Below are 70,896 nucleotides of genomic sequence, written 5' to 3'. Positions count from 1 at the left end.
GAACAACTGCTTAGATACCCTCTAAGACTTTTCTAGAGTATACTGATCCACACGATCACTCTAGTTACAACCTGCTTAGATAACCTCTAAGACTTCCTAGAGTATTCTGATCCACACGATCACTCTAGTTCCTTACAACTTAATGTAATCAATTCTAAGAGTATTACAAATGCTTCTTAAAAGCGATAATCACAAACTGTGATATTTCTCTTAACGTTTAAGCTTGATCTCACTAATATATTACAACAGCAATGTAGTGAGCTTTGATGAAGATGAAGTTTCTGAGCTTTTAATTTGAACAGCGTTTCAGCAAGTTTAATATGAGTTGTTTTGGTGCAGAATCGTTAACCTTGCTTCTCATCAGAACTTCATATTTATAGGCGTTGGAGAAGATGACCGTTGAGTGCATTTAATGCTTTGCGTGTTCCGTACAGCATCGCATTTAATGTTATACGCTTTTGTCAACTACCTCGAGCCTTGTTCACGCTGTGTCTACTGACGTAGCCTTTAATAGCTTTTAACGTTCCTTTTGTCAGTCAGCGTAGCTTGCCACTTGTACTTCCTTCTGATCTGATGTTTGTGAATATAACGTTTGAATATCATCAGAGTCAAACAGCTTGGTGCAAAGCATCTTCTGATCTTCTGACCTTGAAGTGCTTCTGAGCGTGATACCATCAGAACTTCAGTGCTTCTATTCTCTTGTTCTTCTGATGCTTCCATAGACCCATGTTCTGATTCTGCTTCGACCATCTTCTGATGTCTTGCCAGACCATGTTCTGATGTTGCATGCTGAACCCTTTGAGACAAAGCTTCTGAGCGCTGAATTATGCATACTCTTTATATATTTCCTGAAAAGGAAATTGCATTGGATTAGAGTACCATATTATCTTAAGCAAAATTCATATTATTGTTATCATCAAAACTAAGATAATTGATCAGAACAAATCTTGTTCTAACAATCTCCCCCTTTTTGATGATGACAAAAACATATATAAATGATATGAATTTGCGATCAGAAAGAGCAGACGGCAAAAGACAAATTACACAGCTATAGCATAAGCATATGAATATGTCTCCCCCTGAGATTAACAATCTCCCCCTGAGATAAATAATCTCCCCCTGAAATAAATACTCGAAGAACTTTAATAAAAGACTTCCCTGATTATTTCGGTAGAGACGATCACATAAGCTTCTTGTCTTCAGAGAATTCATAGCTTCTGACTTCTGCTTCCATAGGACAGCTTCAGAACTAGAATTTCTTTAGATCCCTAGAACACTCACAGCTTCTGATTCCTGCTTCCATCTAGGACAGCTTCAGAACTTGAATTTCTTTGATCTTCTGAACATTCACAGCTTCTGACTTCTGCTTCCATCTAGGACAGCTTCAGAACTTGAATTTCTTTGATCTTCTAAACATTCACAGCTTCTGATTTCTGCTTCCATTTAGGACGGCTTCAGAACTTGAGTTTTCTGGATCTTTAGAACATTCACAGCTTCTGATTTCTGCTTCCCTCGGATAGCTTCAGAGCTTGAATTTCTACCAACCTCACTTCATGCTAGATTTGTATCAGAACATTGTTGAATGTACCAGAGCATCATCCGAGCATCTCTACATCCTGAAATGTTACAGAACAAAAACTAAACGACAAAAGTCAGCATGAACGAGTCAGAACATAAAATGTATATTAGAACACATTATATGTATCAGAGCCATATAGGCTAAAATAATGTATCAGAGCAAATAGAATTTTGTCAGAACAAATAGACAAATATGGATCAAATTCTATTATCAGTGCTTCTGATTCATTCTTCTTTCTTGCTTCTGATTTCTGAAGCTTGACAGCACTCAGCTTGCTTCAGTTTCCATGAGCTTATTCTTTTTACAGAATAACACTTCTTATGGTTTTGCTTCTTGTGTTTGCTTTGAAGATTCTCTTCACTTCTTTATACCTGCAAAACACTTAAACCATATAGAACTTGCAGTTCTTGTTAGTAAATGTGTGGGAGCTTTACCCAGCAACTGATAGATTAATCAAATCATTTATCATTTATCTTCTCCCCCTTTTTGTCATAACATCAAAAAGAATATTTCAAAAGATTCAGATGAATAAAACGACAAATAAAATCACTGGAATGTAAAAACAAGAAACTTTTCATTGATAATCAAAAGATATTACATGAGAAGATGTTTAACAAGCAGATGCAACAAGGAAAGAAAACTACTAAGACCAAAGCCTAAGACCCTAGCTAAGACAAAGTCTGTGCCAGCATGCCATGAAGGAGTGAAACGCATCATTGACTGCTTCTTGGGCTTCCAGGCGAGGGGTCAGGGAGACTTGGTTCTGATGCAGATCTTCCACAATCTTTATCAGAGACAACATTCTCAGCAGGTGAAGATGAGGAGATTTCTTTGGAATGGATTGAGGGAGAGGAAAGGTTAGATGAAGAGGAAGTTGAGTCTTGAAGGTAAAAAGATGAGGAAGAAGATGGAGATGATGGAGGGCTTTCACCAGGGGGTTGAAACACACGTCTAGAATAGTTTCCAGACAACTTTGCTTCGAATGGATTCACCTTGAGAGGGTCATAGGTGATCTTTATCTTTTTGGGTTTGGACGAAGATGTTTCAACAGCTTTTCTCTTTTTGTTTTGATCTTTTCCATGGTTTCCTGGGCTTGATGAAGAGTTCATGATGGATTTGCAGATAATGAACAGCTAGGGTTTGATATGAATGCAAAAAGATAGAGTGAATAGAGAAAATATGAGAGGGAAGGAGAAGCGTTTGAAGAGTATTTAAAAGAAAAGAAAATGAAACAAATGATGGATAGCATTTAATGTTACGTGACATGAGGAGAGATAATAAAGACAAATGAGGTGACTAGCACATTTACCTATGGTCGGCGTCCCTTCAACTGCACGCGCGCTTATCCATGAATAGTAACGACAGGTTTACCATCCCGAGATAAAACGTTACAGCTGTTTTGCTTTAAAAGAGGTTCTGAATCAACTTAGACAATGAAACGTTAGTAATAACCGAATCATAATTTCTAAAAGATTTCAATCAGAACTTCTGATTAAAAAATAGTCCATTTTCATTTCAGAAGATACTCATACATAAGAACTTCTCATCTTCTCATTCTGGGCATAAATCCATACTGATGTTCTTCAGAATGAACTTAAACCTATCTTCAGCCAGGGGTTTTGTAAAAATATCAGCCCATTGATGGTCTGTATCAACAAAGTTTAAAGATATAACACCCTTCTGAACATAGTCCCTTATGAAATGATGTTTAATCTCAATATGTTTAGCTTTTGAATGAAGAATAGGATTCTTAGATAAACATATAGCAGAAGTATTATCACAGAATATAGGAATGTTACTCTCATATATCTGATAATCTTCTAACTGACTCTTCATCCAGAGCATCTGTGTACTGCAACCAGCAGCAGCGACATATTCTGCTTCTGTTGTTGATAGAGCAATAGTTGCTTTCTTCTTGCTATACCAGGAGATCAAATGACTTCCAAGAAATTGGCAACTTCCTGAAGTACTCTTTCTTTCAATTCTGTCTCCAGCATAGTCAGCATCGCAGAATCCTACTAAGTTGTATTCTTTAGATTTTCTGTAAACTAAGCCAACATTAGTAGTACCTTTCAGATACCTTAGAATTCTCTTAACAGCAGTTAAATGAGATTCTCTAGGATCTGATTGGAATCTAGCACACAAACAAACACTGAACAGAATGTCAGGTCTAGAAGCAGTCAAATATAGAAGAGATCCAATCATACCTCTGTATAACTTCTGATCTACCTTCTTACTTACCTCATCCTTACCTAGGATGCATGTTGGATGCATAGGAGTTTTGGCTTCTTTGCAGTCTAGAAGATTAAACTTCTTCAGAAGTTCCTTCACATACTTGGTTTGGTGAACATACGTTCCTTCTGATGTTTGATTTATTTGTATTCCAAGGAAATACTTGAGTTCTCCCATCATGCTCATTTCAAACTCAGCCTGCATAGACTCAGCAAACTCCTTTCCAAGTGTAGCATTAGATGTTCCAAAAATAATATCATCTACATATATTTGACAAATTAAAATATCCCTTTTAAAGGTTTTACAAAAGAGAGTAGTGTCCACTTTTCCTCTAGTGAAACCATTATCCAGAAGGAAAGAACTTAAGCGTTCATACCAAGCTCTGGGAGCTTGTTTCAATCCATACAATGATTTCTTTAGTTTAAAAACATGATTAGGAGACATAGAGTCTTCAAAACCAGGAGGTTGATGAACATAAACTTCTTCATCTATATAACCATTTAAGAAGGCACTCTTAACATCCATCTGATAGAGAGTGATATTATGTTGAGTGGCAAATGAAATTAATAGACGAATAGATTCTAACCTGGCCACTGGTGCAAAGGTTTCTGTATAGTCAATCCCTTCTTGCTGACTATAACCCTGAGCCACCAGTCTGGCTTTGTTCCTTACCACTTCACCTTTCTCACTGAGCTTGTTTCTGAAGACCCATTTTGTACCGATTATATTGAATCCATCTGGTCTAGGAACAAGATCCCAAACATCATTCCTTGTAAACTGATTCAGTTCTTCTTGCATAGCAATTATCCAGTCTGGATCTTCTAGAGCATGATCAACAGAAGTTGGCTCGATCAAAGATACAAGACCTAATTGACAGTCTGCATTGTTCTTAAGGAATGCTCTTGTTCTGATTGGATCATCCTTCTTTCCAAGAATGACATCTTCTGAATGACCAGAGATGAGTCTGGATGATCTTCTGACAGATGGTTCTTCAGAAATGCTTAGATTCTCCAGAGAAGCTGATACTTGATCTTCAGATTCTTTGCTTCTGAGAAGCTCTGCTTCTGATGCGTTGCTTCTTGGCTCAACAACTTCTGATATATCAATATCCCAATCTGCAAAATTATCAAACTGCTTTGGTTTTTCAGAACCAAGCTTATCATCAAACCTGATATTGATTGATTCTTCTACAATCAATGTTTCAGTATTGTATACTCTGTAGCCTTTTGAGCGTTCAGAATATCCAAGAAGGAAACATTTTTGTGCTTTGGAATCAAACTTACCAAGATGATCTTTAGTGTTCAGAATAAAGCATACACATCCAAAAGGATGGAAATATGAAATGTTGGGCTTTCTATTCTTCCACAATTCATAAGGAGTCTTATTTAGAATAGGTCTGATAGAGATTCTATTCTGAATATAGCATGCAGTGTTTATTGCTTCTGCCCAGAAATGCTTAGCCATATTGGTTTCATTGATCATGGTTCTGGCCATTTCTTGCAGAGTCCTATTCTTTCGTTCTACAACCCCATTTTGCTGTGGAGTTCTAGGACAAGAGAAATCATGGGCAATACCATTTTCTTTGAAGAATTCTTCAAAGGATTTGTTCTCAAATTCACCACCATGATCACTTCTGACCTTTATGATTTTACACTCTTTTTCAGATTGAATCTGAATGCAGAAATCAAAGAACACTGAATGAGTCTCATCCTTGTGTTTCAAGAATTTTACCCACGTCCAGCGGCTATAATCATCTACGATGACTAATCCATATTTCTTCCCTCTGACAGATGCTGTTTTGACTGGGCCAAACAGATCAATGTGCAAGAGTTCTAATGGCCTTGAGGTAGAAACAACATTCTTGGACTTGAATGCAGGTTTGGAGAACTTGCCCTTCTGACATGCTTCACAAAGAGCATCTGATTTGAATTTCAGATTAGGGAGTCCTCTGACAAGATCCAGTTTGTTAATCTGAGAAATCTTTCTCAAACTAGCATGACCTAATCTTCTGTGCCAGACCCATTGCTCTTCAGAAACAGACATAAGACAAGTCACCTTCTGACTCATAAGATCTTGCAGATCTGTCTTATAAATGTTGTTCTTCCTCTTGCCTGTAAATAGGATTGAGCCATCCTTCTGATTTACAGCCTTGCAAGACTCTTGATTAAAGAATATATCATAACCATTGTCACTCAATTGACTGATAGATAAGAGGTTATGTGTTAATCCTTCTACAAGAAGTACATTAGAAATGGAAGGAGAGTTACCAGACTTTATAGTTCCAGAGCCAATTATCTTGCCCTTCTGATCTCCTCCAAACTTGACTTCTCCTCCAGACTTAAGCACCAGGTCTTGGAACATAGACCTTCTTCCTGTCATGTGTCGTGAGCATCCAGAGTCCAGGTACCATGACATGTTGTGCTTTGTCCTTTTTGCAGTCAAGGATATCTGCAATAGGAATAATCTTATCCTTAGGTACCCACATTTTCTTGGGTCCTTTCTTGTTAGATTTTCTCAAGTTCTGATTGAACTTGGGTTTAACATTTAAGCAATAGGAGGAACAGCATGATAATTTTTAATGTGAGTTTTATGATATTTCCTAGGTTGTGTCACATGCTTTTTGGTGTGTGTTATGTGAAAACTTTGAGCATGTGAAGTGTGCCTAATATCATGGGAGTGGCCATACTTGAACTGATCATACAATGGCTTGTATGTGAATTTCATTTCATCAACAGGTTCAAGTTTGTATGGGGTTTCACCCTCAAAACCAATGCCGACTCTTTTGTTTCCAGACACAGCATATATCATAGAAGCTAGCTGACTACTGCCAATACTTCTAGATAAGAACTTCCTGAAACTTAAATCATATTCTTTCAGAATATGGTTTAGACTAGGAGTGGATTTTTCTGAATCAGAAGGAGATCCAACATTATTGGATAATTTTAAAAGTTTTTCTTTTAATTCAGAATTCTCCAACTCAAGCTTCTTTGTTTCAAATTCAAATAGCTTTTTCAGCTTTTTGTATTTGAGACTGATCTGAGACTTGAGTTCCAGAAGTTCAGTTAGACCGGAAACTAACTCATCTCTAGTAAGTTCAGAAAATACCTCTTCAGAATCTAATTCTGATGTAGATTCTGATTCGTCATCTTCTGTCGCCATCAGCGCACAGTTAGCCTGCTCATCTTCAGAGTCTGAATCATCTTCTGACTCATCCCAGGTTGCCATAAGACCTTTCTTCTTATGAAACTTCTTCTTGGGATTTTCCTTCTGAAGATTTGGACATTCATTCTTGAAGTGTCAAGGCTCATTGCATTCATAGCACATGACCTTCTTCTTGTCAAATCTTCTGTCATCAGAAGATTCTCCACGTTCAAATTTCTTTGAACTTCTGAAGCCTCTGAACTTCCTTTGCTTGTTCTTCCAGAGTTGATTCAGCCTTCTGGAGATCAAGGACAGTTCATCTTCTTCTTCAGATTCTGATTCTTCAGGATCTTCTTCTCTAGCCTGAAAAGCGTTAGTGCATTTCTTGATATTGGATTTTAATGCAATAGACTTACCTTTCTTTTGAGGCTCATTTGCGTCCAGCTCTATTTCATGACTTCTCAAGGCACTGATAAGCTCTTCCAGAGAAACTTCATTCAGATTCTTTGCAATCTTGAATGCAGTCACCATAGGACCCCATCTTCTGGGTAAGCTTCTGATAATCTTCTTTACGTGATCAGCCTTGGTGTATCCCTTGTCAAGAACTCTCAATCCAGCAGTAAGAGTTTGAAATCTTGAAAACATCTTTTCAATGTCTTCATCATCCTCCATCTTGAAGGCTTCATACTTCTGGATTAAAGCGAGAGCTTTAGTTTCCTTGACTTGAGCATTTCCTTCATGAGTCATTTTCAAGGACTCATATATGTCATAGGCCGTTTCCCTGTTAGATATCTTCTCATACTCAGCATGAGAGATAGCATTCAGCAAAACAGTTCTGCATTTATGATGATTCCTGAAAAGCTTTTTCTGATCATCATTCATTTCTTGCCTTGTCAGCTTTACGCCACTGGCATTTACTGGATGTTTGTAACCATCCATCAGAAGATCCCATAGATCACCATCTAGACCAAGAAAGTAACTTTCCAGTTTATCTTTCCAGTATTCAAAGTTTTCACCATCAAATACCGGCGGTCTAGTATAACCATTGTTACCGTTGTATTGCTCAGCAGAGCCAGATGTAGATGCAGGTGTAGACTTTTCACTTTCATCAACCATCTTTTACTGAAGCGTTTTTCTCTTCCTGAATCTTTTCTAAACACGGTTAAGTGCTTGCACCTTAGAACCGACGCTCTGATGCCAATTGAAGGATAGAAAAACACTTAGAAAGGGGGGGTTTGAATAAGTGTAGCTTTAAAAACTTGACAGATAAAAATAAATTGCACAGTTATTTTTATCCTGGTTCGTTGTTAACTAAACTACTCCAGTCCACCCCCGCAGAGATGATTTACCTCAACTGAGGATTTAATCCACTAATCGCACGGATTACAATGGTTCTCCACTTAGTCAGCAACTAAGTCTTCCAGAGTCTTCTGATCACACACTGATCACTCCAGGAACAACTGCTTAGATACCCTCTAAGACTTTTCTAGAGTATACTGATCCACACGATCACTCTAGTTACAACCTGCTTAGATAACCTCTAAGACTTCCTAGAGTATTCTGATCCACACGATCACTCTAGTTCCTTACAACTTAATGTAATCAATTCTAAGAGTATTACAAATGCTTCTTAAAAGCGATAATCACAAACTGTGATATTTCTCTTAACGTTTAAGCTTGATCTCACTAATATATTACAACAGCAATGTAGTGAGCTTTGATGAAGATGAAGTTTCTGAGCTTTTAATTTGAACAGCGTTTCAGCAAGTTTAATATGAGTTGTTTTGGTGCAGAATCGTTAACCTTGCTTCTCATCAGAACTTCATATTTATAGGCGTTGGAGAAGATGACCGTTGAGTGCATTTAATGCTTTGCGTGTTCCGTACAGCATCGCATTTAATGTTATACGCTTTTGTCAACTACCTCGAGCCTTGTTCACGCTGTGTCTACTGACGTAGCCTTTAATAGCTTTTAACGTTCCTTTTGTCAGTCAGCGTAGCTTGCCACTTGTACTTCCTTCTGATCTGATGTTTGTGAATATAACGTTTGAATATCATCAGAGTCAAACAGCTTGGTGCAAAGCATCTTCTGATCTTCTGACCTTGAAGTGCTTCTGAGCGTGATACCATCAGAACTTCAGTGCTTCTGTTCTCTTGTTCTTCTGATGCTTCCATAGACCCATGTTCTGATTCTGCTTCGACCATCTTCTGATGTCTTGCCAGACCATGTTCTGATGTTGCATGCTGAACCCTTTGAGACAAAGCTTCTGAGCGCTGAATTATGCATACTCTTTATATATTTCCTGAAAAGGAAATTGCATTGGATTAGAGTACCATATTATCTTAAGCAAAATTCATATTATTGTTATCATCAAAACTAAGATAATTGATCAGAACAAATCTTGTTCTAACAAATGTCAGTTGGATATGCATATCTGAAAAAATCCCAAAAAATTAAAAATTTTGAGATATTGACTAATTTGGATATCTTAAAATTGATATAGTTTATAAGTTAAGAATAATAATATTAATAATTATACTGTTTATATTTCTATTCTAATTCCAATCATAAATTAAAAAATAAAACTCATAAAAAATTTCATTATTTTTTGATAAATTTTATATTAATAATTATTAAAATTATAACTAATACGCAATTATATAAAAAATAAATACATTAATAATTATTCAACAAAAATTCAAAATAAAATTGATCAAGTAAGAATAAAATTATTTACTACTTTATTCATATTTTAATATTAATTTTAAATTACATAGTTTTTCAAAATAATTAAAAAAAATCATAAATATAAAAATTATTTCAATAACTAATTATGATGAAAAAATCATTTATATATAAAATAATTTTGAAGTTTAAAATTGTTTTGGAAATTTTGTTTATAAAATGAATTTTTTTTAACTATAAAATTGTTTTTGAAAATTAGTTTATGAAATATTGTTTTTATGTATCATAAAAAATAATAAATAAATATCTTTATTATTATTAATTTTATATATATAAATAAGATGTTGATTTAAATATTTATTAGACTAGTATTATTATTATATCTTGATTATAATGATATATATTTAATAATATATTTTAATTAATACAATTAATTATACTATTAATTGTATTGGTTCACCTTGATTTTAATTTTTTAATAAGTATTGAGTTCTTTCATATATATGCATATCCGAAAAATCCCAAGACTAAAAATTAGAATATTTCGGATATGCATCTCGAAGACACCCCTTTCCCAAAAATAATGTGCCTTCGAAAGTGCATCTCCGAAGTCACAATTTTTCTATAAAAAAAGGTATCTTCGAATATGCACTTCCGAAATTTAACCTTTTTTTCAAAAAAAATGCCTTCGGAGATGCACTTCTGAAATATAGGGGTACTTTGGAGTTTTCACCACGGGTTGCTAAAAAGCCGGAGAGGTCTATAAAGAAATTGTCATAAAAAATACATTTTATCAAAATGAAACCCATGATAGTTGTTATTTTATGTAGATAAACGTGTGTGCAAATAAAAAAAAAATATTGAAGTTAGATAAAAAAATGAAATATGAATGAAACCAACCGTGAAATATTGGAGTTGACTATAGAGACTTACAAAAATTGAGACTTTAAATGGATGGAAATCAGAATGAAGAAATGAGTTAATCGAATTCGAAAGAGAAGAAGGTGAGACGGCGTAAAAAGGAACTAGGGTTTGATTTTCATCTCAACTTTCTATCGTTCTCTTTCAACTTTCAAATATGTGGTTCGAGACTTTTAGTATTATTTGCTAGGTTAAATAAAAATTGAATTGGGCCAGACCAAGTGAAGCCCAAAAAATCAAAACACATATACAAAAGGGTTTGTCTAAAAATAAGTTTTAAAAATATAGTAATTGGGCTCGGTTGGTTTTGGGCCTTGATGGGCCTGAATTACAAAACTGATTTCACCCATTTAAACCCATATATTTAACCCGTATAACTCGTAACCCGACCCAATTTCACCCAATATAATTTTTTGATAGTTGGATTTATCGGCTTCGGTCTGGTCGGGTCAATTTGTCCGCCCTAGTTTTAATATAATTCGTACCCAATATCCATCAGAGATCATTTAAGATGATTATAATCAAACTTGATTGATAGATATTTCATTCAAATTACTTCTCCGGTATTATTTATAAGTAAAAATCTTTTAAATTTTTTTGTCTTAAATATAAGCAAATGTCAACCAACCAATCTACATTAATTTAATTATTCCAAAATCACCTTTGCATTAATTATTTAATATTTTATTTAATATTTATAGTGGATGATAATTTAATTGAGAGTATATTTATAATTAAGTATCTCTCCTATATGAAATCAAGAAAATTAAATGTACTTAACTATCATTTTTAATAAAAGTGAAAATTTCATTTTTTCTTATAAATCAAACCGGAATAATAGTTTTGAACCAACATGATCGACTCTGGACTATTGGGCAAATTACTATTCAAGGTGGGCTCTATCGGAATTGGGCTACAACTCACTCTCAATGGCCAAAATATGGTGGATTTTACATGAAATCATTTGAGTTATATATGGCACCCGAGAATCCAATGAAAAAATCATTATATCCTTACTCAAATTTTCCACCATTTTCACAAATTCATGTTCCCAGTGAAAATTTCAAAAAAAATGGGCGATAATTTGGATAGCATACCGAAAATTATTTGAAAATAGTAATATAATACTAAAAATTTCACATTCATATTAGAAATTGTTTTAAAAATTTTAGTGAAATACCAAAATTTTCAGAATTTCTAGTTTAAATTTTTTTGAAAATTTGCAAAAATTTCAAATGAACTAAATTTTCGATACATAATAGTAAATTTCTATAAAAATTGTAACATACCAAAAATTTTGTTGATACCGAAAATTTTGTTAGAAAGTGTTTTTTTTAGAAAGGTTATTTTTGGTATTTAAAAAATTGAGGGATGCAAATATAATTTGGGGATGGCATCTTAAATCCTTCAAAATGTGTTATCCTTAATGCCTCAGTGCGCCCCTACCTGTTGGACAAATTACTATTGGTGATGGGCTCTATCAGATTTGGGCTACATCTCAACCTGGCCCATCTACTGCCTCAGCGCGCCTCTGACCTGTTGGATAAATTACTATTGGTGATGGGCTCTATCGGATTTGGGCTACATCTCAACTCTCGATGATCCGGCACAATAGACTGAACATTATACAACCCCGCGAGCATGAGCTGCGAAGGGATGAAATGCATTTCTGAGACATATCGGACATGAACAATTCCCTTAAAAAATGATAAATAATAATGCATGAATATATGCCCTTGAAAAGGATAAATGATACATAGTTTCCAAATTATAATTAAATCTCCCCTATGCATAGTGTGATATAGTAACTGCAGTATGAAGCACATAATAAAATTACACAGTATATAAACTTTCAGATCCACACAAGAATACTCCATGGTATGAGTATGACAACATATTTGTTGTCAACTCTGACGAAACTTGGGCCACACTGTGATTACTCCTGGTCTCATCTCCTCAAATCGGTATCTGCAGATCAATATAAATGACCAAATAATAAGAGCCAAAGTAAATCTTACACCTATTTTTCTTTGGTTACACAAAAAAGTTAGGATTGAACTAAAGTAAGGGATATTTGCAATGCAAGAATCATTTTAAATGGTACACCATTACACTTTAAATGATATAACAGTTGGATTGAAAAAAAAAAATTTCATCACCAATCTAATGAGTAACATGCAGTGCCCCAATTCAGCGTATCCATTATTAACTCGTGCATCTTAAGTGCAGAGGAAAGGAAGTATGAGTATAGATATTAAGTTGTACCTGTTTTCACTGAGGAAACTTCTTACAGCTGTAGGAAGAGCAGCTTGTCCTCGGCTGTGATTGCCAACGCCTGTATAGAAATAAATACCAAAGGTACAATGTTTCAATTTTGGATAAAGAAAATTGCCACATTTTTGCAATGAATTGCAACACTTTTTCACTCCATTGCACATGATTTTACTCAGATATTACTTTTGTATAAGATGTGCTAATGTGATACAACATCAGATTGAAAATAAAATAACATCCTCATCAATGTTTTCACATGTTCTGTATATGCCTATGCAATCAAAAAGCAATTATCTGGCAGCAGAATCCAAAACAACAACAAAAAAACAAAATACCTGTTATGACATGTAGACCTAATGATCTAAGCCTTAATGGCTTATCCAAGTTTTCCCATTCCATGAAGTTAAGAGATCCAAGAGAATGTGCACGGCCATTCTTCTTCACGCCATTTGAAGGGGCTGAGCTCTTCGAGAAGCCTTGACTTTCAATTCTACGGAGATGTTCTTGCAATGCTTGGACAGCTTCGGCTGCATGGAGCCCATGCAAATCCAATCTAGAGATATCATTATCACTATTCCTGATGCTCAAAATTTTAGTGGCTGCCTCAGAATTAAGTTTTTCTGCATTATGCCATTCCTCCCTAGCTCTTGTTGAATGTTGCTGGGCTGAAAAGTGTTCGCCTTTAAGAAAAGCATTAGCGGCTGCCTTGGCATGTCGTGATGCTGACCTGTTTAATTGATGGGACATAAAATCTAGATGCTTAGTGGCATTCTGAAAAAATGCAGATAAATAAATAATACAAAGACGAACGATTCAAGCAATACATGAATTGATAATATCATCTCAAGAAAGATTACACAAGTTAGCATTCCCACCTCATTGTCTTCAATGCATCCTTTCGATGGCTGAGGTACATGTCGTCCTCTTCCCATTCAGGCTCGACCGGAATGGAATTCAAGAGGTTCATTTTGTATTTCAGGTCACTGACATCAGAAAACTTCTGACCTGAGGAAGAATTTCTATTCTCCAAGTCTTTATCATTATCTTGGATGCGACCAACAATACTAGAATTGAAGAAAATGTCATCTTTGACCATTTCTAAAGTTTGACTTTCACCCGTCTTAGAAATAGTTGGCCTTGGGTGAGGATAACTCGATACTTTGCATTCTTCGAAATTGTCTGCAGAAGCCATTGTTTCCAATAAAGCCACGGCCTTATCAACACTATTATTAACAGCGACCAAGATATCATCAATCAGGCTATTTTCAGCCCAAGGATGCTGGTCTTTGAGCTTTTTAAAATTTAAATTAACATCTTCCTGAACAGTAGTCCCACAAGATTTTCCATCAGAATCATAACCAAGCACCGCCTTTCGACCATTCCCGCCCTCCGAAAGGGAAGGGAAATTTTCATTAGGTAGAAGCACCGAAGAGAAAGGCTTCACCGGAACATGTTTCTTCTTGCCTAACTTATCACCATGTCGCATAGAACCAGATGAGCCTATAGGTGGGAAAGGATCCTTGTCAACTTCTGATTCAATATTGTTCTTGTTTTTCTGCTTGAGATCAAAAGCTGTCCAACCAGAAGTCTGTTTGCTCCTGGACCACGACATCTTAAGGGATGATCCGGCTGATGTGGTCATCGTGGTCCGTACACCGTAATTTGATAAAAAATGACTTTATCTCTCTATCAGAAGACTTGTGCAGCATACACAGAACGAGAACAAATGAAACCGTAATATAGAGACCTGGCATACAAAAAGTCCAAGTCAACTACTGTAAGAAGCACGTTTGAATGGGTTTATATGAATTTATCTACTGAAATAAGCTAGAGACTGTTTGGTAGAATTTATATGAAAACAACTTATAGCACCTGTCTTTATCAAGTGTCCACAAGTTGTTTTATGCTTATCTTGATAAACTCTTAGGAACAGCTTATGAAAACAGCTTATAGAAGTAGTTTATATATAAGCATGGTGCTATAAGTGCTTAATTAAAAAGTTCAGCCAAACATGGCGATGATAATGATAATTAAAATACAGAGATTTTAGCACGGTGTAAAAAGTATGATAAATAATCTCAAAACAGTTGTACATGATCAAACATCATTCAAAGCAAAACCCAGAAACAAAATTTTGAGAATTGAGTGAAAGAAGATAACCCAGATGAAAAAATCTAACCTTTTTTTCAGAAAACAATAACAGGAGAAAGAAAGAGCGTAGGTTGAATACTACTTGTGAAGGCCAAAGCGTTGAAAGGGAAAGCCAGGAATGGATCTATCTAAGGGCTGAAAAAGCGATGGAAGTACAAAACCAGAAGCTTGCTGTTGATGGAAGAGTTTTGCGACGAAACGAAGTTGCTGTGAACCAGATTTGCACCTGTTATCCATAAATCTGCTCTGTGAAAGATTGAGGAAGCAAAGAAGAAGAAGAAGAAGAAGAAAAGATTTTGGGTTTTTCTTTCTCCTCGTTCCTCCCAAAGTGTGTCTCTTTCAGATCCACAGATTGATTTTAGAGAAAGAAAAACGAATTTGAGAGAGAGAGGGAGAGAGAGAGAGAGAGAGATTGATTTGGTAGCCGCCGACGCTTTGACGAGGAAGATGCCAGATTTTGTTAATTTCTTTGTCGACACATAAGGTTTTTTTTTCTTATTTGATTTTAATTCAAAAAGTAAAAAACTTACGGTTAAAAGTAAAACAAGAATACTAAGGTTGAAATTAAAATTCTCGAGAGATTCATTTATAATAAAATGGTGTCTCAAAATGAATGATTTATTTCAATTTTTAATATATCTTTTCTAATTCTTTAATCGGTATAAAATAGTGTGCTGGGTCACTCATTATATGACGGAGTGAGTAGTTTGTTTGACTTGGAAAAGAAACTTGAAGGAAAGAAGGGAGGAGTAAGAATTGTTACATGAAAGAAAGTGTAAGAAAAGTTAGTAGAAAATTATATGGTTTATTGGTTATTTGGTGGAAGAGAAAGTAAAGAGAAAGAATCAAAAGATTTTTTTAATAAAGTTTATACAATATTATCTTCGAGGATGTTAATCAATATCGATGTAGGGAGTTGTGAATTAGAAAATATTTATTAGGTGTGTTGAGCTTAGTCGTGTAATCAGAATTTTGATTGTTTTCATAAAAGATATCTAAATAAAGTATTTTCAATCAAAATATCTTTAATAATTTGTATTAACATTACATAAGTCATTAGAGTCTTCAGAACTTGAATCATCTGATAGTTGTTGGTGAAGCATGTTTAGAAGGATCAAAATTTGAATCTTCAAAACCTAAGTCATCAGAGTCTTCAGAACATGTTCGTCCAGAACCTTGTCTTAAGAGTCTTTTGCACTTGGTCTTCATAATCTTTATCTTCAGAGTCTTCCGAACTTATTCTTTCAGAACTCTGTCTTCATAATCTTCAGAACTTGGACAACATAATCATTGAGCTAAAGAAGTCTTCAGAATCTCTTCCACAAGAGTCACGCTAAGAAGCTTTATCACTAATGTTCATCAAAACCGTTGTTATAGAAGCATTTTGGAACATGATTGGGTCTTTGTAAACATCGTTGGTTTCTTCCAGAATCAGAGTGTGTTAAGTCCAAAACCTGATGACGTCACACGCTTTATCTTCAGAGTTAGAACCTGTTAGCAAAAGGTACACAATAGACAGAAATCGTTAGAGTACTAAATTGTTCTCTAAGATATCATATAATGGTATCATCGAAACATGAGGTCAAATGCAGAACCGCATCTTGTTCTTACAATATGATCACAAACTCAATTAAAGAAGGCAGTGGCAGTGTAATAAGGCAGGGAGGAAAGTAAAGGTAAAGGAAACACAAGAAACGAGGGTTTGAGTTGGGTTTCAGATATTTAAAACTTTTGGTTCAACCAAGACAAACAAACATAGAGCAAGGAATAAAAATAATGACAGTATTTTCATCCTGGTCCACTGTTAATGAAGCTACTTCTATCCACCCGCCGAAATGATTTTGCCTTATCAACATGGACTTAATCTACTATAACTAAACTTGATTATAACCACAAAGACTACATGTCAATATCTTCTTGAGAAATTCTGACTATACCCTAGTCTCTCAAGGAACAAAATCAACTTAAAAGTTGAAATACAAATAGTGTATTTACAAGATGTTTCTTAAAAGCATATTACACAAATGAAATATAAATGATAACACAACAGTGTTTGAGCAAGTTAATGAACAAAAGTTCCATGTTATTTACATCTTTTCAAATAAACAGAGTATCGGCGTATTCAAAATTTTGTTTAGTAGTTCGTTGTATTTGCAATCTCCCAAGTCTTCACTATATAGGCATCAAAAGATCCGTTGGAGGGTGAAGATGGAATTGCACGTTTCTCAGTTGTAATCTTCATAACGGTCAACAGAGACTGATAGATAACATTGTACCATAGTACAGTCCTTGTGTCGTAAAACATGCGTAGTGGAAGGAATATCTGATTTGTACCATGTACTATTTGTCTCACGCAAAACCTTTGATCTTATCTTCTAATGTTCAGAGGCTTCATAATGTAGATTGGTGAAGCATTTTTAGAAGGATCAAATGATGAATCAAAGTTTTCAGAACCCTGTCTTCAAAATCTTTAGAACTTGTTCTCCAAAACCTTGTCTTTAGAGACTTCAGAACTTGGTCTTCAGAACTTGTACCAAAATGTGAGAGCTTGAGAGTCTTCAGATGCTCCATTGATTAGAGTCATATTCAAAAGTAATGGCTTGCATTCTATCAGAAGCACAATAAAAAAGCATTCCAGAACTTGACTTGTCTTTGTAAAGCATGCTTTGTATCTTCCTATAATTAGAGTGTGTTGATTCCACAAACTGATGACGTCACACACCATACTATCGGAGTTAGAACCTGTAAGCAAAAGCTACACACTAGATAAAAACCATTAGGGTACAAAATTGTTCTCTAAGATATCACGTTCAGTCATCATCAAAACTAAAGGCCGGATGCATAACTAATTCTTGTTCTTACTATTTTCCCCTTTTTGATGATGACAAAACCATGTATTTTGAACAACATTTTTTACATGTTTAATCACATAAAACACATTAAAGTGAACTTATCTCATCTTGTTGAGAGGCCCCTTGAGTTTAAGACTTAGAGAATAATTTTGAAATATAAAATCTTTTAATCAGCATGAAAGAAACATTTCCCTGATAAAAACACTTATCAACTTCTAAGAATCTGACAGTGATTATCTGGTTGATCGTCTCAGAACCTGGCTGAAATTTTTTCAGAGAGCCCGGCTGGATCATCTCATATACTAATTGTGTATGCCTCGTTCTTAGAATAAGCTTCATTTCAGATCTTGGCTTGTTATTAGACCATTTGATGTATCAGAGTCTAGCTGATAGATGCGGTATGAGAGCGATATCAAAGTCTGATTGGTTTTCCCTTAAGCAATGGTTTTGTTCATGACTCAAATCAACTTGGTTATAGATATATTCCAGAGCAACAATATTTCTTCAAAATTTCCTATCTTGAAATATTCAGTGAACTTTTTCAAAGTTCCTGATCAATTCAAATTTGTTAGAGCAAGGGCATAAATATCGAAGCACATATGTATGTGTCAGTTCAAAGGAATATAGATATATAAAAAATCATATAACTTTTCCCCATTTGTCATCAATAAAAAAGAATACAAAAACAAACTTTCATTGAAAATTCTGATAAAGATACATAAAAGGATGATGATAGAAATAGAAACTCAAAAGGTAAAAATAAGGTTAGGGAGGTAAACGAGTCATGAGTTGTTGAAGCAACCCAATAATTTGAGAGTTGGTCTTTGCTTGTTTCTCGATCAACTGATCTTGTCTATCCAGACGCGGTCTGACTTGCATTCTATCAAAATCACACTAAAAAAGCGTTCTAGAACTTGACTTGTCTTTATAAGGCACACTTTGTATCTTTCCATGATCAAAGTGTGTTGATTCCAGAAACTGATGACGTCACACACCATACTATCAGAGTCAGAACGTGTAAGCAAAAGCTTCACACTAAATAAAAATCATTAGGGTACAAAATTGTTCTATAAGATATCACATATTGTTGTCATCAAAACTAAAGGTCAGAAGCATAACCAAATTTTATTCTTATATAAAGGACCTAAAGTATCCCATTTAATGTTTGTTGATGATCTCTTACTGTTTGGAAGAACTTCTGCAAAGAAAATGAGGATTATAAAAGGCGTGTTAGACCATTTCTGCAAGATTTCAGGACAAAGTATTAACTATGAAAAATCTAGTATTCTCTTCTCCAAGAATACTGATTCCATAACAAGAAAGAAGGTACTGCAAGTGGCAAACATTTAAGAAACTAATCATCCTGGGCTTTATCTAGGATTTCCTATCATAGGAAAGAGCCCTACAACCAGAGATTACCAACATCTCAATGACAGGGTAAATAGCAAACTCACTATGTGAAAGGCTAGACAACTTTCTACGGTAGGTAGAGCTATTTTAGCTAAAACTATCATAGAAGTTTTACCTATTTATTCAATGATGAGCAACAGAGTTCCTAAGAGTTTCCTAAAGGAGATCCAAAAAAGTCATAGACAATTCATCTAGGGTAACATGGATGGGAAGAAACATATTCACACAATCAAGTGGAACTAGCTAGAAACCTAAAAAGCACGAGAGGCTAGGCCTCAAACAACTAAATGAGATGAACAAAGCATGCTTGGCAAAAATGGGTTGAAATTTATTCAAGGAAGATAAAGCTCTTCGGTGTAGGGTTTTAAGAGGCAAGTATGGCAGGGACAACGTTTGTACAGGTCTTGGAGAAGCAAAATTGTTGAATTCTGGTTTGTGGAAAGCTTTGGTTACGATTTGACCTTTTTTTGGTAACCTGATTGCCAGGGTAGTTGGAAATAAAGAAGCAATAAAAGCTTGGAATGACTATTGGGTAGCTTAAGGAAACCTGTTGACAAACTTTACGCCAAATTATTCGAATGAACATCAGAATAGTAAAGTGATGGATCTCATTGATGCTACGTGCAACTGGGATTGGAGAAGACTTTATAGGTTGTTTAATCAAGAAATTGTAGATAAAATTCTTGCAATTTATTCTTCTATGAAAGATATGGGAAATGATGAGTGTGTTTGGGGAGGAACCATCAATAGATCATTCTCAATTTCCATAACCTATACTTAATTATCTGACTGAGGAAACAATACCTCTAGTGTTGATTTGGAGGCAATATGGAAAATTTAAGTGCCAGAAAGAGTCAGGATCTTCATTTGGCTAAAGCACTGTAATGGTTTGAAGACTAAACAAACACTGACTTAGAGAAACATTTCAAAACCAGATTGCGTGGATTGTACTAGTGTGCATGAGTCAAAGATACATGCCCTCTTAGGGTCTGTCAAAGCGTGTGACAAGTTTGACATGTTTTAGTACAACCAGCTCAATGGGAGACTTTTTCAATTTGAATACTTAAATGTGTCTGACTTTCAACATGAGGAACAACATAAACAATCAAGATGAAGAAAATTGGCAAGAAACATGGGCTACAACATGCCATGTGGCATGACACTGAAGAAATAAATAATATTTGTTGATGACTATATCATGCCTTACAACTTGGCTATGGTAATTAGGACCGAGTTCATCAATATACGCTAAGTGTGCAACTAATGAAGAAAACCACTCCAAAGATAATAACGTAGCACACATTATCTGGAAACCTCCCAAATATAACAGTATGGCTCTCAACACAGATAAAACATTTTTTCTCAATCTCAAGGCAGGAGGTGGAGGCATTATCAGAGATAGCAGAAAAAACTAGATTACTCGGCTTACAAATTCTCACGAAAGATGTAGTCAAATTATAACTAAACTATGGGGTGTATTAGAAGGAACCAAGTTAATCCAGCTAAACTATGGGGTGTATTAGAAGGAACCAAGTTAATCCAAAGCAAAGGTATTTAGAAAGTGGTAATTTAAAAGGACTCAAGGGAGGTTCATGAAGTCCTTACTAAGGAGCATTACAACGTATAGATAAGTAGAAGCTTACATTAACAAATCAAGATTGAGCTTAGCAATGTGTAAGAGTACAATATGTGTGAATCGAAAATTGTCTTCAAGAAGACACATATTTTATATGTTTTTTTAGTAAATAATAAAAAGCTAAAAACCATCTCATAAGATAAAGTTGGGTAATCTCTAAAAAACCCTGTATATATATATAAAAAAAAAAAAAAAAAAACCTCACTTTAATTGTTTAAAAGAATCCTATAAAAATGTTGGTCGTTTTGCACTTTTTTACTCAGAGTTTTACATACCTAGAAAGTTGATAGAAAGATTGAAGAAATTGAGTCCCAACCAAGTCTCATAGCTCATTTCACGATCCAAAAATTCCTCAATTTTTCATCATCCTCCTTCGCCTACACAACCTTATCTTCGTACGCTACGATTCCCTTTCTTCTCTTTCAATTTTCGTCTTAATTCTCATTAAAAAATGTATTTTTTTCCCCAATTTTCGTCGTTTTCTCTTTAAGATTCTTACCCTTTTCCATCAACGTTGGTTTACACGCTTTCATAACAATTTCAATTGGGTTTCTTCGCAAGATTCCTTTTTTGGGTTTTGTTAATCTTTCAAAATTTTCCGGTTATCTTTGAAGCTCTTGTGAAATTTCAATATGTGTGATTGTTTTGTTGATTCTGGGCATTGATTTTTTGGTTGTATAATGCGTTTTCTTTATGATTAATATGGTTTTGTAGATTTTGGGTGATCAAAAAAATTGATTTGGGGATTAAAGAAGAGGGCATGTTAATAATTGTTGAAGGATGGTATGGTATATGTTGATAATTGATTGATTAGTAATGGTTAGAATACAAGTTTTTTATTTTCATGATGTGAATGGTTAGACTACATTGAATGCTAATAGGTTTGGCAAAAGGCAGCCTACATGATTGTGTTGTAGGATAATTTTATCTCAATTTGACTTGTTTTGGGCTTAGGGGATCTTGTAGGAGAGGGATGATCATCAAGTTTGACTGCTAGTCAAAAGGGGGATTTGAATCTGCGACTGCGCGTGTGCAGAATCGAAAATTTCATTTAGATCTTTAACCGGTTGCTATATTGGCAGTTTCCCCGCTTTTTATCATCCGCTGTGTGTATTTTACAAATCGAAAATGCAGTTTTTGATGTCGTTTTAGGATAGCTGAAGAATATGTTAGATTAGCTTAAGAAATATTTCTTGCCTTTTGTTCTTAGATGTATCTTTACGATGTTTGGATCATGGATGAATGAAAATGAGCTTCTATTTTTGGGTTTTTATTTCATTGTTCGTCTCTTAACTTGCAGATATCTGCACAAACTTGGTTTGCTTCTATGAGCCAGATCGTATGTTTTATGTGGCTTCATAATGGTATTGAAGGATTTCTGCGAGAGGATTGTTGCCGCAAAATGTTCTTCTAAAAGCTCAACCGAGACTGTAGATAGTACTCAGGTGCCCGCCTCATCGAAGGCAGGGTCTAGTGATAGTAAGTTTCCCAAGGCTTCCTTATGGTCAACCTTCTTTACATCTGGTTTTTCAGTCGATGAAACATATAGTGAATCATCATCTTCTGAAAAGAAAGCAGTTCATTCTCGAAATAGTGGGTGGGCAGCTGCTGTGAGGAAAGTCATTAGTGGCGGCTCAATGAGAAGATTTCAGGAGCGTGTACTAGGTTCAAGCAGGACTGACGTTTCGATCTCTGATGGAGATATATGGCTTCTAGGTGTTTGTCATAAAATTTCACCGCATGAATCAACCGGAGAAGTAGATACTCGTAATGTGTTTGCAGAATTTGAGCAAGATTTTTTCTCAAAAATATTAATAACTTACCGGAAAGGTCTGTTAAATGGATACTACCTTTTAATGCGTTGCTTAGGTTATAGATAGTAGACTAACAAGTTTTAATATACATACCTTATAGGCTTTGATGCAATTGAAGATTCAAAGTATACAAGTGATGTTAATTGGGGCTGTATGCTTCGAAGTAGTCAGATGCTTGTTGCTCAGGTAGTATGCTTTCTTTTTGATGTTTGTTTGTCGATAGTTTTTGTCACATTATACCTTAAAATTTTCTCCCTCCCTTTTGAAACAACACTACTGACCCTACTTCCTCATATGCAGGCATTAATTTTTCATAAATTAGGTAGATCGTGGAGAAAAACTACTGATAAGGTCAGGTGATTGATATGCAATGTGTCAGTAAATAGATTGTTCCTTTTATACCTTTATTTTTACGTTAGCATCTGCTTTGTTTTGAGGTAAAAATCCACTAGGTTCACTCGTTATTGTGTTTTTTAATTTGATTTTATGAAAATTGTGTTTTTAAATTTACAGCCAGTTGATAAAGAATATATTGACATCTTGCAACAATTTGGTGATACGGAGGCTGCTGCTTTCTCTATCCACAATCTTCTTCAGGCTGGTAAAGGTTATGGTCTAGCTGTTGGGTCATGGGTGGGACCATATGCAATGTGTCGTACATGGGAAGTTCTAGCTAGAAACCAGAGGGAGAAGAATGATCAAGGAGAAAAGCCACTTCCAATGGCTATTTATGTTGTTTCTGGAGATGAAGACGGGGAACGGGGTGGCGCACCAGTTGTCTGCATTGATGATGCCTCCAAACGTTGTTCCGAGTTTTCAAAGGGCTTAGTTGCTTGGACACCTCTACTTCTATTGGTTCCTTTGGTTCTTGGACTTGATAAAGTCAATCTAAGGTGTGTAACATTTTCAAGGTTCTATGGTACCAAATAATTAATTCACATTCAAACTTTCTGTAGTACTATATTTGGTTTATATACCGGCCTATTTGGGTTCTTTTCCATAATAGAAGTGGTAATCCATAAATATAATATGAAAGTTGTCAATTTTCATGATGTTGCAACTACTGATCCAGTCACATTTATAAACTGTTATCAGGTATATTCCATTATTGCAGTCAACTTTTAAATTTCCCCAGAGCCTTGGAATCTTGGGTGGAAAACCAGGTGCTTCAACATATATTATTGGCGTTCAAAGTGAAAAGGCATTCTACCTTGATCCACATGATGTTAAGCCGGTATGCAGTATAATTATTTTTTTTCCGACACTTCTGTTTTTTAAAATTGTTGCAGTATAATTATCTTTATGTATGTAAATTCAGAAAGAAAATGCCTTAGTTCTTAGAGAGGTTTACAAGTGACATTGAGATGTATTTTGATTGTGAAGATTTGCAATTCACTAAGTGCGATTTAAATGGTTTTTAGGTTGTTAATATTACCGGGGATACTCAAGAGCCTAATACGTCATCGTATCACTGCAAGTAAGATTTTTACTAACATTGTTGTCAGTTGCAATTTGTTAATTTGTTTTTTATATCTAACTTGTAAAAACTCCTAACAGCATTAGCAGGCACATGCCCCTAGATTCAATTGACCCATCTTTGGCTATTGGATTTTACTGCCGAGACAAAGGTTCGCCGGTTACTTAGGCATAACTTCACAAATTGAATTGTTGCTAGGTTAATATCTAAGCTTTTGTTGTCATCTGATATCACCCTGTCAATGTTATCTGCCAGGTGATTTCGACGATTTCTGTTCCCGAGCTATTAAGCTTGCAGAAGAATCAAATGGTGCACCGTTATTCACAGTAGCTCAATCTAGGAGTCTCTCAATTCAAGTCACGAGTAGCTCCGTGTCAGGTGACAACACTATGTTGGACGATGATTCTCTTGGTACGAACCTGGACAATGATGCAGGCACCAATGAGGATGACTGGCAATTCCTATAAATCATGCATGACGATATGGATTTAAGTAGGATTGTTGCTTGATAATCAAGACTTCTTACCACTGGCGAGTTTGGTTGATGCTCGCTCGTCTCGCTCGTCTTCGCACTGGCACTCTTGAAACGTTGTTTGGTAGGGTTGTAGGAATTTAAACTCATTGTGATTCTTTGGCTTAAATTGTTTAGACATTTGTTGATATGGCTAACCAGGTATTGATTGTACATTAAACTAGTTTCATATTTGTTGATGTATCCTTTTATTGGCTACAAGAATTGTAGCGGATATTACTACCTTGGCAATGTCAAATAAGTGGTAGAGTGGTTCATATTGAGACGGAACGTTTTCTTAAAATAAAACAGTATAAACGAACCCTGAGCGATTTAATATAAAACAATTTCTCATCCCATCATTATACATTCTCCCCGACGCTGCACGAAATTCCTAAAATGCCCATTGTTTTCGAAAAAGCATATTCGGACGCATCATTTTTCTAAAAAATATTTAAAATGTAGATGCATATCCGGATAAACTTTGTTTTTTAAAAAAAAAAATATGTTTGGATATCCATATTTGAAAAGTTTCCTTTTGTGTTTATTGTGTTTTTTATTTTTATTTTTAATATTTGATGTATACAGATAAACACACCTATTAGTCAGTCATACATCTACATATGCAACGACCAACCATTTCTCTATTGAGAAAAATAATTGAATTAAGTGTTTACAAATTTATTTTTCCAGATTTTTTTCTAAAATATGAAAACGTAAATAAATCAAATAAAATAGAAAAATAAGGAATTTAAGATTTTTAGGGTGGTGTCTCATATTTTTGATACTTTGATCCTTGATTTTTTTCTAATGAAAAAAATAGTAAAATTTTGATTCAGAGTCGATTTTTCAGAAAATCAAAATTTTAACGTTAGGTCGCGTAAAGGCCGAAAACGCATGAACGCAAGGGGCAGAACGCGAAGATACATTCCTATGACTCTAATACTGGTTAAAATCGATAGAGTCCTCGACAACTGCGCCAATTTCAATGAAAATGCATAGTAAATAGGTTGAGGAGTGTTTTCAGATATACATATCCAAATTCACGCAAAGTGTTTTTCGAATATGCATCTCCGAAGTCACGTAGGATAAATTTAAAGATGCATTTATTGCTTAATTTATAAAGGGTGCGTTGGTAAATGCATCTTCAAATTCATTCAAAAATATTTTTGAAATTTCAAGTATCCACCACATATAAAAGGGTGTGAAGAAAAATTTAATATAATTTTGGATGCGGTTTTGATACGCGCAGTTGCAGTGCTGTGGTGTATCTGCAACGCACATTTTTTCAATTTTTTTTTAAATATTAAAAAGGAAAAGGCAATTAAAGAATTATCGTAATAATTTTTTGATGATAGAATCCTGAATTTTCAACTTTTTTATCTCTTAGCTAAATTAGTTTAAACCAGCTGAGCCATCCCTCTTATAAAGAAAGTAGGATGGAAAACTACTAATGTGACATAAAGGTGGACCATCTCTAAAGATTGATCACCTATGGGTATGGGTAGGGTACTATAGTACCATCCCCATATCCACGGTTAGAAAAAATCCCCGTACCCGAACCCATATCCGCTCGGGTAGTAACTTTAGCATCCGTACCCGCGTCCTCTGGGTATGTAAGTACCCATACCCGTTACCCGCATTTCTAATAAAAAATAAATATATCAACTATAAAATATCATATCATTTTAAGTTTTTAGTAATATTTAAATATTTTCAAAAAATTTATTGTTAAATTATGAAATAAACAGACACTTATGTTACATATGTAATGGTTTAACATCGATGTATTTTTGAAAATTGATAGACATTTATTTGAATATAATAATATAATTCAAAATATATAAATATATATGTTGTGCGGGTATGGGACGGGCTGGGTACTAAGTTGCCCATACCCGCACCTATACCCGCTTATTTAAGTGGGTAATTACCCGAGCCCGTGCCCGTACCCATTTATGCGGGTTTTTACCCTACCCATTGTGAGTATTTTTGTGGGTACCCACTGGGGATGGGCCAAATTGCCATCCCTTCCCCTACACAATGTAATGATATAAGTTCTTAAAGAAAAACACAATCAACTAAAAAAGATTATGGAAAAAACAATTTCATATTTTGTGTTAAAATTTTATTGATTTTGTTTTATTAATATTATTATTATTATTATTATTATTATTATTATTATTATTATTATTATTATTATTATTATTATTATTATTATTATTATTATTAAAAAAATGAAGAGTGTCACTAAAATTGAAAAAAAAGCTTGATAGCATCTTCCTCTTTACAATTCACAACGAGACCAATATTTTCACACTAGTACTGAATAAACCAGTCACCGACAATTATTTAGCAACATATATCTTCCTTCCCATCTTCTGATTCCATCGTTATCATCACCATCAATCAAGCAAACCACTCATTCCCTTCATTTCCAGATTCGTTTTCACAAAAAATGGATCCATCGGTGTTGCTGTATAACCAGCTCAAGGTTCGTGATTTCTTTCTGATCATGAGTTCTTGGAATGTGAAATTTAGTGGGTCGTAGTCAAAATGCGATTTTTTGGTTTTTACATCTGATGGGTTGTGTTTGTTTGAATCCATTAGGCTGCAGACCCGTTCTTCCTGTTAGCAGGTCCCAATGTGATTGAATCAGAAGAGCACATCATGAGGATGGCTAAACACATCAAGACCATTTCATCTAAGTATGTTATTTCTACATTTTTAGTGTACAAGTTTTATGATAGCTACTTGAGTTGAGATGTCTTAAGTCTTGAATGTGAAAAGTATAAGGTTGCATGGTAATGTGAATTAACTTGTAGAGTAAAATGGCTAGTAGATATGCAACCTTGTAAAGTATAAGGTTGCATGATAATGGTAACATGATCTTGAGTATATATGTAACTTTCAGATTTGGAATTCCCTTGGTTTTCAAATCAAGCTTTGACAAAGCTAACCGGACTTCTTCAAAATCATTTCGTGGCCCGGGAATGGTTGAGGGGTTGAAGGTTCATATTTCTAATACTTAATTTCCATCACATTACTTAATCATGTCTAAATCACAAAATTTTGCACTGAGATAGAACTCTCTTGTCTTTGTTAAATAAATTTTCTTCTTTAATTTTGCTTTTTTTTTTTCCATCAGATACTTGAGAAGGTTAAAATAGCTTATGACCTCCCTATAGTGACAGATGTGCATGAGGCCAGCCAGGTAAAAGTCATTTTACTTTTCAAAAATATATGATTGTTGGTTTCACATTTTGTGTGTGTTTTGTAGAATTCATATGCCGTAGCATTGTTTTCCTTGTCAAGACTCATACAGTAGTATTTTTGGCTTTACCAATCAGACTAGTTTGGTTTTAAATAATTATCCGTTGTTGAAGGGATATCATTACATATTTGTCGATTTTAAATGAAGAAAGTTGGACAAGGTTTTCTTTAAGTCATGCTTAGACAAATGGAATTGCTACACATTAAATTAAATGAAATAATTGATACCTAGATTTGATTAAATACTTATTTGTTTTTTCCTCGCATGCATGTAAGTACTGAGTAGGAACAATAACTAGAAAGGGATTTTAATGAAAAATGTTAATCACAGAAAAAAGGACTCAAATGATGGGAATGTTGTATTATTAAATGATGAATGAACACAGCTAGGAATGGAAGTTCCTAGGCTTCCAAGAGCAATGCTCCTACAGAGAATCTAGAGCTCTCTATCCAAACAACCAGCAACTAACTTCGGGCTACCATCTCTCCTTGCTCTCCCCTCCTTACATAAGGCACACTTCCACAACTCATGCTCATTCAGTTACAACATCTGCGAGCTCATTGTTCTCTTTGCCTTTCATGCCTTCCTCACATACACCTTTCACACCCTGGATTTAACATCAGCATCCCCGTCTAGGCCCATTTCCCTTTCAATACCTCTCCATAGGGAAACAGACTTGTCCTCAAGTCAAAGCTGAGGAAATTGTCTTTGAATGTTGAGTTTATTCTCCCATGTTGCATCTTCCACACCTGTCCTTTCCACTTAATCGTGATTTTCTGAACAGAACAGCCTCGTTGCATCACTATCCTTCCTTTGAACAATAGTACGCCCTCTTTGTAGCTGAACCCTTTTTGTGTTTCCCGATCTTCTTTCATAGCCTGAATGATGCGAATTAACTTGACATCTCAGTGAACCTCATCGATAATGTTTTGACTTCTCTGCCAGCCTGGTTTGGAATCACTGCACGTATTTCCGCTCTTTGTACACTACACCCTTGATAGGGTATCAACTCCTTTGTTCTCCAAGCCTGGCTTGTATACATATACAATACCAAAACGGTATTCCAGCAGCTTTGCTGCCCATTTCTGCCGGTCCGGAGTAATAGCTTGCGTGAGTTGTTTCAATCTTTTATGGTCAGTGCATACACTAAATTTTCTCCCTAAGAGGTAAGGACACCAAGGTTGGATAGCTAGCGTCTGCGCCACTGCCATAAATTCTTTCTCATAAGTCAACTTAGCCACTTCCTATCAGACTTTGCTTGAATATACTATTGGCTTACAATTATTTCAAGTATTGGCTTGGTTATATTATCATCGCTTATATTTTCTGTTAGAATAAACTGAAAGCTCACATTGCTTACAGATAAGACATGGATAAAGTTTATAAAGACAGACACTCCTCACCTTACAAGTTAGTTTTGTAAGGACGAGTTTAATTGAATACAAAAACTGAATATTTTCCTTCACAATTGGCTTATACCTATTTGAATTTAAACAACCACAGTGGTTAGTACACATCTTAATTGATAATTTCATATTAAATGGTTGAGTAGATTTTTCCAACAAATACCTACATGGGGAGTGCGGCAATAGTATTTCCAATTCTAACTCCTGATCTTCCTTTAACACATTTATCTTTTCTTTGTCCAGTGTGAACCAGTTGGCAGGGTTGCAGATATCATTCAAATTCCAGCATTCTTATGTCGCCAAGTAAATATTTTTCACATTCAATTTCAATATTATCATAGTTGTATCATCACTATCAAATTTAATAAATGTACCAACATCACCTGTTTCGTTTATTTTGCTTCTGATGACAGACAGATCTTCTAGTTGCAGCAGCCAAAACTGGGAAGATTATCAACATCAAGAAGGGCCAATTCTGCGCTCCCTCTGTTAGTATTTTCATTTACATTCCTCACAAATTTATGAAACATTAACGATAACTTAAGCTTCAGAATGAATGCTCCCTGTTTTTTTAGCATTATTATTTATATGATTCTTAATTTTCATACATATAGGTCATGGCAAATTCAGCGGAAAAGGTTCGGTTAGCTGGAAATCCTAATGTGATGGTTTGTGAGAGAGGAACAATGTTTGGCTACAGTGAGTTGATAACATCTTTTTTAAGGTCTTCTGTATGTTTTCAATTTCTGAAGCTCTTTGCAGTATTGTATGATGTGTTTAAACTAAGTAAATGCCTTAAGTGATGTTAGTTATTTCTCTGTCCCAACTCAGAACAAACCTTCTTATGTATCTGAGGTTGAATTTTGCCTTAAAATGACAATCATGAAATCGATTTCCCTTTGTTTTTCTGATTGATTAAATTATTTTCCCTTTTGAAATAGATGATTTGATTGTTGATCCACGTAATCTGGAGTGGATGAGAGAAGCCAATTGTCCTGTTGTAAGTAAATATTTCTTTTCTAATATCTCTCTGATTATCTCATACCGGAGGATTAGTTTCTTTTTTCTGGAAAACTCAAAATTATTGTATTTTCTCTCAGGTAGCTGATATAACACACTCGCTACAACAACCTGCCGGAAAGAAGGTTTGTTTCCAGAGCCGTCTCAAACTTTTGAGAGGCCCTGTGTAAGAAGCTGGAGTTATCTTTAATTGAGTTGTGAAAATTTGTTATGGAACCTTATTTACACGTAAATTAGTAGTAGAATATATAACTGGGGCCCTTTTTGTTATGGCTTAAATGTGAGGCCCTGTGCTGTAGGTCGTCTTGCACACCCTCAAAGACGGCCCTGTTTGTTTCATATTGTTGATTCCTATGTTTATATGATAAAAACACAGTAACATGATAGTTTCATCTATAGTTGGATGGAGGAGGTGTTGCAAGTGGAGGTCTTCGAGAACTAATACCTTGCATTGCAAGGACATCAGTTGCCGTTGGAGTGGATGGGATCTTCATGGAGGTACAAAGAATAGTCAGGGCCTGTTATCAATTGCTACTTTTGTTATTAACCGAAGTAGTTCATCTTTAGGGTAAAACTCCAAAATATATTTACCATGCTTGTAACTCCAAAAGCTACTATTCAAAGAGTTTCTTTATCTATTTAGTTTTTCTATCAATTAGCTTCTGAAAAGTTTCTAATGTTTTCAGGTGCATGATGATCCATTGAATGCACCTGTAGATGGTCCAACACAGTGGGTGAGTTGTTGCTTATCATAGCTCTTCAAATTTTTAAACATCATTTCCTAAACTTTAGTTTAATGACATATATACAAAATCTCCTTATTCGACAGCCCTTGCGCCACTTGGAGGAGCTACTTGAAGAGCTTATAGCTATTTCTGTAAGTTGTTGCTAGAAATTTATGATTATAAGTGGAAATACATTTGCTTTTCAGCGTTAAGATAAAATCAATTTGAAATTTTCTATATTGCTATAAGTGGAAATATATTTGATTTAACTCGGTCTTGATTAATTGTAGAGGGTAAGCAAAGGGAAGAAGCCATTTAACATTGATCTCACGCCATTTCGTGAATAAGAATAATGGTAAGAATCCTTTTTCTTTGTTCAAAATTGAAAGGATGTTCGTAAAACCATCTAAAGGATTTAAAAGTAAATATTTTGCATCAACATGAAATATCTCTCAAAAAACATATGGTTGAATATGGATCCATTGATGAAGACTCGAAATGAAATCTTGAGCATTTGGGCATAAATGCTTGCACTATAGTTTTAATGTTTTTTTTCCCTCTCTGCAGGTATGGTTGAGTTGTTATAAATATAATTCCCTGGCATTGTTTAAGATTGAATGCAAAACTGTCTCCATTTCATGGCACAAGTTCAAGTGCCTCATAAGAGGGTTTATCCTAAAAAAGTTGTTTGATGATTCATGCTTGTGTTTTTCCATGTAGTGACTCTACCAACGTATGTTTGCCACTGATCATTTGTAGCCTTAATTATGTCAGTATAAAATATTTAGGTATATTATTGTTTATCTGCTAACTTTTTTTTTTTAAGTAAATGGGGTGCAGACAGATCTGCAATACCCTAAATTGATTACACATAAAAAGGAACAATATAAAAGATTGGGGGATATAGAACTTGATCCAGGGAAAACAAAATTCGAAAGCAAATTAGAAAGCATCATATGTACAATCTTGCAAACCACTTACAACGCAAAATCAAAATACGCAAAATCAAATTGCGAAAAAAAGTGATACATGAAATGACAATCACCTAGGTCAAATTTTGAAAACGACAAATGAACTGAACCGCCAACAAACATGGTAACAAATTTGTTAACCAACAACTCATTGACAAACTGTAACAAATTTGTTAACCATATCGTGTTGATTTTGATAATGACAACGCTTTATGTCAAACGATATTCTTTGAAGTATATCTATTAAGACGGGTTAATGGTCAAGATGTTATTTGTGTGGGCAAATGTCAAGCGACCTCAATGATGACAACATTTTGGGTTACATGACATTTGGTGACAATTGTCCAACAATCTTTGCTGGTGGCATCCGATTGAAAAGTTATCTCAAGCCTTATCAATTAGAAGAGTCAAGTTCAAATTGAAGTGAAGTTGGTGGCATCCGATTGAAAAGTTATCTCAAGCCTTATCAATTAGAAGAGTCAAGTTCAAATTGAAGTGAAGTGCCAAGTCATCGATGAATCTAGCAAACGGAGTTAAGTTCCAAAGTTGTGAAAAAAGGCTTCTCTTCATTTTATTTTACACTAGAATCCGAATTTGAGATCTCTCTTTCTCACTTTCTACTCTCTTAATCTACTTTTTATATTCTTTCACTGAAGTTGCCTTGGTATCGAGAAAGTGAAAAATATATGTGAGAATTTTGTTGTATTGATGTTGTGCTAATATTATATTTTATTCAATATAGTATTTTCTCTTGTGTAATATCTTGAAAGAATTGTCGTTTGGTTTTTGAGATTAATTGTTAAAATCTATGTTTGGTTCTTGAGCTTAAGTTGTTAAAAATTCGGTTTGATTCTTAAGCTTAACCTATTAAAAGATTTGTTTGGTTCTTAAAATTAGCTTGACAAATTCTCTATTTGGTTATTGAGTTTAGTCTGTGAAAAAATGTTTGGTTCCCGAGCTTAGCATGATAAAAGTTTTGTTTGGTTCGTGAGATAAACCCGTTAAAATTTTTGATTGGTTTGAAGATCAACCCGTGTAAAATCTTTTGTTCGGGTGTAAGAAGGCTTGTGGGCAAATTTTGTGAAAAGCTCAAAATCGTTTTAGTGGAAACTCTTAAGAGAAAATTCTTGGGGACACAAATAGGCCAAGTGGTTAAGTTGAACCTGTATAAATCTCTAGTGCATTTCTCTATTCACTTATCTCTTTATCTTGTGGATTTATGTGCTTGTAGATACAACTATCTACAACCGTCAATTTTGGTGATGACAACACTATATGAAACAAAATTATGTGAAGTATTCATCTATCAAGAAGAAGCAAATGTTCTTTGTGAGATCTATATATTAAGTCAGATTCAATGATGACAATAACTAAGGTCAAACGACAGTAAGTGGATTTCTTGGGGATCTCTAATCTAGCAACCTCAAATAATAGTATCTATAAAAGAAGTTATATAAATCATCATCACTATAAGAGACAAGATCCAAATAAAGTGTCAAATCAATGATGAATGATGAATCAAGCAGAAGGATTTGAAGCTTCAAAATTGTGAAATAGAGGAAGTGTGAAAGCTTGTTTGATTTTGTGTCTGAGTGATCAACACAAACTTGCACACGCGCGCTCACACACTTGCACACGATATATTTGAAAATCATCCTTATTTTGCCTATCTAATCGATAAATCTTATGTCTTAATCGATTAGATGAATTAAAGAGCCCATACATTATTGTCTTATATAAATAGATGACTTATCCTCATTTCAAAATACACCATAATTTATTCTTATAACTCATTTATTATGTAACGTTCACGAAGTTAATAGTCTAATAAACCATTTGAACTATATAAATTTAACATTCAACTTATAATTTAAATTTAAATTTTAAACTTATTATTTAAATATAAATCTAAAAGGTAGAAGAAAGAGATTTTTTAACTTATATTTTATATATGATATATATATATTAGGGGTGGCAAAATGGATGGATTGGATGGATATGGATTGGATCCTTAATGGATGGATCAAACCAATCCATTAATCCATTACAATCCATTAAACTCTCTAAATAAAAATTCAATCCAATCCATCCATTAAGGAATAAAATCCATCCAATCCATCCATTAACAAATTTCTAATGGATGGATATCCATCCATCCAAAAGATAATTAAAAATATTTTATTTTTTTTAAAATTTCATAAAAATAATAATTTACGTATTTTTAAATAGTTTTTCGTTTTTCTGAAAAATAATTGGTTTTTCGTTCTTCCGAAAAAAATTGAATTTTCGTTTTCTCAAAAAAAACTCGATTTCTTGTTTTTCCAAAAAAAACTTGTGTTTTTCGTTTTTTTCGAAAAAACTCAATTTTTTCGTTTTTCTAAAGAAAAAAAACTCGATTTTTCGTTTTTCTGAAAAAGACTCGTTTTTTTGTTTTCCCAAAAAAAACTCGATTTTTTTCGTTTTTCCGAAAAAAACTCGACTTTTTTCGTTTTTCTGAGAAAAAAACTCGATTTTTTTATTTTCCCAAAAAAACTCGATGTTTTCGTTTTTCGAAAAAAAAAATCGGCTTTTTTCGTTTTTCCGGAAAAAAACTCGATTTTTTCGTATTGCCCAAAAAAACTCGATTTTTTTCGTTTTTTCCGAAAAAAAAACTCGGTTTTTTTCGTTTTCCCCCAAAAAATCTCGATTTTTTTCATTTTTTCGAAAAAAACTCGATTTTTCGGTTTTTCGAAAAAACTCGATTTTTTTCGTTTTTCCCAAAAATTATCGACTTTTTTCGAAAAAAAACTCGATTTTTCGTTTTCTGAAAAAAAAACTCAGTTTTTTTCGTTTTTCGGAAAAAACTCGATTTTTTCGTTTTCCGAAAAAAACTCGATTTTTTCATTTTTTGAAAAAAAACTCGACTTTATTGTTTTTTGAGAAAAACCTGATTTTTTCCGTTTTTCGGAAAAACATGATTTTGTCGTTTTTCGAAAAAAACTAGGTTTTTTCGTTTTTTTGAAAAAACTAGGTTTTTTCGTTTTTTTTGAAAAAACTCGATTTTTCCGTTTTTCTGAAAAAACCCGATTTTTTTGTTTTCCCGAAAAAACTGGATTTTTTTGTTTTTCGTAAAAATACGATTTTTTCGTTTTTTCGGAAAAAAATTCGATTTTTCAATTTTCTGAAGAAACTCGTAAATAATTTTAACCATTTAAAGTATAAAATAAAAATAATCCATTGGATTATCAAAATGTGTTGGATCCATCCATGTATATAAATGGATGGATTTAATCCATCCATTAACTTAATTTTTTATTTGGTGGATGGATTGGATGGATTTTTTGGTGGATGGATTGGATGAATTTTAGCTTAATGGATCCAATTGTCACCCCTAATATATATATATATATATATATATATATATATATATATATATATATATATATATATATATATATATATATATATATATATATATATATTATTTATATTTTTTTAAATTTTTAGGAGAGAGATATTTTTTAACTTATATTTAAGAAATGATAAATATATCTTAAAAACTATACCAGAAATACTCGTGTTAATACTTGTGTCTAAAGTTACTACATTTCAAATAATATGAGTTTTTATCACAAATTTTAAAACTATACCGCAATTTTCATGAGTTTTTATCAGAAATTTCAAAACCATATTTAAATATTCAAAACTATACCAAATTTTTTTAAAAAAATACAGAAAATTTCCGATAAAAAATCATAAAAATTTTATCAGCAATTTTTTAATATATGCATTTTTATCGAAAAATTTCAAAATTCTAAGTAAAAACTCTTTTATTTTTTACCAAAATTTTTAAAATGCATATTTTTGAAAATTTTGAATAAACTACCAAACATTCTATTAACAAAAGTTTTAAATAAACTACCAAAAATTTCCTTTTATCATTTTATTTTATTTTGGGTTAATACCTATTTATCCCCTCTCATATAGGGCCTTTACGAAAAAACCCTTAAAAAAAAGTCACATGAATCACCTGAACTTTTGAAAAAAATTTGCATTTCACCCTTAGTCAGGCCACATCACTTAAAATCCTGAAGTGGCGTGGTTTTTCATTATTATTAATTTAGAATAGCTGCCACATGTGTTTATTCCTTATTGAAATGTCCACTTCGCCCTTCTAAAAATTATAACACAAACTCAAGTATACTATATTCACCATCGTGTTCATTAAGTTCTTGAAATCAAATCAAATTAGTTTCAGATTTTGATCCAATTAAACTAAACCAACATATTCTCATGTTAATTCAAACACAAACAGACTTAAATCTCAATTAATATCAAATTTAATAAATTAATAAGCAGAAAATAAATTTGAAATAAAACTCAAAAGGGGATTAGGGGTTTTGCGTTTGAAATCATCTCTTCTTCGTTCAACACAAAACGGTGAACGACAACACCTTCTTCAGATCAATCTTCGCGACGTCGATTTCCTTTCGCTTCATCCCTTCTATTCTGGATTCCGCCTCAGTCTTTCTAGCCGTCGATCTCATCTCTCAATCCGATCCCATGTTCTTCTTCTGCTTTCTCGTCCGCCTCTCAAATAGAAACAAAAAACAACAACCTGCAAAGGAAGTACGATAAAGGTGTTGTGAAGTTGTTGGGCCCGTTTCAACATTCTAACCGAAACCACGACGATATCAGAGGCACTCAGGTAACTCTTTCTCTGCTTCACTCGCTCTTTTATCTCCGTGTCTTCTCTGCTCAAAATTTCTTTAACCCATGACTTTTCAGTTCTATATTAGGGACTCTGTGTTCTAATGGTGAGAATGAGTTCAGTTTCAAGCGGTGTTGAGTTTGTTGAAGAAGACAGAGGTGAGTTCGGTTCTGACGAGCAACAAAGTGGTGGAGGTTGTTTTGGTGTGGTGAATTGATGATGTTATAACTGGGTGAATAAATGGTTCAGTTGTGTTGCAGGCGACAATTCAATGAGTAGTGGTTCTGCTTACTGAGATTGTACAAGGGCAAATTGGATATTTCAATAGGGAATAAACACATGTGGCATTATTTCTGAATTAAAAATAATAAAAACCACACCACATCATCATTTTAAGTGATATGACCTGACTAAGAGTGAAATGCATTTTTTTTTAAAAGTTGAGGTGATCCATATAATTTCTATTTTTTACAGGGGAATTTTTCGTAAAGACCCTATATGACAGAGGGTTAATATCATAGATATTAACCCTTCTATTTTTTATTTTTTATGAGGATATTTTTTGTATTTTATTTTTATGAGGATATTTTTTGTATTAAATATTAATCATATTTGATATTTGATTCAGCCGTTCTCTCTCTTAGGTCTTATATATAATCCCCCCTTTTCGCTATTGATTCCCTTTTTTCTCACTCTTTTTTCATATTCAGAATTAGGTTTGCTTCCAATTTTTATTTCGAATCAAATAAGGCCATATTGTAAGATTCATGCTCGCTCATCTTCACAATTTCATATTCTTCTTTTAGGGTTTTCTAATCTGAATAATACTTTTTGTTCGGGACTCTCTGTTCCTCCATTAGGGTGAAAAAAACTGCGAACAATGCCTCCGAAAGTGGTGAAAAGAGGTGCTGCGGCGAAGAAAGCGAATCTTTCTTCAAAAACCGCAATTCAGAATCCGAAGCAAGAGCCTGAACCTGAACCCGTGAAGAATCATGAAGAAAGTCCTGTTGCTGATGTTGTGGCCGAAGAGAATCCCGTTGAGACAGTGCCTAATGGTTTGGCTGCGGTGGAAAGTAAGTCCCTTTTCCTCTATTTTTTCAATGGGTTTTTTTTTATTGTTGTGGATTTTGTAGCCGTTATGTGAAACTAGGGTTATCAAAATTTTAGCCTTTTGCTTATTTTAGACTTTAATGATGATTATCAAGTGAACTTGGGTTATGAAAACTTGTTTATTGGTATGTGTTTTTTTAGTTGACTTGTTAATATGGATTGTTTTGGGAGACTAATGGTGATAGTGAATGGAGTTGTGATGGAAATCTGTACATGACAAATCCCACGAGGGCCGTCTTAAGTTTTCATTTTGGGCCCCGTGCGCCTTCCATGCCGGATTTCTTTATTTTTTTCTCTATTGTGTTTGTGTTTTATATCATGTAATTCTGGATTGATTACGGAAAATTGATTACCCTAATTTAATAAATACTATAATTTTGGAAAAGTCGAGAGTGTTTTGATCGGGATGGTTTAAAATATTTATCTTATAGCAGAGAATGGGGAGGAGGTTAAGGACTCCATAGATGAATATGAAAAAGATGAACACTTAGATTTGGAGGATAATTATCATGAGTCTGATCCTGACGAGTATGTTGGTGATGACTATGATGAGAGGGAAAATGAACAAGACGATGGTCAGGAGGGTGTAGATGAAGTGGAGGAAGAACTTGAAGAGATTATGGATGAAGAACTTGAAGAAATTGTGGATGAAGAAGATGGTGATACTGGCGAAGAAGTTGAGTATGTTTATGAAGAAGTTGAGGATGATGATGATGAGGATGCTGCTGCTGCTGGCAATGATGATGATCATGCCGGTATGAAGAACGAGCAGGAGCATCTGGCTGATGTGGAGAAAGAGGAGCAAGGTGAAGTTAGAAAGGAAAGACAGAAGCCGAAGGAATTTGAAGTATTTGTTGGGGGCCTAGACAAGAATGCAACGGAGGATGATCTAAGGAAGATTTTCGGTAAAGTTGGGGAGATTACTAAAGCCAGGCTAATGAAGAATTCTCAGACTAAAAGGAACAAGGGGTTTGCATTATTGCGTTTCAAAACTGTTGAACAAGTGAAAAGAGCACTGGCAGAGCTGAAAAATCCAGTGGTAATCTTTGATCTTCTCATGGTTAGAGCAGATTTACAATTTGTAGTGTATTAAATCATATGCTTTCATGACTACAATTTCAGATTAATGGCAAACAATGCGGTATCACTCCATGTCAGGACAGTCATACTCTCTATTTAGATAACATTTGCAAGACATGGAAAAAGGAAGCTGTAAGTCTTTTTTATGGGATCTATTTCTTGCCACCTTCAAACCCGAGTAATGCTTGCTTACTAGTATTACTTCTTGCCGCCTTCAAGGCCCTTGTCTCTAACTGTTAATGAAACTTCTGATGCCAGTTAAAGGAGAAATTGAAACATTATGAAATTGAAAGTTTCAATGATTTGACTTTAGTAGAAGATGGTAACGATGAGGGAACAAACTGTGGATTTGCGCTTTTGGAATTTTCATCACGTTCAGATGCTAAGGAAGCCTATAAGCGGTTGCAGAAGAAAGATGTTGTTTTTGGAGTTGATAAGCCTGCTGAGGTTTCCTTTGCAGACTCCTTTGATGACCCGGAGGATGATATTATGGCACAGGTATATTTCTGGATCTCATTTCCTTGCTTTGGTCAAGGGCGGATGTATATAGCCTGCAAAACATGATTCTTTGATCTCATTCAAGCATTTGGGAATTGGACCATTGGTACACATCTATGTTGGCTTCGAACCTCAGTCGTGGTTTCATTTTTATGGCAGTCTTCATTTTTGGTGTGATATTACGAGTTTAATTTTCTACTGATTACTTATAAAATTCTACACAGTGAGTTCACTTTAAGATTGATTGATTTAATTAATTTCTACAAATTTAACCTAGTTTATTCTGGAGGTTGGGTGAGCATCGCAAGATGAAACCTAAGCAGTTTTAATGTCTGGTCAAAATTGAATTCCATCCTTGCCGTGGGCATTGCTTTTTAATTTTATTACTCAAGTATAACATACGTTTATTGATCGCTATGATTCACGGGCACGACACAAATACAGACATATACACTCCGCTAATCTGCAAAATATAATACACTGTCAGAAATAGGATGAAGAGCGGAGAAGATGAAGATATGTGTATGTAGAAAGACGTGCATATGCGGGAACTTTCTAATCTCTAATGAAAATACTATAATTATACCTTTAAAAGCCTTTTTTTTTTCTTCTGATTTTCTTAGAAACAAATATGCTCACTGTAGCTGTGTCAGGTAACTCAAAGAGGAAAAAACTTGAGGGACACTTATGTGAGGCTCATGATACATAGTATATGTTGTATGAGTGTGGCTCTGTTACACATGGACACGCCTAAACCTAAGAGTGTTGGTGCTTTGTAGGTTGGTCAAGTTGTGCCATTTGTTTTTGGTGTAGCTGATCAAATGCATCTAAATTGCAGGTTAAAACTGTATTTATTGATTTACTGCCTTCTTCATGGGATGAAGATTATGTCCGAAGTCTTCTTAAGAAATATGGGGAGGTTGAAAAAGTTGAGCTTGCTAAGAACAGGCCAACTGCTCGCAGGAAGAATTATGGATTTGTTACGTTTGCCACGCATGCTACTGCTGTGGAATGTGCTGAGAGCATTACCGGTGCAGGGTTAGGCGAAGGCAACAAAAAGGTCTGTTTGGCTTTTAAATTTGATGTACATTTGCAACACCTAAATGTAGCTTTTTATAACGCATCTAGTTTCTTTCAGGCAAAAGTCAGGGCTAGGTTGTTCAGACCTCTTCCGAAAGTACGTGGTAAACATGTTACTCGTAGTGACTTCTCTGGCCGCAAGCTTGGAAGGTCGGCAAGGCCTTCACTGAGTCGACCTTCACTGCGGAGTCGACTTGCACTACGGAGTCGACTTGGACCACCGATTCGACCTACACTACAGAGTCGACTTGGACCACCTAGTCGATCTGCTCGTGTTGAGAGAAGACATGGAAATAGTATTCCATCAGTTAGACCTTCTAGTTCGAGAAATAGACGTCCTGTCACAGCAGTGCCAGTAAGAGCTAGGCCACCCACTCCTCCAGCTAGATCCTATGAGAGGAGATTGACTGGTATGAGTTACATTTGACCCTAACAGAGTTTCTGTTATTAGTCTTTGTTTATTATAATATAATAGGATACTGTCTTGTTATCAGCTGCTTATCCAAAAGGTAGCATGAAGAGAGATTATGCTCGACCTGTGGATCTACCACCTACAAGAAGTAGAGTTTCTGCAGATTATGGCTCTCAGGTGGCCTCTCAAAGACATTCATCTTATAGAGATTATCCAGCCCGTGACTCTGGCTACTCTGATCTGCATAGGAGCGCGTCTCGTACTGCACCAAGGAGGAGTCATCTAGATGACAGCTTTGATCAAAGACTTGAAAGGCCTCCTCCTCTTCCTTCCCATCTAAGTTATCGTGAAGGGCGCCCTCGTGATTATGACACACTATCTGGCTCAAAGCGTCCTTATGCTACCATAGTAAGTACTATTTTGAACATTCATTTTAAGGGTTTTATTTGTTTATTTTAGTTCTGATTTTAGCAAATGAAATTCTGTTTATATTTCATCATCAGGATGATATTCCTCCACGGTATGCTGATGTTGATGCTCGCCAATCAAGATCTCGATTAAACTATGATTATGGAGGCAGTGTTTCAGAATATAGAGAGACTTATGGTGATAGGTTAGTTTCTGATCGAAACTGGTTCTCTATAATTTCTGGTATTTGATAATTATGCTCCAAAGTTTTGAGAACCTTGGCTTCTCCCCTTCCCAAATGTTCGAGAGTTGGATCTCTCCCACTAACCACTCAATAATTTCCAGATAGTAAACTCTTCCTTATCTTTCTCTATTAATTCTTAACACAACCCACATAATTAATAAAACATAACTACTAATAATATAATAACTGCCCTAAACTGCTCCTAATAATATAATAACTGTTATAAATTTGAACGGTCAGTTTTCCTTAATTCCTTAATGAGAGGTCTAAGAGTTTCCTTCAAACGATGTTCATGCATTCCTCCGAACCCAAATTTGTTATCCTTTTGCTATCTTACTCCTCGCATTTTGGTTGGTAGGCTTGGAAGATCTAGTTTGGGATATAATAGTAGCAGTAGAAGTTCTACATCTATTCAAAACTCACATGGGACGTATAGCAGTCGACAGGACATGAGTTATGGAAGAGGTGATATATTATTGCAAATAATCTGATATATTGTTTTGAAGATGGAATTTTATTGTTTAGTCTTTAAATCTTTCTTGTATTTTGCATCTCAGGTTCTATTGGTGGTAGTGATGGGGGTATCTACTCATCAAGTTATGGTGGGGATTACATATCTCGTGGAAGTGATGTAATGTTACTGTCCTTTCTCAGTTTGCAGTATTTTAATATATATATGGTTTTATATTTGTGACATTCTTATATTTTATTCTGCTGGTGCTTTAGGCTGGTGGCAGCTCGTATTCGTCCATGTATTCTAGCAGAGGTATGAACGGTAGTAGCAGTTACATGGGTGGTGGCGGATCTAGGTCTTATTATTGATGTAACTGTAAGTCATCTATCTAATAACTCCTTGCCTATCTCTATTTCTCCCTATTTGGTGAAAGGCAAAGATTGCATATTCGGTCACCAGTGAATCTGTCTGAACATATCTAGTTAAATGTAACAGAGGCTGCTGTTGGATGCGTTTTTTGAAGCTTGAAGCTTATAGACGCTCTGATGCCAGAAATTTTGGAAGAAAGGAACTTTGCAAAGTTATATAGACTGATTGAGATTTTTTCATGAATCAAGGATTATTTCGAACCTCGTAATCTTGTTTCTTCTCTGGATGGACAGCTGAAGTTCTTCAATTTGAGCTGCAAGAGGGGGGAGTAATGCCAAACATTTGATGTGTAATTAAACCTAGTTTTGTTAGCCTCTCATATGGAGGAGTAATGTGAATCATAGCTCCAGGGATTTGGATTATTTTCTGCTGTCAAAAAAGTTAGTTTATTAAATGAAAAATAGCAGTTTTTTTGTTGTTATTTTGGATTAGTTTCTTTTTGCCAGTTGAATGATCATGAACAAGAGTGAAATACCCTGCACTTTGGTGAGCTACCTACTTCTATAGCAGTTGTTTGGGCACTAATATGGAAAGTGGCATCTTAGAAAGTGTAGTGCATTGATGATGTTTTTGCTGGAGTGTTTCTAACTCCAGGATTTTCTATCAAGTTGCTATATAATTGAAAATGCAATCTCTTTATTTTTATGCAAGTTATGCTAGGAAAGCCACTCACTCCTTGCCCTTTTATAACGTGTGTGTACAGTACTACAAAAAAAAGTTTATACTAAAAATGGAAGTTGAATTTTTTATGGCAATTTTTCACTACATGCAGAGAAAAATGTCATTTTTCTTTTAATTAATTAATCCTCTTTTCTTGCAATAATCATATGCTTTACTAACTCTTTTCTATCCTACTGAAGGATCCTTCTCTCAAGAATTAATATACTTTTTAACTATTTCTTTTTGTTGGTAAAATAGGAGTGACTTACTTTAGAGTGTTTATCGGATGAAAACAGCAACCCCTAAAGTTAAAAACCTAACTATCATATTTTATTTTCACTTTCTTTTGACAAACATTCGGAGAAAAAAAAAATTAAAATAACCAGGTTTAATAAATAAAATACGAAAAAAACCATGTTTTCAGGGTATTTACCAAACTGTCTAGGTTTGGGACCCCGGGGAAGTGGATGCGCCAAATGAAATGGCGCACAGATGTTAATTAGGGATGCATGCGCCAAATGAATTGGCTAACCCTAAAATTCGTAAAGGTTGCGCCAAATGGAATGGCGCATAAGTCTAGGGTTTTGCCCTAGATGCCAAACCATTTGGCGCCTAAGTGCAATTCTATTTTTTTTTTATTTTTTTTTTCATTTTTTTTAATTTATTTTTATTAAGATTGATGAAAATATTTATTTTTAAAAATCCTATTATATTTTTATTTGTTAAGATATATACATAAATAAATTTGTAAAATATTTTTTTCGTCTTAAAAATGTAAAGCAGAAAACGAAAATCGAAATTGTAACAGATTAATGATACAACAACATCGATTACAATATAATTAAAAAACTAAACATCGGTTACAAACAATTTGAGAAACGATACAACAGATTAATGAAAATACAACAACATGATCAATGACGTCCATCACCAAGATAGCCATCCGTTCCGCAACCTGGTCTTATAATGGGACGTTTACCGCGATCGTTGATTCCGCCGCGAATATTGACACCGCCTCTTGCCCTAGCTCTACCCCTACCCCTGCCCCTTTGTGCTTCTTGTTGGATTTGTGTCACGGGGGCTGGTACTGGGATGTCGCGTGGATCGCTGTCTATGAATTCGTCGACGCCCCCATAATTATCCGGAAAACCGCTGTTGTAAAGTCGGCTACCCATTCCCTCAAATGTGTTTAGTCGTGGTGGTGGTGTGGGTTGGGAAAAGACTTCGGGTTGATAGCATCCAGCAGCACTAGAACTACCTTGATTAAAGCCGAATTGGTTTGAAGGTGTTGCGAAGCCGGAGGGGGTGCCACGGTAAGAGGATTCACCATGAGGACCATCGTCGGGACTAAGATGAAGGCTAGATGAACCGGGAGTTAGGTTTTGGCCGAATCCCCTTGTGGACCCTGCAAGTGCTCCAAATCCAAATGGTTGTGAATGGGTCTGATATTGGTCCGAGGAATGGCGGTGGTCTTCATACTCTTGTAATGGTTGAGATTGGGATTGGAAAATATTTGATTGGCGGAAGTTGCGTGCGGAACGGGATGGAGTACTGAATATATTTTGTTGTTGTTGCTGGAGTTGTTGTTGTTCCTGGAGTTGTTGTTGTTGTTGCTGTTGTAGGAGTTGTTGTTGGCGTTGTTGTAGGCGTTGTTGTTGTCGTTGCTGTTGTCGTTGTTGTTGCCGGAGTTGTTGTTGTTGTTCGTGTTGTTGTTGTTGTTGTTGTTCCTCTTCCGGTTGTTGTTGTTGTTGTGGCAAGATGTAGTTCTGTGCACGGGGATCAATTAAATAGAACGGAGCTGCAAGAAACAAGTTAGGGGATGTGGCTGTACGATACCAACTCATGTATTCAGGAGAAGGTTTCATTTCATGGTCACTAACGGGGAAGTTCAGGACATACTGGCGACGGTCCTTCCACATCTGGCGATGATCGGGTGCAAAATCCTTCCAGTGTTGGTGTGTCCATTGATGGTTAACTCTTATGAGGTGCCACACTCCCAAGTCAACTGGAGGGTCGGGTATCCGTTGACGCATCCCAAACTGAAGCATTACCCGGTCACTTTGATGCATTTCTATGAAGTTGTACCGGATTAAGCAACACTTTGTCGTCCAAATTTCTGCATCCTGAGCTCTAGGCTCATACTCGCACTCGAGATACGGTCGCCATATGAACTGCATGCATGAGAGTTATACATTACTTCGGGAAAAATTATTTATAGAAAATACTTTAAAAAAAAAAGAAAAGAATTAGAGATAATACTTGATGGGGTCCAAGGTGATCAATTAGCGTGCGGTACATTGTGATATTTGACCGCGGATTAAGTGTGAAGTCCATTTTTTTCACACAAAATCTACAACGAAAATATAATGATTTAGTTAGAATGGAGTAGAATGTGTAAGGAAAAAATGGTATACTAAAAACTTACCTCAGGGCATACGGAAAGTCCCAACTTCCATTGTTAACCGGGGCCAGTATTGGCATCCTCCACCACCCCCACACCTGCACCAACAGGGCGCATCCATAGAATGTGCAGGAATCAGCAACTGCGTTTTTGCATAGTGATTGGTACACGGTGGCCAGAACTGCAGAACCCCAGCTGTACAGACCAACTCTACTAAAATCCATTAGCAAACGAAGATACATAAAGTTAACAGTGTTACCAGTGCTATCTGGGAACAAAACGTTTCCAATAAGCAATAGTAAGTAACACCTAGTTTTCTGCAGTATGGTCTCTTGGGGAGACGCATCGTTCAAGTGAAAATTTTTATAATAATTCTTTAACCTCTTAAGGTTAACACCTTGCCCCCTAGCACCAACGGTTCCTTCTATCAAGTCTATCCCAATTGCCTCAAGGCATAAGGAATTCGCCTGCACAACACAGCCATTAATTGCCTTACCGTCAACAGGAAGGCCAAGTAGCATATGAACATCTTCAAGGGTGATGGTGCACTCCCCTGTTGGAAGATGGAAGGTGTGTGTCTCTGGCCTCCAGCGTTCTAGCAAAGCAAGAACAAACTTGTGGTCAATAGAAGACTCGGCTATCCTGCTAATCGGAGCGAAACCAGCAACGTTCAGGTATGGCACAATGCGGTCGTCCGGAGCGATGGTAGCGTGACTACGAGTGCGAAAACGTTGAGCGTTCTGAAAAGAGTCAGTATGCCAAAAAAAATCAGTTAGTTGATCAGGGACAGTTGCATGATTTTAAAGTAATACTAATATACTTACGTAGGTAGCGATGTTCTGGGGGGTTCCTCTGTGTGTTTCGCCCATTGTTAGGAGAGACATGGTTGAAGGATGTAAATTCGTAAGCTGATTGCAAAAGGATTGTTGTTAGAGTAGGTGAGTGATAATGGTGAGGTTTCTCCAGAATTCTAAGGGCTTTATATATTCATGAGGCAAAAAACGGTAACATCCTGCATGCTGGACATGTCAACACATCCATAAGTGCTAGGTGTTGCTTCTGCAGAAATTGTTGGCATGCATGCAGTCAAACTTTCGGTGGCAAGGCATGGTGTCATGCATGCAGCTCAGAACTAGGTAACAGCTCGGGTAGCATGCATGCAGGAGTAGGAGGAATCCTGGCAGGAATCTTATCAGGAATCTTATCAGGAATCGTATTAGAAATTTTTGCAGGCGCATGCTGGTTAACAGTAACTCCTTTCATGAATCGTTTCAGCAATTGCTGCAGGCCCATGCTAGTTAACAGTAACTGCTTTCAGACGCATGCAGGTGGGGACCATGTGGGACCAGGAGTGGTCCACACCAACTACATATGCGCCATTCCATTTGGTTTTTTTTTTTTAAATCCTTCTTATGCGCCAAATGAAATGGCGCCTTCCTGTTGAAAAAAACACTAATGGGCCAAATGGAATGGCGCATTAGAAGGGACCTTTTTTTTTTTTTCAAAATTAGGGTTTTCGTTTTTGGACCTGCATGCAAAACCCTAGATGAAACCCTAATGAAGAAATGGACCTAAGGCAAGACGTCCAGGCCTCTATAAATTAGGGTTTCGTGCGCATCAGTACGCACACTGAAAAATGAGATCTCGAATAAGGCCAGATAGCTCGCACCGGACTTCTGAGCCTCCACCACCTGTGAGGCGTCTGGTCTATCAACCGGACGTTCGTAGAAGGAACAGATACGTTATCTACTCTGCCGTCAAACCTCCGATGCAGGTGATGTTTTGGAATATCCAAACCATGGACCAGCTTAAGAGAAACATCCTTAGGTTTTTGGACGGGGAGTGCAGTCCAGGCGAACAAATCAGATCTATCAAGAGACTTCGAACAAGGGGAGGTGTTTTTCTCGAACGGAAACGTTGGTGGGAGACTATGGAAGACGACATCCAATACACTCTAATGATGGAGGACAGAGAAGACGTTTTTTAACCGTTGTTATATCCTAGGCGCTACAGTTTCTATTTCATTTCAGTAACTTCTGTACCGTTCAATTAAATGCTCCCAGCATATCTGTACCTTTCTATTAAATGTTGTTAACATATTTCAATGAAATGATATTTTATTGTTACAAAGTTTCCAATTATTATTTAAGTTATTAATAATTAACAATAAAATTTCCCTCTGCCTTGCACCCGCTATAAATAGAAGTGTGTGTGTGGAGTTGAAGTACTAACTCTTCTTTCAAGCATAGTGTAAACACTTAAAAATGAACTCGGTTTGGGCTGTGGTCTTCTTTGAGGAAGGTAGTCACATGCGGGTTTGCCTTAACCCTCACTGGAATTTCCAGAGAATTGTTAGAGCCATCAACACTGGGTTTCGTCAACTAGATGGTCCAACCAGAAAAGTTAAACAGCTAGACTACCGATGTCCATACATTACGCTGACGGATAATAACCCTGAAGGCACGTACATGTATTATTGGGATCGTGTGAAAGACGATGTGGACGTGGATCTAATATTTTGGACACACAGTGGAGAAGTTAACCGAGGCGTTGAAGATCCCCTTGTTATTGCAGTGACACTTGAGTAGTTTAGATTAACTGTTGTTTTATTTGTTGCAAAGAGTGAGCGTGTACTACCAGTTGTTCTGTGTTCTTTTCTCTTCTTTTCTATTCTGCAACTTAACATCGTGATTTACCGATGGTTTGGTGTTGTCAACGCAGGGTCATTGTATTAAAATAAATGTGGTTGTTGTGTTAGTTGTTTTCGTATGGACAATATTTACCCTAGCGGACGTGTACAATAATTAACATACATATAATTGGTAATTTATATACGTAATTATTGACTATATTTATAATTAGTAATATATATTATTAAAATACATATAATTATTAATTACAATATTTACATTTATTAAATAAAATATATATATACGTAATTATTATTTAAAATATATATACGTAATTATTATTTATATATAAACAGACCTAGATCAGTGTGTCTGTCTTTTGTAATCAATTCGGAATCTGGTGGCAGACATAGATCAGTGTGTCTGTCTTGTATAATCAATTCGGAATCTGGTGGCAGACCTAGATCAGTGTGTCTGTCTTTTACAATCAATACGGAATCCTGTTGCAGACCTAGATCAGTGTGCCTGTCTTTTATAATCAATTCGGAAGATAGTGGCAGACCTATACTAGTGGGTCTGTAAGAACCACCATATATTAACATAAATATATATATATATATAAATATTTATATATGCATAAATAAAGATATATATATATATATATATATATATATATATATTTATGTATATATATAAATAATTATTGAAGAACTAGCTGCCAGATAGGGTTGCATGCATGCTCTGCTCAGGGGAATCGTTACAGGAATCTTATCAGGAATCCTTTCAGACGCGTGATGGGGTACAGGACATAGATCAGCGTGTCTATGTGTTGAGATAATGCAAGGACGTAAGAAGCACAATTTATAAGACATCCAATACATACTAAACATTACAACTCACACCAACAATTTTACCTAATCTGACTTGAGCTTACAACACCCACACACTTTCCCCTTCAAAATGACTTCATCTACCCAGTACCTTGTGCATGCCCATCTAAACGGTGAGACTTACTCTCATGAGATAGCCGGTTTTGTGATGAGAAACACCCAGGTTGTACCATTGTTGTTGAGCAAAAGAGCAACATTTTCATACTTCATTCAGCGACTATACTCTAAGATTGCAATGGGTCCTATTGCAAGCGTTTTTTACCAATGTCCCTCTTTCAATGAAGACAACACCGTCAAGTTTTACGAGATGGAGATTGCCACTGACGAAGACTTGCAAGATATATTTACCACCCACGAATACTCTGGGTTGGATTCCATCGAGTTGTACATTACTCTTCAGGTTGAGACACAAGAAACTCATGTCGTCCAGTCACAAGTTATTGACCCACCAATCAACGAGCAAGACGAGGTTGACGTCCTAGACGAGGAAGAAGATGATCTGGAAACTGAATTTGACGACATGGTCAACGAGGAATCCGACGACGAGCAACAAACGTTAGTGCCTCCAGCTCATGCGTACGCACCTCCAGCACATATAAGTAACTTGAACCTGCAAGGTGACGAACCATCATCTGACATCTTCTTCACACCCTACATCCAAAATGACGAAGAATTAAAGGAAGGAGACAAGTTTCCTTCTAAGGAGGCTTGTCTGAGAAGAATAAAAAAATGGCACATGGCGAACAACGTTGATTTTGAAGTAGACCGTTCAAACCTGGAACGGTATGTAATCACTTGTAAAAATCCAGAGTGCGGGTTCAGACTGTTGGCTTCTTGTAGGAAGAGAAGTAATGCATGGAAAATAGGGTCGATTACGCAGAAACACACGTGTGTCAACCCTAACAATTCCCAGGATCATACAAAACTCAGTGCCGATCTTATATGTCAGGAGATCTTGCCTCTCATAAGCTCTGATCCGTCTCTGAAGGTTAAAAATATAATATCACACATCGTTACAACCTTCAACTACACTCCATCTTACAGAAAGGCGTGGGTTGCAAAAACAAAGGCAATTGAGACAGTCTACGGCAACTGGGAGGAGTCATACAAAATTCTTCCCCGATACCTCAATGCGCTACATAGTTACGCACCTGGCACTGTTACTATTCTAGAGACACTGCCCGCGCATGCCCCGGATGGAAACCCTGTCCAAGGAAACGGAATATTCCATCGGCTTTTTTGGGCGTTCAAACCTTGCGTCCGAGGTTTTGCACACTGTAAACCCATACTTCAAATTGATGGGACATGGTTATACGGCAAATACAAAGGAACCATGCTCATGGCGGTTGCACAAGACGGGAACAGTAACATATTTCCAGTGGCATTTGCTATCGTCGAAGGTGAAACTGCGGCGGCTTGGAGTTTCTTTCTAAGGAACCTCCGAGAACATGTTGCTCCCCAGCCTGACATATGTTTAATCTCTGATAGGCACGCTTCCATAGAGAGTGCTTACAATAATCCAGCGAACGGATGGCATGACCCCCCTTCAAAACACGTCTATTGTATTCGCCACATCGCCCAAAACTTCATGCGGGAGATCAAGGACAGACATCTAAGAAAGGCCCTAGTCAATGCTGGTTATGCATTGACCCAACCCACATTCCAGCATTATCGGAGTGAGATTGTAATGACAAATCCAGAGGCAGGTACTTGGGTAGATAATCTTTCCAGGGACAAATGGACAAGGGCTTACGACAATGGCGTGCGATGGGGCCATATGACAACCAATCTCGTGGAATCCATGAATGGCGTTTTCAAAGGCATTCGTAACCTTCCAATCACAACACTGGTGGAGGCCACATACTTTAGGATGGCTTCACTCTTCTCAACGAGAGGCAGGAGATGGGGTGATGTTAGGAAAGCTGGTCAACTATTAAGCGATAGTTGCATGAAATTTATGCAACAGCAATCGGCAAAAGCGAACACTCATCAAGTGACTTCTTTCGACCGATTCAATCGCACGTTCAGTGTGCGCGAGACAATTGACCACAATGAGGGACTGCCAAGGCAACAATATAGGGTTCTTCTTGACGAAGATTGGTGCGACTGTGGAAGGTTTCAAGCTTTTCGTATGCCTTGTTCACACGTCATAGCTGCATGTGCGTATGCCCACCGCGACGCTATATCACTACTGTCTCCGATTTACAAGACTCAGACATTGCTCAGAGTTTACAGTGTTGCGTTTCCTGTGGTGGCCAAGGAGGATTACTGGCCTGAGTATGATGGAGAGGTAGTTTGGCACAACGACGCAATGCGGCGAAAGAAAAAAGGGCGTCCCAATAGTACACGGGTTAGAACCGAAATGGACGTCCACGACAAAATGGAACGAAAATGCAGCATTTGCCGTCAGGTGGGGCACAATATAAAAAGATGCCCTAATCGTGGCTCGACATCGTCGCAAGTTTAGTATAATCTGTATTTTTTTTTAATGCAATGTATCAGTTTCGCTTACTACCTCTTGTAACCGTTCATCGGTCTTTCATCAATAAATTGAGCTTTAGTAAAAAACCGATATCGATAACGCATACATTACATTAATTAGGGTTAATAAGATTTTTACGAACTCGATTTATTAGACGTTTTTACGAAAATAATAGACCGAAATCAAAAACGGTACGCGAAAATACCCGAAACGGGTTAATTTTGAAAAAAAAAATGGCCCACACATAGGAGCCAATTGGTTTGGCGCCTATGTGGTAATGCATGGCCATATGCGCCATTTCAAATGGCTAACACAACTTTGCCCTAATTTTTCTTCTTTTGCGCCAAATGGTTTGGCTTGTGTGACATGCATGCGCCATTTCATTTGGCGCATTCTCTTCCAGTATGTCCCAAACCTAGACAGTTTGGTAAATACCCTGAAAACATGGTTTTTTTCGTATTTTATTTATTAAACCTGGTTATTTTAATTTTTTTTCACATTCGGATGATATGTATGTATTTAATAGTAAAGCTCATGAAATGTAGTACTTGAAAGATTTTTTTAATTCTTGTTAAAAATTTGAAATTAAGAATATAAATAATATTGATGTTGACAATTAATATTTTAATATTAAGAATAACTGTTTTCTGATTATAAAAAAAAATTAATTAAACTATAGTTCTTTATCTTAATTTTTAATTTTATGTTGACATTTTTTTTAATAAATATTATTTTTAAGTCTCTTAACCAAATATTCCTTTCTCCCTTTCTTGACAACTCCGTACAAGATGATTCCTTTCTCCTTTTCTTGGCAACTCCGTACAAGATGGATCAACTGTGTATATAGTTTTTTTGTGGCTTCTCATATTTTTGTAGAAGGTAATAATTGTGCAGATTTTCTAGCGAATATAGGTCTCACGATTACTGATTACACTAGGGTCTGTTTGTTTCAGCTTTAAAAAAAATGAATTTTTTTCTTTGTATCCTAGAACATAAACATAGATTATTGAAGACTAAAACTTAGTCATGATCACAATTTTTTCAAACAGTTGTATTTCAAAAATGATTTTTATGAAAATCTATTTGAAATAGCTTCAAAATTAAGTGATTTTTTGAATTTTGATATCCAATTTTTTTCCCATAAATATATGAAATACCTAAAATCACGAATAACTATTCAAATAAAATTTTCATTTGAAGCTTTTACAAAAAGTTTCTTTGCAAAATTTTTTTTCATAAAATTTTGTAACACTATAAAAATCATTTTAAGAAAAAACCAAAACAAACGGAGCCTAATTTCAGTAGAATTCCTAGTTTTTTTTGCGGAAAAATTTTATAAAGAATAGACTTGATTTGCCTTTCTTTCTTTATATATTTTTTCATTGAGAGGGTTTTGGTTTATGTCCCCCTCTTCTTTGTATCAGTTTTTTTTTTTTTATTATTTTCAATCTTATTTTAAAAAAAAACTTCATACTCTTTCATCTAAATCACAAAGATTTTAAATTAAAATCAACAAAATTACTAAATAAAATCCAAAAAATTATAAATAAAGTCCAAATAAAAATACTATTACTTTATTTAGACTTTTAATAAAAAAAATGAAAAGAAAAACTAACACATCAAAATATAAAGTCATTCACCGTCTTCTTTGGCGATAAGAACATCACAATTGTAACAAGACTTTTCAAAATGCATGTTTGCATGAAATTCAATTTCCCATATTCAATTTACACCAAAATTCAAATTTTCATATTAACTCTTAACTTTAGTTCCAGCTAAATCAGGAGCTTTGTTCTCTTCCTCTTCATAGTCAAGAAACTTATTCTTGTATACGTTGTCTTTGGTTTCTTTCATTATCTGCTACCACATCAAAATGGAGGTAAACTATATTCAATTTTTTTCAAAAAGTAACATGTTGATTCACCGAATTACAACTTTAACTTTTAGTTTGTTATTTTACGCTATTTTTCTATTTTTTGGTTGACATCCAACCAAAATTCTACCATAAAGTTTAAATTTGGACTATATGTCACTTCTACAATGAAATTAAATCTATCCAATTATTTCAAAATTTTACTTTATCTCCGTTTATTCCCCTTTTTTCTATCTCTTCAATGTCTTCTATTTCTGCTTACCCCTTTCTTCCTCTTCACTTATAAAGACACTTATTATCTTTAGGTTCTCCGCTTGTCAATTCTCTTTCTCATTCTTCTGTTCAACTCTTTCTTATCTTTCTATTCTCTCTTCTGTCTTCTCTACTTATGTATTCAACTTCTCCCTTTTTACAAACTCTCTCATTATTCATCCATTTTCGATAACAGGTTTATGCATCATCTTCTACCATCTTGATTTCTTCACAACAATTTGATTAACTACTTAATACCTATTTTATGATTTTCTTATTAGGATTCACTATTAAGGTTGTTTACTTTTTCATTTTTATTAGGGTTCATGTTTATGGTTATAAACTCTTTCATGTTTAGGGTTCAATTTATGATTGTGTGTTATTTTCATATTTATATTCAAAATCAATGAGTATTAGTGCTCATGTTTATGGATCATTTTCTGGGTTTATATTTAAAGTTGGTTATTTGGGTTCATGTTTAGTGTTCTTAACTTTTTAATATTCTGGGTTCAGTTTGTGCCTTTTGATTTTATGGATTTCGATGGAGAATCGTTGAAGGTGTTTAAGATTTTATGGATTATTGTTTACCCTAATTTTTGGTAAACAACATATAATTTCTTATTAAAGGTTACTTGAAGGATCAACTAGGGAATCCTAGGACATAGTGCTAAAGTCTTAACAAGTTTGATGTTAATTTGAAGTAATGTGAAGGTTAACTTATTAACTGATTTGACAACTATTGTAATCTCTGAACTAGGCAAAGAAGTTAAAAAGAAAAATGCAAAGTAAAACCATTGAAAAACAAACTTGAAGGAAAAGCTTTATGTAAAAACGAAAGTAAATTGCTTGAAATTCGTAAATGGAACTCATACACGCATCTTCCAGAATTCACTCTTTTCTCACTTTGACACGATTACTTTGAGTTTCTATTGTAAAGTAACAAATGCAGACTCCTAAAACTGAAAACAAATATTGCTTATATAAAAATCCTAAAATAATCGTCTACAACGGTCGACTAAGCAAAATCCTCCATGTCTCTAACCCACGCAAATTTCGTCATGCAAGCTTCCACGTGTCCCTGAATAACCGTTTGCCCTTATCCATCTTCTCCTGCCTCGACTATGCTAAGTCCTTAGACCTACATGACTCTAGTTTCCCTGGCAAAAGGAATTCGACCAAAATCATGGACTTTTTGTCGGGCCATTCGACAAAGCTTAGTTGTACGAACTGATCACTAAAGTCGACTAAGACCTTTTTGACACACATAAAAATAATAAAAATACATCTTTTAGGACTGTGACCCTTATGCCCTGTCTTAAATTCATGTCGAAAATTCTAAAGTAACAAATCCCCCCCCCCAAAGTTGCCTTTTTCGATAGAGCATCACATCGACAGAGAAATGTGGTTTTTTTCTGTTTTAAATAATTTTTGACAGTGTGGGCACCTTTCTGTTGACATTACTGTCATAATTGCTACTTTATGTATCTTGTCACTTCCCAAAGAATTCATCATAATTTCTAATGATTACGCCTAAACCCTAGGTCATGGGTTTTAAATCGTTACCACTAAACTTTCCCATTTATTGGAACTGAAACGTTGGGGTTTCAAACGCGTGTTGCCATTTGGCATTTGTCATGATGACCAAAAAGGCTATAAGTAAGCGTTTTAGTTCATCTTCATACTTTCTGCAAAAACAACAAGTTTTAGAAGACTAACTTTTCCTCTCAGTTCGCGAAAAAACCAGAGAAACTCTCCTTTTGCCATTTTTCTCAACTCGTTCTAAAAATTTCCGCTTTTGCGAATGTTATGGATACTGGTAACAACCCTTTGGCACTAGTTATTTCAGAAGAATAAAAATCAAAAGGGCTTAGCTACATTCCTCAACCATCCACATAAAAAGCAAAGGTTTCCATATGGAAAACCCTAATGTTGATTCCATTTGTCATCGTTGATAAAATTCTAGCATTTATGGGGCCACATCCTACTTCTAAATCACACCCAGAAAGAGTTCAAGAATTCTTCACTTGTTTTGCTTTAGCTATTCCTTCCGCGTTTGAACAACGTGTTGTTGACTTGAAGTTCATGGATCGTTCTGCAAGAGTCTTTCAATCAGCTCCTACTCCTGGAAACAAAGACTATTTGGCATAACTCGACAAAGTGCAGGGCCAAAAAAAGAGCAATGGAAAAATCTAAACATTTTCGATGTAATCCAACTATCGAGAAATGTTCACAGGGTTAACTTTTACATTTTACATGCGTCGATCTTATTTTAGGAAGGTTCAACCAACACTTTTCATCTCCCTTAAAGGATGATGACGTCGACTTTGTTCGACGTAGCTGCCATAAATGTCTTTTCACGTGAAACTTTCGACCCTTCTTTGCCAACTTATATTGAATTCAACTTCGAGAATGTTGACTTAACACAATATATTCTCGACCATCATGACAAAAATAAACCAGAAGTCTTCAACATAGAACATGTTATTTTCTTAACCCTTTGGCTCTCCTACTACTTGTTCTGCTCAGGTTCTTTGCAGGTGGCAAAAGAGTTCATCAATTTAGCAATAACTCTGTGGTTTAAGAAGCCCTCCTCGAAAGCCATAAAGAGTAACTTGGGTTTTAATCAAATTGAAGACGACACTCATAAAAAGGAATAACGCACCCGTCGTAGCGAATACAGATCCGTTTACCCGTCAATATGAGAAACCTCTTAATCAAAAGATGGGCCCACCTCTATGCGAGCATTGTCCACTATTTTTGAATGACCATATATGGAGACGGTCCCTACTATCTTAGAATAAACCCAAGGATAAAGTCACCAATCAAAAAGCTAGACTAAGGTAAGTCGTCCCCGTTTGATCATGTCATCCCATGGTCACATCAAAGAAAATTCCGATTAGAAGTTGGATTGTTATTCCTAAAGAGAATATGTTTCCTAATTTTTTCCTTAGTAGGTTAAAGGCGAGTAGCGGCAGCGAAATTAAAAAAAGTAATGGGACTTTATCTCATTTTGAGAAACAATTTCCGCCTTCAACTCCTCATGATAAAAAACAAAACATGTTAAGCGCACAACGACCTCTAGGAAATTTAAAGTGTATGAGTTTCCTTCATCATTCATGTCAGAAGGACTGAAAAGGCCACGTCCACTCTCAACGAAACCTCCCTCATTCCCAAAACTATCACTAAGAACACGAAAATTGGGAATGAGACCTTTAACTTCCAGCGGTTTTACACTTGGAATATCGGGGTTCCCATAAACACTCGATATGGGATAACTGCCCCCACCATCCCCATTCAAAGGCATACCCCCAAAGTCATCCATGAAAAAATATAAAAAAAGAAGAAGGGCGACGAAGAAATGATATTTAAGAAAAGGAAGTTGAGCGGAGTAAACTATTTGAATATGAAAAAGTAACAACACAAAAACTCAAGTAGGAGGAGAAACAACTGGAAGCAAAGAGATATCGCCCAAGGGTAATGCAGAAGAAAACACTAAAGTAGAAGCAGGGAGAAGAAGGAAACTGAAAAATTTATATAAATCTAAAAGAAGGTTTATTTAAAGAGAGGGAAACATTACAAAATTGTGGGGGGTGACATCAAAATAATGATCCAACGACTCAAAATGTCTCCTCGAGATAGCAAATACACTCAAGTGCACTTGAATGGTCTAGGCATACATGTCACTCCCTAGAGTGATCACCTAGTGTCACACATGAGTTAATAAGTGAAATGTTTCAATGATTAGACAAATATTTATTAAAATGTTCCAAAAAACCTCTTCACTGCCCAACACGATAAGGAACGTGTAACTTTGCCCGACCCGATTTGAAGACTAACTATGCCTCTTAACTTAGCAAGTCTGGGGGAAACTAATTTGGGCCGGATCAAGTCCCCAAAACAAGATTCAGAAGGCTTAATTCTTGATTTGTTTTTAAAATAACCTTGTTTTTTCTAGAAAAATACCAAAATAACCATGTTTTCCGACTATTTTCCAAAATACTCATGTTTCAAACAAACAAAAAATCATTTGTATAGTTCAAGTTAATAGAATTGGCGCTTGTATTAGACATTTTAGAAGGCATGCTAGGCAAATTGGTGCACCTCCAACGGACCAAGCCAGTCCATTTTTTTTAAATATGATTTAAATTAAATAATATTAGTATTTAATCAATTTTTATTAATTAATTGTTTTAATTACAATTAAATTTTTAAAAAAAATACAAAGTGTATGCGCCAGATGAATTAGCCTCCTCTTTGAAGATCATAATGTAGGCGCAAATCGAATTGACTTGCCTTATTAGAGGTGTCAATTATATTGCCTTGACCTATTGGAAGCGTCAATTCACCTGACATGCCTTCTAAAATGTCTAATGCGAGCGCCAATTCAATTGGCTTGAGCTTTGCAGATTAATTTCTTTATTTAAAACATGAATATTTTGGAAAATAGTGGAGAAACATGATTATTTTGGTATTTTTCTTGAAAAACATGGTCATGTTAACAAATACTCCTTTTCCACCTTATAAATACCTCTCTTTCGTGTCCAAGTAGGTATGACACATTCATTTTTCAAGATTTGACTTCTCCTTTAAATTTTTTAATAATTAACTTGAGTGTTAAAGTGTTAATCTTACCTGTTTATCCATTTTTTATCTACCACTTCTTCTTTGCCAAAAATGCAAACGTCGATGTCAGCATCTAGATCAAAATCTCTCATTTTCCATTCTAAAACGAAATATCAACTATTGAATTTGGAGCGATGAAATTTTCGTACTTAAGTGGAAACATTTGACAAAATAGAGATGTAGATTTAAAAATTATTGAAAAGTTCTTTGAGTAAAAAAAATGAAATTAATAGGAAAAAAATCACAAATAAAGCAAAGTAGTAGGCCATAGGAAAAAACAAAAAGGAAATTGTAAAACGTGTCGAAAATTGACATTCATGGTTACGATGAAGCATTACTTTTAGCATTTTGTTTCCAACTTCATCTTAAACAATCTTAAACAAGAAAACAAAACATGAAAAAAAATCTACAAACCTCGTTCTTGTTCTTGTTCTTGTTCTTCTCATTACATGGTCCTTCGCGGACACCATTACTCATAATCAGAAAATGAAAATGGGTCGTCGCTATAACGACTCAGATTTCGGCAAATTCACGCTCCTCGTTTTCTTTCTCATAGGTGCAATTTCATGTTCCACGGTATACGTTTTCCTTACATTGGTCTTTAGGGCGAACACTGCGTCGGTGGTAACAATGCAGGTTGAAAAGAGTGGTTTTGAGGATTTGTTGAGTGAGGAAGAAGGAAAATGTTGTGGAGGGGTTGAGCATTTGGAGCTGTGGGGTGAAGCGGTGAGATGGGGGAATGATTTTAGGGTGAATTCTTCGGAGGATTGTTGTAGGGCTTGTAAGAATCTGTGTCGGGGTGATGGACAACGTTGTTTGTGTAATTCTTGGGTTTTTTGTGGGGATAGAGATGCTTGTGGACCTAGATTTGGTGAGGTATTGTTGCAATTCTATCATTTTTTTTCAATTTTAGGTTACCACTACTTGATAATTTCTGATTCTGGATTGTGGTTTATGATAATGATAATTTGTGTAGCTCTGACACCTCCGAAAACAGGTGTGTCGGTATCAGACACCTGCACCGACAGTTGTGATTATGTTGAATTTATTTATATTTTCAAATTATTACTGGTGTCGTCGTGTCGGGGTCATGTTCGGGGTGTCGGTGCTTTAATGATGATAATTACCTTTGTGTTTCTTTTCTTGAGGTCCTTAATTTAATTGGGAAAATTTCTATTCAATATTAGAAAAATTTGTATTGTTTACACTGGAAATCAATCATAATGGTTAGATAGTATAAAATGTTCAACTTTCATTATAATGGTTTCTAAAGTCAGTGTCACACATACGTTATTTATTGTGATTTGTTGATAGTGTAGAGTGTGTTAAAATTAAACTAAAATGTGAATGTTGTGTTTCTGTTATTTGCCCTTCCGTGTTTAGTTATCAAACAACAACCATTTAGTGCAATTTTTTTTGGTATGTAGACGAAGCCGCGAATCCTAGCTCAATTGGCAGAAGCCAATATTGCTAGGTTGGATGCCATCATCAGGGTTTGAATCCTGATACTCATGGTTGTATGCGTGAGTTTTTAGTGGTTATTATCACTTTAGTGCATTTAGCAGAGTAGTCAATGGCGGCCAATAGCGGTGCTATCCCGCTATAGCTGAGTGGAGGCCGACCGCTATGGGAAGAGCCTTAGCGGTGCATAACACTACAGCAGCCACTATAGAGTAAATAGCGGGATAGCGGAGCATAGTGGTTCTCGGCCTGGAGCAGTTTTTGGCTTGTATCTTTTTTCCCTCTAAAAAACTGAATTTACCCCTTAAATTTACAATGTTTTAAGGATAATTTTGGGTTTTTCAATCAAATTTGAGTTTAGATTCAAGCTTATCCTTCCTTCATAGTGGTTTATGCACTTCAAGAGTCATGTGTGCTTTGATTTTTTAATATTTTATTAGTTGAGATATTTGGTTGATTTTACATTAAATATGTTTATAATTATTATATGTAATTTGTCCAAAAATGATCAAATAGAGCTGTCATTCCGCTATACACTATCCCGTTATTCCACTCAGGGGTCGGCCCCGTTTCGCGCAGTTATCCGGGAATGACTATTCTGGCATTTAGGCTAACTTGATTAGTTAGTTGATTAATTATGATAAATAAACATGGGTTTATTTGTTGATTATTTTTTGTTTTATATAAAAGAAAGTTCAATTACAGGATTTAGAGAACTTTTGACTGACTAGTGACTGCTTTTTGTAGTGAATTATATGAAACAACTTTATGTTGGTAAACTGTCACTGCTTTGTGTAGTTTGTTTTATTATTGCTTTAAATGTACAATTGTATAATGCTTGAAAATTCCTATCTCTTAGGCATCTAATTTATATGCACTTTAGTACTTTACCTGGTGTTATATCACTACCTACTTTCATTTCAGTGTTGGCTAAAACAACAAAAAGACGCTTTAAACCCCGATCGAGTAAATTCGGCCCCAAGAGATAATGTTATGTGGACTTCTGGATTTGTCTTTAATAAGGGAGAGGTAAGAAAATATTGTTACTGTGATTATTTCTCTCAGACACGTACTGAAAATACCTATTTGAGATATGTATCTGTCTCAACAATGTTTTCAGCATCCAACTTTATGATTGAATCGCTTCATTCTGAGAACATGATATGTATTCATGACTTTTGTTTTGTTTTTTTTTTCATAATATTGAAAAACCGTCGAGAAGTGTATTGAATTTGTAAGCAATGCTTTATGTTCATGATAATGCACTCAAAGTATATTCTCATTATACTTTTGTTCTGTCACTGTGTACTTCTTGTAGCTATTTGATTGTTACATGTGTATTTTTGTTTCTCTAATTCTTTGAACCGTATATTTATCTTTTTCATTGTATGTTTGTACTTTTAGGGCATTGTTGGCTTGGAAACCGACTATGGAATTCTTCGTATACAAGTAAGTATTTCTTTCAATATCCGCTATATTCTTTGTCTATGATTCTCATCACTCACTTTACCGTATTATTTTGTATTCAAAATGCTGGATATGTCTTGTATTCAATTTTATCTATTTTATTACTAGAGTTAAACATGAATATCATTTCCTAAACCTTTTATGAACTTTCATTGCAACAGCTTTTGCCAGAATGCGCTCCACAATCTGTTTCCTACATTCTTGAACTGTTGGCATTGTCACATTGTATTGGTTGCCAGTTTTATCGTGCCGAAAGCCGGGGACGTTTTTGGGATGCAAAAGGAAACCATATAAAAAAGGTAAGTTTCATCATGTGAATAGAGTTTATGCAGTTAAGTATCTAACGTTCTAGGTTAATATTTTTGAATTCTAACGATGATGTAGGCTACATTTGGACCTCCTTTTGCACTAATTCAAGGAACATTAGAATCCCACGAGTTTATGTTCAAGGATGTTCCAAAAGAACACTGTCCTGCCATAAAAAGAGGATCGGTGGCATGGGTCGGTTCTGGTCCAGAGTTCTTCATCAGCCTTGCTAATCACAAAGAATGGAGAAATCCGTATACTGTGTTTGGCTATGTTCTATCTGAAGACTTGCAAATTTTAGAGAAAATTTCTCGACTTCCAACTAAATCAGATGTTTGGAGTGACATTCCTGTCTCTATCTTAGAAAACCCGGTTTCGATACGGTTTCGTAAAATAACAACATGAGCCATGAGGTGCAGAATTTGTTAGATTTATTCATTGTTCCACTCATTGTTTCAACTAGTTTTGTATGTGATTTTGAGTTTTTTTTCTTCTTTATTTTTGCTTTGAAGAAACTGATATAGATGTAAAAGAAAAAAAATGCATAGAGGAAGTGGAAATAGGTTCAAACTTCAAACATACCAGAAGCATGAGTTACAAAATTAGTGGCATTTTCTTGATTTATTTGTTAAAATGTAGATTAAGTTGGAGATGAAGTATAAAATGGACTTTACTCAGACACTTACTTTCTTGCACTCATTTTTTTTATTTAGTGAAATTCATGTAGGTCTCATTATTTTATGTGAGATCCATTTTTAAAATGGTTGAGTGCGTGAATGCTAGTCAGTAAAAGTGAAAAAGTTGAGAAAAGTGTTGGAGAAAATTTATTAACATTTCTCATTAAGAGAATGTAAGCTCGATGCAGAAGATTGGTTGGTTTGTTCTTATATAAAATAATTTGGGACTAGTAACTTTGGATATAAGACAATATTTTGGCTTTTTCTCTACCTCTCTTTTAATCATGCTTGATGAAAGTTATGGCAACATAGGATAGAAGACACTATTTTGGATTGAGCAAAGAAGTTGCAAGGGAAAACTAATGTATAGTAAATATATGTTTATAATAAGTAGCAGTTCTTTTTGTTTGTTTTTTTACTATAATATGTTTTAATGCTCTTCGGATCAAGAAGCAAATCATAGGAGATTTTGGGTTTGTTTGTTTTGAATTTTTAAAAAATAATTTTGTATCATAATTTTGTGTAATAAAATTTACGAAGAAATTTTTTATAAAAGATTTGAATAGTTATTTTTGAAATATTATTTTAGATATTATATTATTTTATTCAAAAAAAATTATTTTTGAAATACAACTTCTAAAAAAATTATTTTTTAATAGTTTTTCATAAAAATCATTTGAGTGATTCTTCCAAACATTGAAGGTACAATGTAACCTTGCTCTGGTGCTCCACATTTGATTTATGCCATGGGCTACTGCATACTTGCATACCGTTATTCATGACATACATTTCTTCACCCACCTCCTAACCTTCTTGCCCACTGTTATACCCCAAAATTTGCTCGCATCTTTTTTCAAAAAAAGAAGGCAACAGACTTCTGTCTAAAAATTGAGAGTTTCATATAATCTTGGATTTTTATTCCATAAATATCCTGATTTATGAAATACTTGGTTTTTAGAATTTTTCTTGTACGGTATTTTGGCTCGCTGTTGAATTTATTCTTACACAAACGCCAAGTACTGTTTATTACTTCACACACGCTATTTATTTGGGATTTATTTACAGATAAATAGTACTGACGCAATTGGTACAGAACTAAATCTTTTTGCAGGCACAGAGTCCGGGGACTCAGACTGTACTAGTAACAAGTAAATTATTATTAACTTTTGTTTCCCACTAATTTTTGTACTATATTCTATTATTTTCAAAAATCTTTTCCTTTCTTTTCAAATCTCTTTCTTTCAAAATCAAATCCTAACTTTATTCTATACATCTCTTTTTTCAAACCCTACCATACACTTTCTTTCAAATCCTACTTCCACTCAAATTTTCCTTTTTTGTACGGAATCACTTCATTCCCCAACGTCTCTATCCTTCTTTTCATTCAATAAATACCTCTCATTTTTTCCATAAAATCTCACATCAAATTCTAAATCCTCTCTCAAAATTTCTACTTCATATTCATTCTCTCTTCTTCCCCGGCAAAAATGGCGAAGCGGATAGAAACGTGTTTTCTTATGGTCATCACCGTCGTGGTGGTAATCATGTCTTTCTTCTGTCTGCATAGTCCTGAAAAATGTGGACCTGGGTTGTTTACACTCCCAATCATTTATATGTTATTATTCGTAGCATGGGTTATTAATCGTCATTCTTAAAGTTTGTCGTATCTTTTATTTTTTAATAACGTACCGTTCACTCGTCGTACTGTTCATTGTAGTATGTAATATTTAAATGTCGTACTATCTGTCGTACTGTTGTTTAATTATTAAGATAATATTTTGTGTGTTTTCTGCCAGTTAAATATTTATTTTTCTGTGCATTAAATGTTTTTCAGGGTTATTATCGGTAATTTTGCTCGCATACAGTATATATTATTTATTTATTATGTCTGTGTTTTTCTAACAACTCATGTAAATAAATTTTCACCATTAACACAACAAAAAAAAACAAAAAGAAAAAAATTAACTTTGACTGTTGAATTTTCACTCTAACTGCTACATTAATACCCGGACAGCCAGTTGACAGTCAAACCCGCTGACAGTGCAATTCTCCATGTTTTGTACCATCAATCAAATCAATCTTTTGCATTTCAAAATTCCAAGATTTTTGTTCTAGAAGTCTTCTGAATATCACATGATTAGCAGAGACTCAGCACTGCACAAAAATCAGGTAGCTTAACTGTCTCCTACACAAACAGTCCCTGACTAGAGTTTCTTGTTTTTTTCAGGAGAACAAGTTTTTGAGACCTCAAATGGATTTCATGGACCTCCATATATATCAAAGTACCACCATACAAATTTTCAAACTTCAACTCGCTCAGACGCACAGTCAGCAGCTCAAACAGTCAACAGACGACCCGTTTGACCAAAAAAGTCAACAGACAGTCAAAAATGAAATTTTTTGTCAACATCCATATTTTGTCAAAGGATTCATCATTTGATCATTGGTTGATCATAATTCATCAAGGAAAGATCAAAAATCAACAAAACCCTAAGTTTCAAAATTAGGGTTTTCTCCTAAAAAGTCAATTGAACTTTGACTGGTCATAACTCTCTCATCCTTCATCCAAAATATTCAAACCAAAGCTCATTTTGAAGGAAATTCAATTATCTTTCAAATGCAATTGGTCCCATGGTCATTAGACTCACCATTTGAAAAATATGAGCCAAGACATTACAGGTCATTTTCAAAGTCAACAAAAAGTCACTTTTTTCAAAAGGACACACAAGGAGCATGGAAAGTCATTTTGATATGAGACCAAAGGCATTGGTTAGAGGAATCTTTGAGGTTTCCAAAAAGTACAAGAACTCCTTCATATGATAAAAATTGAGGGATTTATGCCTTGTTGAAGTTGACCATTTTTTGGGAAAATGCATGAAATCATCATTGATCAAAAAGGTTTTTTTTCCAAAAGGGGCCAAGTTTTCATGATCCAAACATTTTCCCATAATGTGAAGGGCCTCCCACGACCAAGCCAAGGCCCATAGCATTTTTTTTCTTTTTTTGGTTTAATTTTATCACATTTAAGATTAAATTGAAAGAAGAAATGCAAGATAATATCAAGTAGCTTTGTTCTTAAGCATGAGTCACCAAGAATCATTCAAAGCTCTGCAGCTAGAGAAGTACAGCAGGCCTAGAGCAAGAGGTGTGGAAAAATCAAGCCATGGTTGCTTGAATTCAAAGCTTAATATATTAAAAAATTCCAAAATTCAACAAAAGCACTTAATGCTTTTTAGCTTAGTTTTTAAGCACTTCATTGCTTATATAATGGCTAGAACACTTCAGCAAAGAAAAAGACACGAATTCATAGCCTACCATATGCATATACCACTCTTGTAACAACTTGTAATATTCAAAGAAACTTGAAATTCGAATTTTAAGTTTAAGTCATTTTCAATACAAACTAAGTATTCAAACATCATCTCTGAACTTCATCGAACTTGTCCAAATAAATTTTAAGCATCAAAGCCTCACAAATCGAGCCACACGAGCCTCTTTTACTCTTTTCAAAATCAAAATCAAATTCTACTGTTTCAAATGCAAAATCGAACTTTCGTTTACATCTAGTGAAAGGAAAATTTTCTAAAGGAAATAGGAAAAGACCTTATAACTTAGGGTAGACCTCCTAATTTGCTTGCTCAAATCAAAACAAACAAATGACTCATATACCGTTGTTTTTCAAAATAAAACTTTAAAAAAAAAAGACAATACTTGGTATATATCCAAACAAGGATCATTACGAAGTTAACGTTCTTTTTTTCAAAACATCTTTCGAAAGATAAAACACTTTGTATACATCCGCACAAGGATCATTACAAAGTCAATTTGAAAAAGTATTTGAAACCACATACAAGCATTTCAAGGCAAGAGAAAAGTGATTCAAAACAAGTGAGCTAAGCAAATTAAAGAGCCCATGGATAACCATGGATACAAAGAGTGCTAATACCTTCCCTTTGTATAACCAACCCCCTTACCCGGAATTTCTTAAAGGTCTTTTTCTGTTTCTTTTATAAACCTTTCCTTAATTGGATAAAATAAAAGTCGGTGGCGACTCTCTGATTTTCAAAAACACAAAAGCAAAAAAGAGAAGAGTGTCAATTCGTGTATCTCTCCGCGAGAGGTACGGTAAAAAACCGAGTGCATGACACCCACCCCTGGTGAATTTACCACACTACCCCTTGTTTCGGAAGTTCATTTTCGAAAAGGTACTTTTTTTGTAAAAAAATGTGTTTTCGGAAATGTATATCCGAAAACGTGTTTTTTTTTAATATAAAATATTGATTTCGGAGATGCATCTCCGAAATAAAGTTACTTTTCAGAAAATGTGGTGTTTTCGGAAGTTCATCTCCGAACGCACCCCCTTGAGGGAATTCGGAAATGAACCTCCAAATTTATGTCTGGACAGAAGAAAAATGAAAAACAACAACGATTCGCTTTATTTAATCGGGTGAAGATTACAACGATAATATTACTGAAAATTAAAGTTACATATTGTTGAACACGGGTAGGTGGGGATGAGTCAACATTTTGATAACATCGTCCGCCGATCTTTGAAGTTTCGTGTCCAACTCGATCGGGCCTTTCGAAGAAAATCGGTCGAACGTTGTCCACAAAACCTCTAAATCTTCGTCGTTCTTGATCTCAAAAGGTGTGAACTTAATGCCTCCCTCGTCGTTAAGCGATGGCGAGCGGTACTCGAGCTTGACAACCTTTCGATTCTCGGGATAGTGCAAAAGCGTGTTAAGCGACGGTATCAACTCCGCAAACGGCGTGTCGCGCGAGAAGCGAAATTGGAACGGCATCGGGTAGCCGGTTTCAAAGTAGACGAATGCTAGGTGGGGGTAGGTTTGTGTCGTTTGTGTTTTGTGGTGTGAAGAGGATGAAGAAGAGTGTGTAGTATTTATAGACTTATTGGAGCATTGATGGCCCAACAAACCTTATCCTGCCTCAGGGGACCTTTCAGAAATGAACTTCCGAAAATTGGAGGCAGACATGTATATTTCGGAAGTTCATTTCCGAATTATGCAGAAACAGACATAAATTTTACATTTTGTTGATTTCTTAGTGTGTTGTGTAAATTGAACAAATGGAATTGACATTAAACATAAATTAGACAAATATGACATAAAACATACTTATATTATATATAGACATGGCAATAAAACCCAGACCCACGGGTACCCACCCGAACCCGCCCCGGAGTTGACGGGGAAAACCCGCTTTGACTGGGTTTGAGTTCGGGTTTGGGTTTTCCCCGATTAGAAAACATGGGGATGGGTCGGGTAATGGGGACACTAGTACCCACCCCGAACCCGAACCCGCCCCGTTTATTTCAATATGTACATTATTATTTATATTTCATAATTTATATTATTAAATATGTGGTTAATGTTTTAATAATTTGATTTGTATTTATTATTTTAAATATTTGAAATATATGTATGAAATTTTTTTGAGATTGTTTTATTTTGTTATTTATAATGTAATTTGATTTTTGAAAAAGTAATTATCTTTATTAAAAAATTAATTTTACGAAATACATGGTGGCGGGGCGGGGATACCTGAACCCAACCCGAACCCGTTAAAGACGGGTTTGGGTTTTAATTCCCCATCCCCGTTTGGGTTTGGGGCGGGTAACGGGGATTGATTGGGGATTCGGGTTTGGGTTTGGGGGAGGTAAAAACCGTCCCCGACCCGCCCCGTTGCCATGCCTAATTATATATGTATTGAATCGGTCCGATTTTACATGATAAACAACAATACATACAAAAATGGTCATTACAAACAAAAAACGAATAGGAACGAACTAAAATTCACCGAACCAATCGGTGGATCCTAAGTCCAAAATAGGCACGTTCTTTGACCGCTCTCTATTTTGCTCGCGCTCTTGGCTCATCATTTCTTCAAACTCCGTCATTCTTGAAACGAAAGGATCCGGCCAAGTCTCCGCCTCATTTGAACGATGTGCGGTCCATTGACAACAAGTAGCTGGTATAGGACACCCCGGTTTCAAAAACACTTGGACGAAGTGCCGCGATCGTAGATACCCGATGCATATGATCCGGCCCGACGAGTCCAATGGCGGCCAACTATGAAGTGGAAAGAAAGTCTCACTTAGTCCAAACCTCGTCAAATCGACGCATACAATATCATATGCACTTGCTATTAGATGACCCATATCGGGGAATGACATCCACTTCGAGACCGGAGCGATACCGGTAAGTGATGGAACAAGTGAATCATGAATTTTCGCAAACTTTTCTTGATTTTCATATAGTCGGCCGTAGATGTCCCGATACGAAGTCAACTCCGCAATAAGTTCCCGTCGGACTAAAGTGTGATTATTTTCCCCTTTACCGAGCAAACCCGCAACGGCCCGATATCCACAATTGCCGTCGCCTCCAACATCAACGATGTTATCGATATATTTGTGCATAAAAAGTGGCATCTCATCAATGTAGACAATGGGTGATTTTTTTTATCGGCGGTGTGCGAGGTGGCTTCGAAATACGGGCACCTTTGTTACCACTACACTTGGACTTAGGTGTCTCATGAATTTCCGGGAACGATGCATCAACATGTTCAAAGTAGGAAGGAGATCGTTTTGTTGACGTGTCATCTTGTGTAATTTTGGACTTTTTCGGTGCACCTTTCGTCTTAACCGGTTGAGATGGCGGTTTCAAATCGGTGGTCTCCGGAAATGCGATCTTTCGCAATTGTTCTTTTATATGCATTTTTGTTGTGTCGTCCGCTTTAGCAAACTTCTCCATTATCACTTCCAACTCGTCGAAGATGGTGATTTTGGAGTCATTTTCTATCGGCGAGTCAAAATCATCAAAACGAAGTTTCTTCCAATGGTCGGCTACCTCATCCATGCGTATGGGTGAATTCAACTTTTTCTTTTTTGCAAGTATACAAGCACATGGAAGGCCGTATGTCTTTCTAATGGTGCACCCACATAATGAACCATCCGTCCCCGTGGTCTCCGACCGCTTAGCTTCATGAAACAAAAAATTCAAACCCGTTCGAGATATGTTGTAAATCAATTGGGAGAATAGAATTTGGCCCTTATACCGGTGTTCCATAACCGTCTTGCTCCGACCGAACGATGTTTGAATTTCATTGTGTTGATTTTGGAGCATTTGGTTGACGGTGTCCCATCCCCGACACAAATCTCCCTTGCTATCACCCAACCACCTCTTGAAGACCGCATGTGCGGATTCAACTCGGTTAGTCGTTGTGCAACCAAGATGTCTAACCCAATTTGTCCAAGCGCACACGACTTTTTCTCTAACTTTGTCAAGAATGGTGGATTCGACGTAATGACAAAAAGTCTTAATGGAACCACACAAAGACCTAAAGTGTACCAATTTCTCGGTATACACCTCTTCGGAGTATGCATCCAAAATTTCCCTTCATGCCGCCATTATCCTATCAACCACAACACCGGCTTTGACAACTTTACCATTTTCATCCGGCCTATCTTTTGTCCCAACTGCGGGTTTCAACTTGCTTCTCACGTTGCAAGTTATGTGATACCGGCAAAGTAAAGCGGTAGATGTCAGGAAGACGGTATCGACCGCATTCATCAAAGCATTGTCCCGATCGGTGACAATGACGTTTGGCATAACCTCTTGATCAAGTAACAAAGACTTGCAAATTCCCAAGGCCCACATAAAGTTGTCTTCTTTTTCACACTCCAAAAAAGCAAACCCCACCGAATAAGTCTTGTCCGTCGAGGTCATACCGACTATCTCTAGAAGCGGAAGCCTATATTTGTTTGTCTTATACGTCGAATCCATGACTAGAACGGTTGGAAATGTGTTGAATAATTTGATACTTTCGGGATGAGTCCAAAAAATATCACGCACCGTAACTTTATCCTCAGAGGTTCGGAAGCTTGAAACATATTTGTTATCGCCTAGTAGTTTCAAAAGTTGTTGCATTTCCGACCGAGGGCCCATATTCAATACTTTGAGATTGTGCCGTTCATTGTAAACTTGCTTGATATTTGAAACGCTATCCGGTTTCTTACGCTTCAAATCGGCAAGTATATTGCGAGGCGCCACTTTGACTATCGTTAGGTCCGATATCACATTCCTCTCTTCGCGGGACAAACGACACGCCATTGGATGTCCGTGTAACTTGACATCCAAGGCATGATTATGAATTCCACAAATTACGGTTAACCGCCACAAATCATCAACCCTCCGATTAGCACGCAACTTAAACGGACACCCGCACTTTCTCGATCCCGTGTCCTCGTGTTTTAGCACCCGGTTTGATTGTACATAACTACCACCCCGTTCGCAATTCAAAACAACGAAAGCTTTCCGCCTACTATTTCCGTTGTCCGACCTTAAAATAACAATTCCAAATCCATGTTTGTTAGCTTCCTTCCGAACCCAATCAATCAATTGTTCGCGACTACCGAAGCTCCGATCATTTGTAAAATGTTGCCGAACATCGACCGCATTGATCATAGGAGTAACGTCAATAACCGGATCGTTATTAACGTTGACAATTTCCGGAACTAATACTCCATCGTCTTGCACAATGTTGTCCGGATGCACCATACCTAACAAATGAATAAATTAGCAAAATTGGCCAAAACTGTTTTTTTTAACTGCCAGGGCATATTTCGGAAGTTCATTTCCGAAATTTATTAGGTAATATATTTCGGAAATGAA

The 70,896-nt window shown here is 35.6% G+C and overlaps 5 protein-coding genes across 9 annotated transcripts; 4 read left to right on the top strand and 1 right to left on the bottom strand.

The window, feature by feature from the left end:
- Positions 1-12,256: 12,256 nt before the first annotated feature.
- Positions 12,257-15,435, bottom strand: LOC131637888 (uncharacterized). The gene is made up of 5 exons (XM_058908454.1): positions 15,012-15,435; positions 13,708-14,579; positions 13,168-13,559; positions 12,824-12,893; positions 12,257-12,526 (listed from the first exon to the last, which is right to left on the bottom strand). Exons 2-5 carry the CDS (start codon positions 14,472-14,474, stop codon positions 12,463-12,465), a joined length of 1,293 nt encoding a protein of 430 aa, XP_058764437.1. The 5' UTR covers positions 14,475-14,579; positions 15,012-15,435; the 3' UTR covers positions 12,257-12,462.
- Positions 15,436-21,117: 5,682 nt separating this feature from the next.
- On the top strand, positions 21,118-24,961 carry LOC131637889 (cysteine protease ATG4). Of its 3 annotated transcripts, XM_058908457.1 has the most exons (11): positions 21,146-21,276; positions 21,596-21,664; positions 22,182-22,360; positions 22,453-22,711; positions 22,796-22,881; positions 22,996-23,046; positions 23,209-23,588; positions 23,791-23,929; positions 24,117-24,172; positions 24,253-24,323; positions 24,428-24,961. In XM_058908457.1, the coding sequence occupies exons 4-11, from the start codon at positions 22,519-22,521 to the stop codon at positions 24,637-24,639; spliced, it is 1,188 nt and encodes a 395-aa protein (XP_058764440.1). In that variant the 5' UTR covers positions 21,146-21,276; positions 21,596-21,664; positions 22,182-22,360; positions 22,453-22,518; the 3' UTR covers positions 24,640-24,961. The 3 variants fall into 3 exon arrangements, with proteins under 3 accessions (XP_058764439.1, XP_058764438.1, XP_058764440.1); XM_058908456.1 differs by lacking the exon at positions 21,596-21,664 and having other exon boundaries at positions 21,118-21,276; positions 22,460-22,711; XM_058908455.1 differs by lacking the exon at positions 21,596-21,664 and having other exon boundaries at positions 21,118-21,276; positions 22,182-22,711.
- Positions 24,962-26,956: 1,995 nt separating this feature from the next.
- On the top strand, positions 26,957-31,911 carry LOC131637900 (2-dehydro-3-deoxyphosphooctonate aldolase). Its single transcript, XM_058908467.1, has 14 exons — positions 26,957-27,177; positions 27,294-27,391; positions 27,598-27,694; positions 27,832-27,897; positions 29,607-29,666; positions 29,777-29,851; positions 29,978-30,062; positions 30,305-30,363; positions 30,464-30,508; positions 30,783-30,881; positions 31,070-31,117; positions 31,213-31,260; positions 31,399-31,463; positions 31,676-31,911. Exons 1-13 carry the CDS (start codon positions 27,142-27,144, stop codon positions 31,453-31,455), a joined length of 873 nt encoding a protein of 290 aa, XP_058764450.1. The 5' UTR covers positions 26,957-27,141; the 3' UTR covers positions 31,456-31,463; positions 31,676-31,911.
- A 5,477-nt stretch (positions 31,912-37,388) lies between these two features.
- On the top strand, positions 37,389-42,905 carry LOC131637911 (uncharacterized). Of its 3 annotated transcripts, none has more exons than XM_058908478.1 (13): positions 37,389-37,527; positions 37,630-37,842; positions 38,314-38,918; positions 39,002-39,091; positions 39,218-39,457; positions 40,296-40,517; positions 40,596-40,947; positions 41,032-41,357; positions 41,453-41,562; positions 41,960-42,066; positions 42,159-42,232; positions 42,328-42,430; positions 42,551-42,905. In XM_058908478.1, the coding sequence occupies exons 2-12, from the start codon at positions 37,650-37,652 to the stop codon at positions 42,421-42,423; spliced, it is 2,415 nt and encodes an 804-aa protein (XP_058764461.1). In that variant the 5' UTR covers positions 37,389-37,527; positions 37,630-37,649; the 3' UTR covers positions 42,424-42,430; positions 42,551-42,905. The 3 variants fall into 3 exon arrangements, with proteins under 3 accessions (XP_058764461.1, XP_058764459.1, XP_058764460.1); XM_058908476.1 differs by having other exon boundaries at positions 38,311-38,918; XM_058908477.1 differs by having other exon boundaries at positions 37,435-37,842; positions 38,311-38,918.
- A 15,734-nt stretch (positions 42,906-58,639) lies between these two features.
- On the top strand, positions 58,640-62,192 carry LOC131637894 (uncharacterized). Its single transcript, XM_058908465.1, has 5 exons — positions 58,640-59,171; positions 60,681-60,785; positions 61,161-61,205; positions 61,385-61,522; positions 61,608-62,192. Exons 1-5 carry the CDS (start codon positions 58,782-58,784, stop codon positions 61,932-61,934), a joined length of 1,005 nt encoding a protein of 334 aa, XP_058764448.1. The 5' UTR covers positions 58,640-58,781; the 3' UTR covers positions 61,935-62,192.
- Positions 62,193-70,896: the final 8,704 nt, after the last annotated feature.

The sequence above is a fragment of the Vicia villosa genome, unplaced genomic scaffold, assembly GCF_029867415.1.
Source record: "Vicia villosa cultivar HV-30 ecotype Madison, WI unplaced genomic scaffold, Vvil1.0 ctg.002106F_1_1, whole genome shotgun sequence".
Taxonomy (NCBI): domain Eukaryota; kingdom Viridiplantae; phylum Streptophyta; class Magnoliopsida; order Fabales; family Fabaceae; genus Vicia; species Vicia villosa.
This window is presented reverse-complemented; position numbering and strand designations above follow the sequence as displayed.

Excerpts from the sequence above, each read along its gene's own strand:
- LOC131637888 (XM_058908454.1), bottom strand. The coding sequence starts at position 14,474 with ATGACCACATCAGCCGGATCATCCCTTAAGATGTCGTGGTCCAGGAGC. Across the intron at positions 12,894-13,167 it reads AGGTCTACATGTCATAACAG|GCGTTGGCAATCACAGCCGA; the intron begins GTATTTTGTTTT and ends ATTTCTATACAG. Across the intron at positions 12,527-12,823 it reads AGTTTCCTCAGTGAAAACAG|ATACCGATTTGAGGAGATGA; the intron begins GTACAACTTAAT and ends ATTGATCTGCAG.
- LOC131637889 (XM_058908455.1), top strand. The coding sequence starts at position 22,243 with ATGGTATTGAAGGATTTCTGCGAGAGGATTGTTGCCGCAAAATGTTCT. Across the intron at positions 23,047-23,208 it reads GGAGAAAAACTACTGATAAG|CCAGTTGATAAAGAATATAT; the intron begins GTCAGGTGATTG and ends TTAAATTTACAG. Across the intron at positions 23,930-24,116 it reads ATCCACATGATGTTAAGCCG|GTTGTTAATATTACCGGGGA; the intron begins GTATGCAGTATA and ends AATGGTTTTTAG.
- LOC131637900 (XM_058908467.1), top strand. The coding sequence starts at position 27,142 with ATGGATCCATCGGTGTTGCTGTATAACCAGCTCAAG. Across the intron at positions 27,695-27,831 it reads GAATGGTTGAGGGGTTGAAG|ATACTTGAGAAGGTTAAAAT; the intron begins GTTCATATTTCT and ends TTTTTCCATCAG. Across the intron at positions 27,898-29,606 it reads ATGTGCATGAGGCCAGCCAG|TGTGAACCAGTTGGCAGGGT; the intron begins GTAAAAGTCATT and ends TTCTTTGTCCAG.
- LOC131637911 (XM_058908476.1), top strand. The coding sequence starts at position 37,650 with ATGCCTCCGAAAGTGGTGAAAAGAGGTGCTGCGGCGAAGAAAGCGAAT. Across the intron at positions 38,919-39,001 it reads CAGAGCTGAAAAATCCAGTG|ATTAATGGCAAACAATGCGG; the intron begins GTAATCTTTGAT and ends CTACAATTTCAG. Across the intron at positions 41,358-41,452 it reads AGCGTCCTTATGCTACCATA|GATGATATTCCTCCACGGTA; the intron begins GTAAGTACTATT and ends TTTCATCATCAG.
- LOC131637894 (XM_058908465.1), top strand. The coding sequence starts at position 58,782 with ATGAAAATGGGTCGTCGCTATAACGACTCAGATTTCGGCAAATTCACG. Across the intron at positions 59,172-60,680 it reads GTGGACCTAGATTTGGTGAG|TGTTGGCTAAAACAACAAAA; the intron begins GTATTGTTGCAA and ends CTTTCATTTCAG. Across the intron at positions 61,523-61,607 it reads AAGGAAACCATATAAAAAAG|GCTACATTTGGACCTCCTTT; the intron begins GTAAGTTTCATC and ends ACGATGATGTAG.